The sequence below is a fragment of the Podarcis vaucheri genome, assembly GCF_965113315.1.
Source record: "Podarcis vaucheri genome assembly, chromosome: 6".
Classification (NCBI taxonomy): Eukaryota; Metazoa; Chordata; class Lepidosauria; order Squamata; family Lacertidae; genus Podarcis; species Podarcis vaucheri.
The window spans coordinates 90,362,235-90,423,182 of NC_138764.1; the positions used below are offsets into that span (position 1 = coordinate 90,362,235).

The 60,948-nt window shown below is 43.2% G+C and overlaps 1 long non-coding RNA gene across 2 annotated transcripts; it reads left to right on the plus strand.

Moving 5' to 3' along the window:
* Positions 1-11,628: 11,628 nt before the first annotated feature.
* Positions 11,629-60,510, plus strand: LOC309534456. 2 transcript variants are annotated; one of them, XR_014220743.1, is made up of 3 exons: positions 11,629-11,692; positions 13,405-13,462; positions 45,792-45,829. It is a non-coding gene; the product is annotated as an uncharacterized lncRNA (long non-coding RNA). The 2 variants fall into 2 exon arrangements; XR_014220744.1 differs by lacking the exons at positions 11,629-11,692; positions 45,792-45,829 and adding exons at positions 58,697-58,788; positions 60,473-60,510 and having other exon boundaries at positions 13,444-13,462.
* The last annotated feature ends 438 nt before the right edge of the window (positions 60,511-60,948 follow it).

Sequence of the window (60,948 nt, forward strand, 5' to 3'; positions counted from 1 at the left end):
AATCTGTCCTTGAGCTCCGATAACGTCTCTTGCTTCCCTGGATGGGAGAGTAAAGAAGGGTGTGTGTACAAGCAAGCCCAGTGTACAAAGGTGAAATTTACATTTGTTGCTCCACTCGCTTTTGCCTCTGACCTCACCCTTTTTCTCTGGTGGTGGTAATTCATTTAGAAAGTGGTACCATTTCAGGGAGCTTGAGTGAAGCACTGCTCAAAATAAAATAAAATAAAAACATTTTCACTGCATTTTTGTTTGTATTCCAGATTTGGTTGATTTACAGAGTTTTGGTTGCTCAATTTCTTCTGGGAGAAGAACAGATTCGCAGAAATTGGAAACATGCTGTCCCAATTTCTCATCACAGACATCCTTTTTGTGGTGCATTCATGACGATCGTGATGCTATCAGGGTGATCACATGCAATCCCACTTTCAATACTGCTTGTGCCAGCAAGGGTCACACTACTCAGGGGTGAAGGAAGGCTCTCTGCCACCCGGTGTGGGGTGTTGAGGGGCAGGGCAAACTGCCCACAGGGGCGGGGCAAGGCAAACCGCCCGGTGGCGCATGTGCAGCGCTGCTACGTATGGTGCACACATGGCACCAGTACCGACGGCGCCGCTTGAGCACTATATGGACAGCGGCAGGATCCTCTGCTCGTGGCCACAGCAACGATGGCGCAGTCCTCCACTTGTGGCTGCAGCGGTGGCGGAATCCTCCACTTGCAGCAGCAGCGGCACAGTCCTGGTGGTGGGGTACACCCCACGGGGTGCCTTCTTGTCCCCCCCCTCAGAGATGGCATATGGTACAGACCCCCCACCCCCTTCCTCCGCCACTGACACTATTTCATCTCCAATCAGTGTGTATCCTGTAACTTCCTACCCAAATCTTGTTTGTTTTTTATACTACAAATGTTCTGGTTTGGTTTTGTCCTGCTTTTGCTGTGCTAAGCTGGACAGCGATAATGTGGTACCATTGGGGAAGCAAGAGTCTGTGGCAGAAAACAGCTGCAATAAAACACCAGAAACAGAATGTTGTGCACTGACCTGTCTTTTTGCAGCAGAAGTGCAGAGGTGTGGAATGCAGCAGTGGGCACAGAATATAACTGCTGGAGCATTTGTATTTCAGAGAGGGGGAAATCCTTACGACTGAGCATTTGACTGAAAGCACATGGCAATAGCTCTGGAAATCTAGGTATGAGGAAAGGGTCAGTATAAGATTATCAGTGGCTGGGAGCAGATGGTTTAGCGTGCTCAGTCCTCACACCATCAGCAAATCCATAGGAAATTAAGCTTATTTGCGTGTAGAATTTGGATACCAAATTCTTTTAAAATTCTTTTAAAAGCACACAGTATGCATAGCTTTGGCTCTGGTGTTCTTCTGCGCATGCATAAAAAGGCAGGAAAGGGGTTAATAAGATATTGTTGTGTTCTGCCATTGGTGATTTACTGCTTTGCATCTCATTTCAGACTCTGAGGCTAACCCGACATAACAAGTTGTGGAGGAGCTGAGAAAGAGTGGAGCTGCTGTACATGATGTAGAAGAGCACAGCAATAGGATGTGACGAGGAAGAAAGCTCAGTTGTCCTTCAAATAGCTTCTTGCTTTGGAAACACATTGTTGAAATGCAGCCGGGGGACAGCCTATGCACATTCTTCAGTCATGCCCCATCACAGACGAATCTAGACATTCTTGGGGAGGGGCTATGGTGGGATACAGCAGGAGTGGGGCGAGTGAACATTGTCCCACTCCCCTCCCTTATTCTCATCATCCCTTGTTTTCTGAATTGGGCAACAGCATATAATGTGAACCATCTTATCATGATAGATACCATGGCCAATCCCAACTTCAAGTCAACATTGGATAATGCAGGCACTACATGGTTACAGTGGTACCTTTGGATGCGAATGGGATCCCTTCTGGAGCCCCGTTCACATCCTGAAGCAAACGTAACACACGACTGTGCGTCTGCACGTGCATGGGTCGTGTTTCGCTGCTTCCACGCATGCGCGTGATGTCATTTTGAGTGCCTGCACATGCACGAGCGGCAAAACCCGGAAGTAACGCACTCCGTTATTTGTGGGTCGTCGCAGAGCGCAATCCGAAAATATTCATCCCGAAGCTACTTCAACCCGAGGTATGACTGTATTATGTTTTTCTCCTACCTTTACTAAGGAGATCAAGGTAACAGTTCTCTGAGATAGGTTAGGCAGAGACAGAGAGAGAGATTAACTCAAAGTCACCCCATGGCCTCTCTCTCTATTTTTTTATATGCCGTGTGTGCCTTCTTGTGTGAGATGACCAGCTGTCATAAGCATTTGTTTTAGATGGTTAGATGCCACAGGAAATAACTAAGGTTTGATCCAGCCAAAATTAATTGCGCAGCATGCCAAAATCCTACTGTTTCCCATGTGTGAGAGGCAGAGCTATCCAGAAGCGGTGAGATTATTGTAGGTGGACAAACCACCAAATCCATAAGAAGAGCCCTGCTGGGTCAGACCAGTGACCCATCTAGTCCAGCATCCTGTTCTCACAATGCCTATGGGGAACGTGCCAGCAGGACCTGAGGTCAACAGCACTCTCCCCTCCTGTGGTTTCCAGCAAGTGGTTTCCAGAAGCACGCCACTACTATCCGTGGAGGTAGACCATAGCCATCAGTGGCCAAAGCCCTATTAGCCTCATGCCAGCATATAAGGTACATGGGAAGTGTTTTTGCTTTCTTGGTCCATCTCTTCCATTGGTTTTTATTATTTCCCCTTCTGTTGATCACAGTGGGAAGGAGAATATCTTTGGATCTAGTAGATCTTTGGATCCAGTAGACAGAGGTTTCCACAGCTGCAAACCTTCTTTTCCATCCGTCTTGTTTGCATCCATCTGTCTTGAGAGACAATGGAGTGTGCCTCCTGGGGTGAAGTCAAACTGCTGCATTATCAGCACCTAAGTGACCTCCATTGGGGGCAGGGCAAAGTATGGAGTGTTTATGGAGGTCCTGGGCTGCCCAGACAACATGACCGCACTCTCTGCCTCACTGATATGGTCCAAAGGAAAGCAGAGCAATACACTTGTCACCAGCTTGGCTGTAGGAGTTGCTGGAAGGAGGCATACAAGTAGTGTTAGAAACTGAGATATGAAAGCTAGGAGCTAAATGGCACCTTAAACCTAGGTTATGAAATGTCTTGACGTGCTTTTTTATAACAAGAATACAAAGCTGAAAATGAATGAACTGCAACTAAAATATTAAGTTCATTTTTCACATGATCTAGTCCTTCTCCTGCCAACCCCGCTAATATTCTTAAGAGGGCCTCTTTTCTAGTCTTCAGAGAGTAGCTGGAAGTGGGGAGGTAGAAAAAGGTCCTCCTTTCCTTCCACTCTGCACGCTGAAATCTTAGGTGCAGCACTGCTCTCAGAATTCAGAAACTGCTTGCACTAATGTTCCCCGTCGCAAAATGCGCCTAGAACAACGGAAGTTTCAAACACTGCATACAAGTCGCCATCCAACCATCTTGTGGACTCCACTCTGGATTTGTGTAGGCTTTACTCCTCAGCCTTTTCTTCTCCCAACGCAGTGGGGGTTGACGATCAGAGTTTCCTTTCTCCCAGATAGGCTACCTTTCCGGGTTGACAAGCCCCATCGCTCCCCCTTCCCTCCACAGCACATGCAGAAACTGCCTTGTTGACCATTGGACCCACTATTGGTCTCATCTACTCAATCTGCTGGATCTTGCCTTCACTGAGGGTTTGAGACCCATCCAGAGAGAAGGGAATTGGCTCTGTTCTATGGGCCTGGGATGCCCTCCCAAGGACCACCTTAAACATAGGGGAAAGGTCGTAGATCAATATTAGGGCATCTGCTTTGCATGCAAAAGATCCTGGGCTCGATCCCTGGAATCTCCAGGTAGGGCTGGGAGATACTCTGCCTGAGCCCCGGAGAGCAGCTGCCAAACAGTGTAGACCAGTGGTGGCCAAACATGTCCCTCCAGCTGTTTTGGGACTACAGTTCTCATCATCCCTGACCACTGGTCCTGTTAGCTAGGGATGATGGGAGTTGTAGTCCCAAAACAGCTGGAGGCCCAAGTTTGGCCATCACTGGTGTAGACAGTAGCGAGCCAGATTGACCAATGGTCTATGTTCATATTCTGAACTCTCCCCCTATTAATATCAACAAGAGTTAGATGTGTTTAAACTTTGGCTGGATTGTGTCCCTCCTGTTTTCTTGCCACAAGCTTTTCCTGTTACTGTTTAATAAGTGTGCATCCATTACTCCACCCTCCATAGTGCTGCTTTTAATTTACTTTTGCTAAAAGCTGAGACAGTGCATAATTGTAATAAAACTAAGCTGAACGGAAGGCCTTTTATTGTGACATTTCATGCCAAGAGGAACTGCTTTAGATTAAAATATTTATGGATCTGGGAAATTTGGGCTGCGTTTCACTTTGTATCACCACATTTGTATGAATTTATTGAGGATGTAACCCGGCTGCTACTGATGCAGGGAAGGGTAAATGGAGGTCTTGAGCTGAGTCAAAGCATTGTATGTTTGGGCTGCTGTCCTTCAGATTGTTTTTCACCTCTACGGTCTGCTAGAAGCAATGGAACTGCTGCATGAGTAACAGCATGTAGGATTGTTGCCTTTGTTTAGACTGGCAAAAAGGGTCTCCAGTGCAACAGAATGCCATGTGCAACTAATAAGGCTGATGAGTTTTGGGATAAGTAGATACATATCCACAAAGCAGCTGAGTTTTGGAATGAAGCTTTCAATTTTGAGTTTCATGTTTCAAATGTTGCATTTGATTAGTGAACCTGGAAAAGCTACCAAACCAGGCCTGTGGCCCAGTATCTTATTGCCAAGGTCCTAAGCCTATGGCCACGATCCAGCTGCAGTTAGATTACATTGTGTTTACTGCTGCATAGAGGGCTGGAAATTTAATTGGTCTGGTTTGTTTAATGGCATGATTGATTGACATATGATTGTTGGGAAGTGATTGTCTATCATGGAAAGTTGAATTTTCTTATTTTATTTTTATTTGTGATATTTCACTTGCTAACTATTCATTATGAATTTTCCTTTTATTTTTGTGGCTAGTTTTTATGTCTAGTGTTTATTTTGGCATCAAAGAGGATGCCCTATTTAGTGGTTAATTGTGTTGTAGAATGTAGAATTTTTCTGGTGTTTTTTGTTTTGTTTTGTTATTTGTTTAAGATGTATTAACCTATGTTGTAAGCTGCTTAAGAGTTTTGTTTAAATATGAGCAGCCTGTAAATTACCTAAGTAAATAATAAATCAATTGGAACTTTTTTTTGGAACGGAACTTTTTTTTAAAAGAAGTTGGTCCTAATTTCTACTGGTTGCAAGTGGTCATTTTGTTTATATTGCACACTGTGTGAAGTATTGCTTTGGAATTCCACAAAATTTGAATCTGACTTTGCTAGTTGGGATTCTTGAAACCATTTGCCTGCATTCTTGCAGTTCACAATGCAGAATGCTAAAAACCCATATATATGTTCAGGCATTTCATTTTGTAACTTTTTTTGAAAAAAGCAGGTTGATAAACTTCTGTAATCCCGTGTTAAGATTGCAAATTCAGCTTCAGACCTCCATAGGAAAGCTCTGGATCACCATTACGAGACATGCAGCAATTCCAAGAGTCCATCATTAACGCCACACATCTAACAGACCAAGTAATCCAGAGTCTAAAGGTCAGCACTGGTCATATTGGTATATAATGATTAGCCAATCACCATTTCATACAATTCTTGCCCCCATCACCCAGAAAAAAACCTAGTATTGTATAAGTGACATTGTCTTGGATCCTAACTTGCCTCTTGAAGTTTCATTTTATTTTTTAATACTTAAATCAGCAGCAGAAGCAATGTTATCAGATGATAGAGAGGAAGTGGTTATACTACACCCCACCCCCAAGACATCCCTTCAAGTGGCCAGTTTAGTATACTGCCTTGTTTGTCCATTATTTCTTTTCTGTGGGCTGGTTCAGATATTGTTGCATTTGTAGGCTGCCCTATGACAAGAAGTTTTCTGGGAAGTTTACAACATAAAAAAAAAAGAGTTTACTAATTTAGTGGCTCCGATGAAAGAATTAAAATATGGCCAGTTCCTGATTTGTTGGGACACGGGTCGTGCTGTGGGTTAAACCACTGAGCCTAGGACTTGCTGATCAGAAGGTTGGCAGTTCGAATCCCCGTCATGGGGTGAGCTCCCGTTGCTCGGTTCCAGCTCCTGCCAACCTAGCAGTTCGAAAGCATGTCAAAGTGCAAGTAGATAAATAGGTACTTCTCTGACGGGAAGGTAAACAGCGTTTCCGTGCGCTGCTCTGGTTTGCAAGAAGCGGCTTAGTCATGCTGGCCACACAACCCGGAAGCTGTACGCCGGCTCCCTCGGCCAATAAAGCGAGATGAGTGCCGCAACCCCAGAGTCGGTCACGACTGGACCTAATGGTCAGGGGTCCCTTTACCTTTACTTACTGTTACCCTACAAAGGAGGGTAGAATAAAAATGCTGAGGTCAAATGCAAGGTTTGGATATAAATCCCGTAACAGCCTGAGCCTGTTTACTTGAGGAATCTTTTTACCCCGTGTATGCCCACTTTGATCTGTGGAAGTCACACTTCGCAAGTGCCAAGCAATATCCTGTTGTGAACACACCAATGTTTGAGCAGTAAAACACTTCAGGTATGCCTGCGCCTATCCAGAGTTCAGTTTCCTTGGAATGAAAGCTAACGGAGACTGTGGTGTGTTTAGAATACAGTGGTACCTTGGTTCACAAACTTAATCCGTTCCAGAAGTCCGTTCCAAAACCAAAGCGTTCCAAAACCAAGGCACGCTTTCTAGAAAATGAAAGCAATAATCAATGCACTGTACTATAAAATAAATAAGACAGTATTGTAGATGATAAAAATTAAAATATTTTTTCCCGTTACCTACACCGATGATAGTCATTGTTTGGATGGGAGGCTTTTATCCATTTCCGCAGTCACAAAAACAAATTAACCGAAAAAGCCTCAAAAACAAAAACGCAAAATAAATAGCAAAAGCGGCAAACTTAATCTGTTCTGGAAGTCCGTTTTCAGCTGCTGATTGATTGATTGTGTGACTGCGGAAATGGATAAAAGCCTCCCATCCAGACAATGACTATCATCATGCAGGTAAGGAAAAAATATATATTATTTCAGCCACTGTATATGGCACCACACAGAGAACTGAGGGGGCACAAAACTGAGAAGATCCATTTGGGGGTGCCAAATTTTGGCCTTGCAGGTCACCATATTACAAAAGATTGCCACATTCCGCTGCTGGAGGCAGTATGCTTATGAATTCCAGTTGCCAGAAACAGCAGAAAGGGAGAATGCTGGGATCCTGCTTGTGGTTTTTCTAAAGGCATCTGGTTATCTACTATGGGAACAGGATGCTGGACCAGATAGGTCACTAGTCTGATCCAAAAGGGCTATTCTTCTGCTCACACCATGGCTTTTGATTTTCATACCTTGACTTTGGATTTTTATGCATTTGTGATTATTGCACTTGCCACATATATTCTTTCTTCAGTAACAGCAATCTGAATTATTTGCAGATTTGGTGATCTGGCATGGCACTGGCCTGTTCCCAGGCAATAAATTCCTAGCCATAAATTCCCGAACAAGTGGACTTTGAAATGCATTCTAATACTTAAAAAAAAAAATGCTTCATCATCTTCACCGGGAATTTAAATATTGAAACAAAAGTTCGGGTAAACAAAAGGGCTGACTACAAACACACACATGGATAAGCTTTGACCTTGGGAAAAGAACAGAAACACAATGCCTGGGTTTCATTTCTGACTCTAATTCCCCTGATTACTTACTTATTTATTTCTTACAGTTCTTGGTTACTTTTTTTAAAACCCCCCCCCCAAAAAAAGGCTAGAAGAGACTTTAAAAACAATTAAATCTGACTATTAAGTCTTACTATCAGCATACAAATTGATTCATGCAAATTGATTGACTTAGGCAAATTGAATTGACTCATGCAAAATTGTTGAGTGCAACATCTAGCCCAGGGATAACCAATGTTGCACCCTCCAGATGTTATGAACTACAATTTTCGTTCTTGCCTACTGACCATGCTGGCTAATGGAAGTGGTAATCCAAAATGTGGATGTCACCATACTGACTACCCCTGATATAACACTACTGATAGAACTCATGTTCTTGAGCTACAATGGGTTGTATTCAATTAAGTTTTACCCAGAGCAGACACACTGAAATTAATGGATCTACTCTGAGCACTACTACCATTGAATACCACCAGCTGAACCAGAGGTGGAGGGAGAGGGCATCATCAAAGAAATGCCACTGTCTGCACCAGTGCAAGCAGCCCACCCACAGGAGCAAACAGTTGCAAGCACCATCTTCTCAACTGGGACGAGATCTGTGTGAATGAAAGGTCCTGCCCCACGCTTCAAAAGTAGAGCAGGACGGGTGTGTCAAGGAACGAAATGTTAGATACCTGCTTATAGATTTATGAATCGTGTATCCTGTGCTTTGGGCTAATGCTGAGACCATGTAATGATTTCTTGTTTCCTCAAATGGAGAGTCCAAATACTGTGGGATCCTTTCATAGAAGCATAGTCAGACCACTGGTCCATTTAGTTAAGTATTGTCTACACTGGCAGCAGTGCTTTGGTATTATACACAGAGTTCTTGCTCAGCCCTACCCTGGGACCTTGTACATGAAATATGCAATACAGATGCTGTACCACTGAGCTATGGTTTTTCCCCTCAAAAGGGGAAAGAGCTGGTAATCTTCAGAAATACAAATTATGTCTCACTCCCTTAAAGAAAATTCAAGTATACACACATGCATAATTTCCCCATGTTCTTAACAATGCAATCTTGTACCTCTCTACTCAAAATAAATTTATTGAGTTCAAGGCGGTTTCTGGGTAAAGAATCCCACTTAACTGGGAGTAAGTCCCATTGAATTCAATGGGATTTCTGAGTAGGCATGGTTAGGACTGCACCCTCATCCAGACCATGTTCACCAGCACGTGTCAGAGAGAAATGAGTAGGTGCAGAAAATATGTCTTGCAAAACATGGGACTGATTACACATGGTGATGTATTTTCAGAGGGCTTAGGTAAGTGATCCAAACAACAAAACAAAAACCCACAATTGAGCAACCCATTTCCTCTTCACATTGGACAATCTTATTGCCAGTCACCAAAGTACCTTTTTATTGTCAAGTTAAAAAAGTGATACAGGCTATGTGACGAGAACATGCTTTTGCCATGTGAACACATGCCTAGAAAACCTACATTGGTGAATGTTTGCCCAAGTCATGGCAGAACAAACATAGTGCTAGTCTTGACTGTCATTGTTATAAAGCAATTGGGTAGTGTCAGGGCTGCCTCAGGTCTCAGCTCACAAAAGACCAACGCCAAGCTCTTCTTATATACAAGGATGTTTATTGCAGTTCATTATTGGTTCCACAACCGAGGCGTGCAGCCCCGCGTCTCTTAGCCTAGACGTTTGAAGTCCCCTCTGAATCGGTCCTGCCTCTACACCAGTTTAAGAGGCTTGTGCTAGACCACCTCTTCCTGTCCTTTCTTTTCCGCAGGGTCTTTCTGCCCCCCTGGGTTCCTTCCCTCCTGCTCTCTCCTGAAGCGGATCCCTCAGATGCCTGCTCCCCCCTCCTTCGTGCTTTGGGGCCAGGCTCCTCCTCCGGGCTCTCTCCATTTCCGCGCGCCTCCACATTTGAACTTGGCGCGCGTTCGCTACCCCTGACCTTCCTTTTGACAGATACACTACTCCCTGTACTACTCTCCGCCCCTTCCGGCAGGACGTCCTGCCCCGATCTCCTTCCCCTGTCTCCTTCCTGCTCTGCTCCGTGTGTCACACTGGGAACCCCACCCTTCTCACTCCGTTCCTCCTGGGAAGCCGACCCCGATCTCCCACTCCCACTCGGGGTTTCCCTGCTGCTTCCCTGCTCCTGGCAAGTCCCCCCTGTGACCCCCCTTGGCTTGACCAGGGGCGCCCCCTTCTGGGAATCCTCCGATTCACTTGAGAGACTCATGGAAGACCTCAAGTCATTGTCATCCTCTTCCTCACTGTCCTGGGTTTCTTCCCCATCGCTCTCCATCTCCCCCCTCACCTGTGCCTCTGTCCCTGAACCCCTGACAGGTAGCAAAAAGTCTTGCCTTATAGCCAGCAATCATAGCATCTGATCTACCTACTTCTACCCAACCCAGCATTAAAATATGCTTGGCTTCTGAGCAATTGTCTGTCCCTTGTTGCAGCCGTTCCAGATGCCTAGGAGAATGCAAGAGTATGTATTTGTTATAATTATAGCCCGCTCTTCTCCCAAGCAGTTCAGAGTGGTTTACAAATGATTGCATAAGAAGAGCACCGTTGGATCAGACTAAAGGTCAATATGAACTAATGATAAAAGCCTGTTTCCCACAGTGGCCTAGGAGATGCTTCTAGAAAAGGCCACAAGGAGAGCTTCACAGCAACTGCCTTCTCTTGCTGCAGCTTCCCAGAAACTCTTTTGAAGTACAGACCCTCCCTACTCAGCTTGAGCAGCTGAACAATGCATACTGGCTTTCCTTTTACAAAATAAATTCAAAGCATCTTACAATAAAAATAAACACATTGAATGCAATAAACTGCACAAGATTACTAAGATCAGTTTCATACATCTTTCAACCACTAACCTCTTGCTAAATTTTAGGTATGGCTGAGAGCAGGATCTCTAGTCCTTCATAAGCAAGACTGGGAGGGAAGAGGTGGAGAACATCGCTGCTGGCAGAAGATAAAGAAGATGTAAACCAAAGGGTGGCTTTGGTTAAGGTGGCAAAATTTATCGTGCTGCTCTGGGTGCCAGAATCATAGAGTTGGAAGGGACCCTGGGGGTCATCTAAGCCCACCCCCTGCAATGCAGGAATATGCAGTTGACCCATATGAGCATCGAACCTGCAACCTTGGTATTATCAGCACCATGCTCTAACCAACTGATTCATATATATATAGCTAGAAGATATTATTATTATTATTAACCTCACCCATCTGGCTGGGCTTCCCCAGCCACTCTGGGTGACTTAAAAGGTAAAGGTAAAGGTACCCCTGCCCGAACGGGCCAGTCTTGACAGACTCTGGGGTTTGTGCGCCCATCTCACATCTATTGGCCGGGGGCCAGCGCTGTCCGAAGACACTTCCGGGTCACGTGGCCAGCGTGACAACGCTGCATCTGGCGAGCCAGCGCAGCACACGGAACGCCGTTTACCTTCCCGCTGGTAAGCGGTACCTATTTATCTACTTGCACCCGGGGGTGCTTTCGAACTGCTAGGTTGGCAGGCGCTGGGACCGAGCAACGGGAGCGCACCCCGCCGCGGGGATTCGAACCGCTGACCTTTCGATCGGCAAGCCCTAGGTGCTGAGGCTTTTACCCACAGCGCCACCCGCGTCCCTGGGTGACTTACAGCATATCTAAAAACATAATAAAAGCATCAAGTCCTGATACAGGGCTGCCTTCAGCTGTCTTCTAAAAGTTGTGTAATTCTTTATCTCCTTGACATCTGAAGGCAGGGCTTTCCACAGGGAGGGCACTCTTCCTGGTTCCCTGTGACTTTGCTTCTTGCAGTGAGGAAACCAGCAGAAGACCCTCCGAGGAGACAGGCAGTCCCAAACACACCCAAAGCAGCACAGAAGAATGGTAAAACAGTAATTGTGTGTGTGTGTGTGTGTGTGTGTGTGTGTGTGTGGTGTGTGTGTGTGTGTGTGTGTGTGAGAGAGAGAGAGAGAGAGAGAAGCAGCAACAGCAACACACCCAGCAAAAGCATATCTATACATAAGAGTTTTAGCCAACTTTTGTAAAGCTGGTTAAAATCTAATCATCATGAATTGTCTGAGAGAGCCAAGGTGCTATCATCAAGAAGACCCTACCACCTACACTGTATACCGGGGGTGGGCAAACTACGGCCCGGGGGCCAGATGCAGCACACTGGGCTCATAAATCTGGCCTGTGGACCCTGCTGCCCGCTCGGTCAGTCCCCGTGCTAACCCGGTGCTGTGTCTGACTTCTGCGATGCTAGCACGGCTTCGAATTGGCTGCAGGATGCTCCCACAGCCAATCTGATGTTGTGGGCACCTCTGGGCAGGCGGCGACACTGGTGCAGCTTTGGATTGGCTGAAGGAAGCTCCTGCAGCCAATCTGAAGCCACAGACGCCTCTGGGCAACACCTCTTCCCGCTGAGGCAGCCGTGTATGGCCAAGAGCCGAGCGGGAGGAAGCGGTGGTGGTGGGGAGGCTGCCTCCGCTGCCCAGGCCAGTGGCATGGGCTCTGCGCCCTGTGGACCCCTGTGTGAATGGCGGCGGTGGGGGGATCATTTCAGGAGAGGGGGGGTCTGGCCCTCCACAAGGTCTGAGGGACAGTGGACTGGCCCCTTCCTGACCCCTTTCTGACCCCAGCTATATACTCACCAAGTAGGTGCAGGATTTGGAGCATCCAGAAGATTTCCTGTAAGCAAGTAAAAGGAAGAGGAGGGATGCAGAATGTCCCACCCCATCTCTCTTTGACATATTCCTTCACTCAACTGTCGGAGGTTGATGAATTTCTAGGAGGAAAAGGTTTGGAGATGAAAGAGTATAGGGAGGTGATTCGTGGAGTATAGGGAGGAGAGTTTCATTCCTTTTGCTATTACAACACACAGATCTGCAGCAAAAAAATCCTTCTAATTCTGAAACTCAGGGGTGTGTGTAGATGGTTAGGTATCCAGAAGCAGATAGCTCACAGACAAGGAATGGAATGAAGAAGAAGAAGAAGAGTTTGGATTTGATATCCCGCCTTTCACTCCCTTTCAAGGAGTCTCAAAGCGGCTAACATTCTCCTTTCCCTTCCTCCCCCACAACAAACACTCTGTGAGGTGAGTGGGGCTGAGAGACTTCAAAGAAGTGTGACTGGCCCAAGGTCACCCAGCAGCTGCATGTGGAGGAGTGGAGACGCGAACCCAGTTCCCCAGATTACGAGTCTACCGCTCTTAACCACTACACCACACTGAAGGTGGAATGGAATGAAGTGTCCTGGTGGAGGGCATGGCTGGCTGAATAAGACACCCAATTGCAGCAGTCCATTCTGCAACATTTTGTTGCAAGCCCCTCTTCTCAGGTCAAATTGTAATGCCTTCAGTTTTAGCCCTAAAAATACCATCCAACATGATTAAGGAGGAATAAGGTACACACCCTGTTTTGCACTCTTTGAAAGAAAAGGCATGCTCACACAAAGCTTCAAAAGAAAGTTCCAAAATTTTAGTATTTGCACATAACTTGCAAATAAAACTACATGGTAATGTTGCTGGGGATTTAGAGGGCCACCTCCAGCATGCAATCTTTTATTGATTTTCCTTTTCTGTATTTTTGGTATTCCAGGTCAGTTTGTTCTGTGCTACTGACTGACTGTCAGGCTGCCTAACACCCTCCCAAACAGGTCTGGCTACTTTTCCAGCTTTACTTCCGACCTTTGCTCTGCTTCCAGGGCTTGAGTTCTCTGAATCTGAACATTTCTTTCCTCTTCCAGTGTTGTAATGTCGCTATCTTTCCAAAAAGGCCAGAAGTTGAGTCATACATTGTACTGTACAAGAATAACTTCTTCTTTCCTTTGGAGGTGGGGGGAAATGAAGCCTTATCCAAGAAAGATAAAATAGCTCCTGTTGTTTTGCAAAATAAGCAGCATATTCCTCATTTGTCCTAAAGAGAGTTCAGCCAAATGCTTAGCCAACTGAGGTTAGCTCAGTGTTTTCTTGCAGCTTTGCTGAGAGTGGAGACAATTCTGTACGACTTAGTTTTAAGGGCCTTGGAGGGGCAGGGATAGATAGCCAGGATTGTTCTTCACACATATGTGAAGTTCATGTATGACACACCTGGGCATCTAAATTCTATATCCAAAGAAGTGAGAATCAGGAGATTGCTGGCACTGGGGTAGATTTCATGTTATTGTAACAAAATAAGAACAGGAATTTATATCTGCACATAATGCTTTCATAAGCTTTTGTAGGATATTTATAGATTTACAAATATTTTCTATTATTCGCATCCGTCTGTCTTGGAAGACAATGGAGGAGCGCACCTTTGGGGGATGAAATTGATTATTTATTGGTATTTATCATACAAATACTGTGTAGAAGTATTTATAGGGTCTTATATAGTGGAGAATATATAGGGTTCTATCTAATCCTAATCCTATACAGAGTAAACACATTGAAATTAATGAACCTTAGCCATGTCTACAGTTGGTCTGTTCTGTGGAAGACTAGCAGTGGGTCCCACATTATGCATTTACATGTTGTTGTTTTTAGAGAGTGTTTCCAGTACAGTGGTATCTCGGGTTAATTCGTTCCCGAGTTCTGTTCTTAACCTGAAACTGTTCTTAACCTGAAGCACCACTTTAGCTAATGGGGCCTCCCACTGCTGCCGCGCCGCCGGAGCACGATTTCTGTTCTCATCCTGAAGCAAAGTTATTAACCTGAGGTAATATTTCTGGGTTAGCGGAGTCTGTAACCTGAAGCGTATGTAACCTGAAGCGTATGTAACCCAAGGTACCACTGTATATATTTCAGGCATATCTAAAATCCAATTGAATACATCACTGTATATTTAAATAGCAGCTGGAGGAGAAGTGGGTAGAACAGCTGTGATTGGAGGGGAAGGGCCATAGCTCAGTGGTGGAGCATCTTCTTCGGATGCAGAAATTTCCAAGTTCAATCACTGGCACTTCCAGGAGGGACTGGAAGAATGTCCTGCCTACCCTGGAGACCTGCTGCCAATAAGTGTGCACAGTACTGAGCTAGATGAGTCCGTAGTCTGACTTGGTAGAAGGTCGCTTCTTATGCCCTATCTGCCATCCTTGGGACCCCCTGGGAAATTTACCAGACCTACTTGTAGCCTGGAGCTGGGTGTGTGCCGGGTGGAGGATTGAGGGAGAGGCTAAGGTGATGCCATCAGTTTCCAGGAACCCTCCTCTTTTTGGGATAGTCTGTAAGTTTGTAAGAACCAGGGTCAATGGGCAGAGTCTTGGGTGAGAGCCAGGAGGCGGAGAAGGGACAGTGAAAGAAAGAGAAGGAACCGATATTGGTTTATATTTATCAGTAATTGGTTTTCATTCAGCATTTGTGCATTTAACTGTATTTTTGTAACATTTGTTAAGCCATCTGTTGTTGCTTTAGTTTTCTGTACAATGCTTATATATTATGTGGTAAGAAAGGGTCTAAATAACTTAATAATATGAAAATTATAAAAATATAGCATGGGGAATTCATGGGTGATGACTACCATGGGTCGTCCACACCATCTTGTTTTGCTGAAAGACTTTCTGAATAAGATCAGAACAACTACATCCAAAACTAATACTTCTACCAGTAATTATCTGCTATTACTACCACCAATATTACTTCAACTACTGCGATCCAGCATCCTCTGAGTTCCAGGAAACGCCAGGCAAGATATTTTAACAAGTTGTGCTGAAATGCAAATCATGGCAGGTTTATGATTCAGGTTGTGTTTTCTTTAGTAGGGTGTTGCTGAGTTGAAATAGAGAAAAATAAGGGCAGACCAGCAGCTGTTAAATATCAAAACCTATACGTTTTAGAGGCCAAATAACCCACAAAGTTCAGCCTTAACAGCTTGTTATTATGTGACTGATTATTCATCGGCTCGACAAATCATTTATTGATCTCCCTCCCCCACCCTGTTCTTTTACTCCTCTGATGTTATCAAGTTCTAAAGAATAATTACTGGCATAATCGTTACCCAAGTTGTTATGAGGATTGTAAGGCCTTTGAGTTAATGCATGGCATATGTCCGCGGCATTCAGCTAATTCACATATCTGTCTGCACTATTAATAGAGAAGGTTACATGCCGATTATCTAGGGTTCAGTCGGCCTGCTTAGGGTACAATAGCTGCAGTGTTCACGTACTTGATGAGCAACATTCCACACCGACATTATAAGCAGCTGGTCTACATAAGATCCGAGTTTTAATACTTAGGCATTGATCTTCCCAACCTGGGCTGTGATCTTGATTGGATCACCTCCATCTCCTGCACCGCCCAAGTCTATAAATAATGACTCACAGGTAGCATTACCAAATTCAGTGGGATTTACCCTTTGGTAATCATGCATAGAATTGTAGCTAGAAATTGCATATATTTTAAAGTCTGGAACAATGGCATGATCTTCCCCACCCACCCTGTCCACCAAGGTCTTTAAATGATGCTTAATATCCCCCCACCCCACCCCTGAATGAATAAATAATAAAATGTTTGTTGCATCCTGGTTTTCCTCTGCTTTGTTGAAAGCACAAAGTATTAAGGTTTGTTTAAAATCCAGGAGATGATTATATACCAGGGAATAGGTATAGAAAGCTCTTGCTGTGTTCCTCCACCGCACTTCATGTTGTAAACAAATTATAGGCAGGACTGTGGATTCTGCCTGCTGAAAATGAGGCATGCATCTGTTCCCATGGAGATATTCCCTCTCTGAGTCAATCAGTGATCATCACACAATATAGGCTGTCACTGCATTTCTCGAGGCAAAGTGCACACACATTGTTCTGATTTGTATATTTTTTGTAACATTTGCAAAGTTCAGACAAATTCCAGAAATAAAGCAAAAAAATATAGAGAGGGGGTCAGCTCAGGTTTGCTACACCCCCATGAAACAGCTCGCAGATTTGCAAGTGTCCACTTTACCTATTCTCTGGAAAATAGAACCGCAGCTTTGCAGCTTTCTGTGCAACTGGTTTTGCTTGGCAGAACTGGTACAACTGTGGAAAAACAGCAAGTCTTGAGAAATATCTACCAAGAGTTTGGAGCATGAGGCATCAGTCATTATCTGTTTATTATGCCCTTCCTCAAAGGAAATCAGAGCAGTTTAGCCTCACAAGAACCCTTCAAGGTAGGTTAAGCTGAGAGAGACAGAGACAGAGAGAGATTTGCCCATGGCAAAGAGAGAGTGATTTAATTAATGAAGGTCCAAATATGTGCTAGGCCAGATAAAGGGATAGACATAATTTTGCATCATAAGAACCACATTTGCTTCTGGAAAATCTTTTGAGGGCCACATGTTGGGTAAGGGTAGGGGGATAGAGCCAAAATGTGGATGAAGCATCTAAGCTGACCGTTGATTTGATCATCCCCAAGGAGATCATTTGCTTCTTGCTTTTTGCATCTTGTCATTTAAGAACCTCTGTGAAGTAACAAACTATTCACCTTGACCTCTGGTATTAGGATAGTTTTATTATTTTCCCCTAAGTTGCTCAATGGTAGAGCATCTGTTTTGGAGTGGCTGGGGCAACCCAGTCAATGGGTTGCATATAAATTGTTGTTGTTGTTGTTGTTGTTGTTGTTGTTGTTGTTGTTGTTGTTATGGTCCTGCATTGAATGCCCAGCATTTCCAGGTAAGGTTGGGAATGTTCCCTTCCTGAAAGCCTGAAGAGTGGCTGCCAGTCAGTGTAGACAATATTGGCCAATACTGGATGTACCAGTGGTCTGTCTTGATACATGAAAGCTTCCTCCGTTCCTAGGTTCTCTTCCAATTCAGCCTCATTTCAGTCTGAAGCATAAACTCTGCTGGGGGATCAAAGAGGCATTTTATTCATTTAAAATGGCAGGCAGAGCAGTATCAGTGTTTGGGAGGGAACGGGCTCAGCACTCTGAATAAAAGATATGGCACAAAGCTGAAAAGGACACTGACAGTATGGGTTGCTTGATTAAGTAACTACCTTCACTTAATGAAGTCACTCTAGTATAACCAGCAGCAGAGGAAAGCTGTAAAGTAAATAAAGCTAAACTCTCCAGGCTTGAAGCTGAAACCCGCCTGGCCTGTTTTACAACTTCTCACTAAATTGCATTTACATCCCTACATGGGGGAGGCCGTTTCACTTCTCTGAACTGTTGGGCTAGAACAAAGAAATCTGATCTCTCCGAATCTTCCTGGAGCCAGCCCAGCAGAAGGAATAACCTTTGAAAGGACTGAGGAGCGAGAGAGAGAGAGACTACAGGGAAGAACAAGGCAGCGTATAAAACTGGGCAGATGAGATGGTTCAATAACTAGATCTCCGCCTAGGTACATTGTGTGTCATTTAAAAAGAGCAAACCAGAAGTATCCCCGTGTGACTTTTTAAAGAATGGATGGTGCCTGAGTTTGTTTCCTCTCCCCATTCATTTTCTACTTTTGTTTCATGTCTTTTAGATCAGGATCCACTGGTACGTTTTGAAATAAATAGGTAACGGCATCTGACTCCCAAATGTTGAATATAAACTACTCAGACATACACACATCCTGAAAATAATGGTGTGGGGGTGGATGGGAAGGATAAACCAGGAGGGGATGTTCATGTAGGGAGTTTTGTTTTGGTACTGATTGCAAATTCCTGGACTGGGCATGTGTACAAAGGTCCCCGGCCCCCTCATTCTTAGACACTGGACATGTGGGGGTTGTGTGCTTAGACTGCGTCATGTGCTTGATTGTGGTGATACTACATGTGAGGCCTTTTTGCCAGCTGATGTTTATTCTTTTTCAAGATTGCATTTTGATGCTGTTGTCTTGGTGTGTTTTGATGTTTCACCCATGATTTTCTTTAGTGGCATCAGTTATTTTACTGATATACCATTATTTAACTTTTGCACATTCTTTTGAGATACTATTGCTTAATTACTTGAACTGTGGAAATAATAATTAACCGTATTATTGACTGGAGATGTGAACCACTTTGAGATTTCTGTTGAAATATAAAGTGGAACAACAACAACAACATCCACCCAAAATAAAAAAAATTCCTTCCAGTAGCACCTTAGAGACTAACTAAGTTTGTTATTGGTATGAGCTTTGGTATGATAATATCTGAAGAAGTGTGCATGCACACGAAAGCTCATTCCAATAGAAAACTTAGTTGGTCTCTATGGTGCTACTGGAAGGATTTTATTTATTTATTTTTTACTACGGCAGACCAACACGGCTACCTACCTGTAACATCCACCCACCCGAGCCATTATTTGCACTTGGCACTGTCAGGACCCTAGTAGAATAAGGTTACCAGATTTTTTTCCAATGAATCCAGGGACACTTTTCAACTTCAATGGATTTTGTGAATCCAGGGACACTTTTCAACTTCAATGGATTTTGTATGGGGACTGATTTGTAAATCCGGGGGCTGTCCCCGGGAAACGGGGACGTCTGGTAACCTTATAGTAGAAGAAATAATGAAGTAGATCCCACAAGTGTGAAAGCCCCACCCCCCCTTTCAGACAGTAACCCTGAGGTGTAGGGACTGTTTTGTTTTTACTAATCACACGTCAGTCATTCTGTGAGCCTTTTGTGGTTAACCATCAGGGTCAAAAGGCTTTAAATAAAAGTGATAATAAATAGGACTTCTCAATTTGTCAATTTTGCTATGAAACTTTGCAGGGGAAAGCTTATCAGCTGGGTCTCTCTTCTCCGTTGGAGGAAAATGGATCTAATTAGCCCCCCCAAAAAACACACACACACACACACACACACACTTCAGTTTCCATATTCTAGAGGTGAACCTGAAAGGAGAAGCATATAATCTCATATCATTTCTATTGGCTTCCCTCACCCTTTCCCTGAGAGAAAGCGTTCTACAACAACAAAAAAAAGATATGGGAGAGAGATGAGAAAAAATGGCCTCCTCCAGTTCAAAAATGATCAGTCATGCTGATGCCAAGGCCTCTGTACAGCATCCCACACCAGCTTATTAAAAGGGAAGACTTCATGAGTAATTCTCTGTCAACCATGTCTTTCATTCCCAGCCTAAATGCTCATAATCGGATAGTGACTTCATCAGCTTGAGGTGTGGTATACAGCTTCCATATGTTTCTTGCTCAGAGGACAACCCTTTAGGGATGCATTTGAGGAAAGGGGAACATTTGAGGGAAAGCAAGAACTGATATTCTATCTTGTACAGTGGAAATATTGATTAAATTAGAATAGCAAAACACTGAATATCTGTAATTCAGGAGACTTGGGAAGAGAGAGGCGTTATACTGGTCTGAATCCAGAGTTCCCTGGGAAGAGGGATTGGCAGTTAAACCCCTCTGAGAATTGTGGCTTTGTGTAGGGGACTGGAGGTCTCCTAACGACTCTCAGTATCCTTAACCAACAGCAGCTCCCAGAATTATTTGGGGGAAGCCATGACTGTTTAAAATGGTATCAAAGTGCTTTAAATGTGTGCAGATTCTGAACTTCAGGTGCTCACCATGACAACTCCAATTGCCACGCCTGTTCTAAGACTATCCAAAATTAATTTTTGACCAGTGCTAACATAACAGTTTCAGCGCCCATACCAGGTTTTCTCCTCGCTTTGCTTAAGGGTGCTGGGAATTGTAGCTCTGTGAGGGGTAAGCTACAGTTCCCAGGGTTATTTAGGGAAGTTGTGTGCTTTATGTTATGTACTGAAGTTCTCACCCTGGGCCAGCAGGGGGATACTGTAGATAGTTATGTAAATGAAGGATCAAAAGTGACGTTCAGTGATTGGATAGTTTTAGAAAGTTGTTGCAGTAACAAGGTACTGGAGCTCTATATAAGCAGGCTGACTGAGGCCTTCAGTTCAGTTCTGTTCTGGCATCTGAATAAAGAAGAGCTGTTTGAAGAATCGCTGTGTCATCTGATATGTTCACCCACAACTTAACCCTTTACATGTATGATATGAATACAAAGTCCAAAACGTCCTAGCAGAGTGGGGATTTGAATTGGGGTTTTCACCAGATACTGACTTCTACACTTTGACTACTGCACCAGATACTGCCTCTGTTGTATCACACTGGCAATGTTTATTAGGTTGACCCTTTATATAAAACATTGTAAGTGCACAGGGTAAAAGAAGATGTGAAGAGGGGGGAGGTTGGCCCTTAAAAAAATATTTTTTAAGGTTGACGCTTTAAAAAATATCATTTAATTAGTCCTGCTCCTGTGTCTTTAGCAGCAGCCAGGCACAAATAAATAAGTGGGTGCAGGAAGCATTTTGTGGGTGCTTTTCTCCTGGAAGTAAGGAAATGCTACAGAAAATCAATTTCTGTGTGCTAGATTGCTGTTAACAGCACAGGAGCAGGGTCAGTAAAAAATGGTGGCAAATCTAGCTATTAATCAAAAGTTTAAAAGCAATAGCATGATTTATAGAACAAAGGAAGTGCAATGCAGCTTGAAAGTGAATTTGAAACTGGATCGCTTTTCACTGATTTAAAAAGTGAAACGGAATCAGGTATCATGCACATGATCACAAGTCAAACATTAACTAGAAGGGGTGAAGACATAGTGGGTGGGATAGGGTAACCCCCCCCCCATCTTAAAAAATAAAAATAAATAAAAGGGCCAATGCGTTGCCTTGTGGGCCATGTGCATTCAAGCTGAGAGATAAAATCTGTGAGCAAAACAGTTATTGAAGTAGCACACAGACACAGAAATACTTTAGTGGCTGAAGTTCCTTTAGCAATTCTATGACATCCGTGTGCCATCAAAGGAGGAAGTGGGAAACAGAAGAAAGACATTAGTCAACCTTAAGAAAGAAACTACACTAAAAATTGCACTGAACTTCAGTGCAGGAAAAGAACAGAACAGAACAAGCAAGTCAGGCATCTATTCCCTAGGGTGAATGTACTGATATCACAGTTGGAAATTTTCATAAAGGACAGCAAGTCTGGGTGGTATAGTGATTAAACTAGGCACAAGTAAACATGCTGAGGGATGCACTGTTAATCTTTTAAATACTTGTACTAGTCACTATTGGCAAGTTGGGTTAAAAGTAAAATAACACTAAGGCCCATGCAAAATGTTTTGGGTTATAGCCAATGCTATTCCTACTGTGAGTAGGAATTATTGAACCTAAGTTAGTAATGTCCATTATCTCTGAGTGGGACTAGTATTGGTGGCAACCTTTTCATTTCCAAACTAGCTATATTTGGTACAATACTTTCTTTTGCCTCTGCTAGGTTAAAAGGAAGCATGCAAATCAGTTTCATTGGAGAAGAAGGCACTAACACATATACAGTGGTGCCCCGCAAGACGAATGCCTCGCAAGACGGAAAACTCGCTAGACGAAAGGGTTTTCCATTTTTGAGCTGCTTCGCAAGACGAATTTCCCTATGGGCTTGCTTCGCAAGACGAAAACGTCTTGCAAGTTTGTTTCCTTTTTCTTAACACTGTTAATACAGTTGCGACTTGACTTCGAGGAGCAACTCATAGAACGCAGTGTACATAGTAGCCTTTTTGAGGTTTTTAAAGACTTTGGTGATTTTTGAAGCTTTTCCAAAACTTCTTTTGCAGCCATTTGGTAAGTTAAGCTTTTAAAACTTTTTTTTTTTTGGGGGGGTGGATTTTGGGTTGGGGTGTTTGGAATTCAAGGACTTGGTGTTGGGAAGGGGTTTGCAAGAATCTGGAAGCTTGTGGGTTTTTTTCTGCATTTTTATGATTTTCTGTGACCATTGGGCCACTCTGCTGTTTTGTTTTGTTTTTAAAAATCTGGGTTTGAATTTTGAAATGCTCTTTATAGTATGTGTGCCTTTAAAGAGCACTTAATAAACTCTTGTTGTACCAAATTTGGCTTTCTTTGGACTTTTTTTGACCATAGGAACGCATTAATTGATTTTCAATGCATTCCTATGGGAAACCATGCTTCGCAAGACGAAAAATTCGCTAGACGAAAAAATTCGCGGAACGAATTAATTTCGTCTTGCGAGGCACCACTGTACTGTACACAGAAATACATATACACAGAGGCCATAAGGTTCCTTGCTCCTGTAACCTGGTTAGATTACTGTAATGCACTGTGATGCAGCTGCCCTTGAAGACTATTCAGAAGTTACAGCTGGTGCAGAAAGGGGCTGCCAGACTCTTGACTGGCTTAGCCTACTACATAATAACTGTTTTTATAATAATAATATAATAATTTATTATTTGTACCCCGCCCATCTGGCTGGGCTTCCCCAGCCACTCTGGGCGGCTTCCAACAAAGATACTACATTAAAATACATTTTAAAGAGTGTTGAACTCAGGTTCTGCTTAAGTGAATTCCTTAAGTATCTGGTTGGCCACTGTGAGAACAGGAAGCTGGACTGGTGCTCCTTTGACCTGATCCAGCCAGATTCTTCTTACATTCTTAACTCAATGTTCTTTGGTGTGAGTAATATTATGTAAGTCCCTAAGTGGCTTAGGACCAAGGTATATGAAGAAATGCCTCTCCCTGTATTATTATAGAGAGCCAGTGTGGTGTAGTGGTTAAGAACGGTGGACTCGTAATCTGGGGAACCGGGTTCGCGTCTCCGCTCCTCCACATGCAGCTGCTGGGTGACCTTGGGCCAGTCACACTTCTCTGAAGTCTCTCAGCCTCACCCACCTCACAGAGTGTTTGTTGTGGGGGAGGAAGGGAAAGGAGAATGTTAGCCGCTTTGAGACTCCTTCGGGTAGTGATAAAGTGGGATATCAAATCCAAACTCTTCTTCTTCATCCTGCCTGGGCTTTAAGTTCTTCTGTGGTTCCATCCCTGGACAATGTACATTGTTCAGCTACACAGGCGAAGGCCTTTCCATGGTGGTAGCCTGGCTTTGGAGTGCTCTCCACCCACAATCAAAACTGGTGCTGACTCTGGTAAGTTTTAGGCACCTCCTACAAAACTTACCTCTTTGTCCAGGAGGTATTTTGTAGGGAGTACTCGTGAGGAGGTGAGATTAGGGTTGATTTATTATTGTGGGATGTAAAAGCTTTTTAAAGTTTTAACATTACTATTTAGCGGTTACTATTGTTTGCATCACTTTGTGATTGTTTGTGAGGAAGGGTGGGATATGAATTCAGCAAACAAATGCATACATGACTGGGATTAATGTGCAGGATCCTTCACACCCAGTGATTTTGACACATGGAACTGCAGTGACATTCGGTGGAACTGACAATTCTGTTCATCGTTCACTTTCAAGTCAGGTTGCTCTCCCTGTTTTAAATTGACAGATCCTTCTTGAACACCTAATGCTTTAAAACTTTTAATTGCTTCTAGGGCTAGCACGTGTTGTTGTTTTTAACTGTCTGTGCTCCTGTGCCATTAATCATAATGAATGCAGTAGATACTCCAGCTTCCTCTATTTGCCATGGACTCTCCTGATTTTATGTCATGAGACACTTTCCCTATCTTCCTGATATTATGTCGTGAGACACACTGTCCCTGCGTGTTGTTCAGACATGCTGAAGCCAAATATTGGGTTTCTGCACCCTCTCTTACTGTGGCAAGAGATTTAACTCTGAAATGTCAGTGCAGGGAGGGCAGGGCCATAGTCAATGCGATGAATGCTCAATAAAGAGATAATCTAGAAGTGATGAGTGAGGGCTTTTCCCCCTTTACCCCACCTTATAGTTTCACATCTTGACCCAGAAGTATAAGGGATTCTGCATGTTGGTCTCTGCAGATGTGCGAAAAGGCTAAACATGGGAGCTAGCAAGCGATACTGAAGAAGTAAGTCACTCCTATGTGGGATAGCTCAGTTGGTAGAATATGAGGCTCTTAATCTCAGGGTCATGGGTTCAAGCTCCACATCAAGCAAAAGATTTTTGCATTGCAGAGGGTTGGACTAGATGATCCTCGGGGTCTTTCCAACTCTAAAATGATGTGATTCTATGTGGCAGTGTAAGTGAGGTGATGTACAGGTTGGCTTTCAGGAACATACGGAACAATACCCGGAGGAGCTCAGATTTATAAACTATTTTTGGCAATGTGTTGTTGGAACAGAATTATTCTTGGGTATTTCAAGTCTTAAAAAGCAGAGACATCACCTTGCCAACAAAGGTCCGTATAGTTAAAGCTATGGTTTTCCCAGTAGTGATGTACGGAAGTGAAAGCTGGACCATAAAGAAGGCTGATCGGCGAAGAATTGATGCTTTTGAATTATGGTGCTGGAGGAGACTCTTGAGAGTCCCATGGACTGCAAGAAGATCAAACCTCTCCATTCTTAAGGAAATCACCCCTGAGTGCTCAATGGAAGGACAGATCGTGAAGCTGAGGCTCCAATACTTTGGCCACCTCATGAGAAGAGAAGACTCCCTGGAAAAGACCCTGATGTTGGGAAAGATGGAGGGCACACGGAGAAGGGGACGACAGAGGATGAGATGGTTGGATAGTGTTCTCGAAGCTACCAGCATGAGTTTGACTAAACTGCGGGAGGCAGTGGAAGACAGGAGTGCCTGGCATGCTCTGGTCCATGGGGTCACAAAGAGTCGGACACGACTAACCGACTAAACAACAACAATTTCAAGTCAGTGTGCCTTTCTCTCCCCACCCCTCATTGATATATAGGCATATGCAGGAGGACACACTTTTCTTCCTTTGCTCTTCCCATGTCTTTTTCACACATGCGCACTATCTTACTTGCTTTTTGAAATGTACATTTATAGTGAGATCTTCGACACTTACAGATGCCCAGTTTGTTGAGTGAACGCTCTGAACACTCAGAACGAACACTCCAATTTGTTTGCAGGAGGTGTTGCATCAAAGCAAGTGTTATCTTTCTAGAATCTAGTGTCTCTTCCCATCACTTTCCCTATCTCAAAAAGTCTGTGTCCTTTATTGGGCCAGCGGGCTTTTTGCACAAGACCTCCTGATCAACTACAGCTGGGATTTAATTGAATCCTACATGAAAAGTGTAGGAAATGGATAAATGGTGAATGCTTTTAAGCACCCCTAGTGCCTAATAAGACTGCCTTGTTTAAGGAGACCCAACAAAAAAGAAAGCCAAGGGAAGAAGGGTGGGATGCTTAATGTTCTTTAAGCTGGATTTCCTCTGCGTGATTCTCCCCAAAAGTGAAGCTGTGTTTTTTGGCATGTGCATTCCAGGATGTCACATTTCAAAAGGGCCCCTTGTGTGGCATCTGTGTGTGCATCACTCAAGTACGGCTTTTGTCACTGCCAAGCTTGGGCATTGTTGCACAGCAGTATGCAAATCCTGCTTAAAAATAGCTTTCAGGAAGAACCGATCAGTATTTCAGGCTTTGTCTAAGCTGCATTAAGATTTCCATATGATGAGGATTGCAGAAATAAATAATTACATACACACACACACACTTTAAAAATGCATCCCCTTTTCTCTTTTCATAGCAATCCCTGGAGAGTATTCCCTCTAGTGGGTTGTCAGGCTTATATAATGGCTGCATCCCATGTGTGTGTGGGGGGGCCCTCCTCCTCCCCAACCTCTCCTGCAATGGCAGTATATTGCTAAGGAAGTCCCTCATTAGCTCTTTGATCATATTTATAGAGAAACATGATATGAATGCCTTTTTCTTTTGGGTTGAGAGGTGATCTTTTTCTCCTACAATGCAAGAAGCTGATTTGCTGAGGAGCAAATACAAATATTTTCCCTCACTCAACTGCTGAAGTTTGCTCTAACTAACATATTAGATCAAAGAAAATACAGCTAGTAGAGATGTACGCAGAATCTCGTGTTTGTATTTTTAAATATAGCTTAGTGGGGTTATTGTTGTAAAATCATGAATTAGCAACAAAAAAGCAGGTTATAGATAATTACATTAAATCATCAAATGCTTATATAACAATTGCATGTTATTGTGTATACAGAAAGCATGGCCACCACTAGACTTGAACCTATGTGTTCATTGTAGCTATGATTTATCTGCTGTGGAAGTGGAGACAAAAGATAAACAAAGGTGAAAAGGGAGAGAAGGCAAAACCCCTTGTTTGAGATTTCTAGCAATTTGAATTGTAGTTGTGCTATTTTTGTTTTACACGCTTTTCAAAGGCAGTTGGGAAAACGATAAAGCAACAACAACACCGTTTTAGACGTTTATTCTTGCTGACATCCTTTGGAAGGAAAAGCAAAACCCAGATGTATGTGTTTCTTCTTCCGCATTTATTTCAAGATGTTGAAATATGTTTTTAAATTTAGATTTATTTATTCTTTTGTTTTATTTCGATAAAAAATCAATAAACATGCAAGTAATGCTCAGGCCGCTTCCATAAGAATAAGCATTGGATTTTGTGATACATTCCCTCCCTATATACGTAGCCAGCTCCCTGACATCCTCCTTCTAAAAAACAAAAGAAATAAGAAACCCAGCCATTTCCGCATGACATTCTGCTTATATATGTGTGTGTGTGTGTGTGTGTGTGTGTGTGTGTGTATACACCCACACCCACACACCCCACATATAAAACCTTTTAATAAAATTCTCAGAGCAGTTTACAATTGCTTGTTTGTGACATGAAACAGGGTGAGATCTGAAGTTAGTCATGCCCAGAGTTTGGCCCATGGAAATCAAAGGCCTTAAAATTACTTAAATCCATTTATTTCCATGGGTCTCCTCTTAGTATGATTAACCTTCAATCTCCTACAGTTTAGCTGCAAAATAATTATAATAAAGCACCCAATATTAAGGTGGAAAAACTAATGCAGGCTAAAAGATTAACAAAGACCATTATGGTAATACAAGAGACTGCCTACCTATCCAATTTCTTAAGGCTTTATCTGATAAATTGTTGTAATCTGTCATTAGTCTGTGTGGTTGAGTTGGTGTTTTTAAAGCTATCTAGCTTGGTTGCCTTAAAAGAGTTCTTGCACTCTTAAACCTATTAAATAAGATGAGGGGAAGAGTAAATAGAATAGAATGGAATTGTTTAGTATTGATTAGCAGTGACAACATGAAAATGTGCTTAAACGTGTAAACCAAAATTTAAAAAGGCACTTCTGTTTCACTTTTATTCTTCTTACATTTTGTTTTACTTTCTGCATCTCAGCTGCCAGGTTCTAAGATTGCAACAAGCTTTTCCAAGCTATTGATTCAATCAGAAATACTGACACAATCATGAAAAACATTCATTTTATTAGTGTCTCATGTGATAAAGTTTCACTGTACTTTTTATGGCTAGTTGCTCGGGGCGTTTTGGCCAAGGACTGAAAACTGAATAAATAAATATTTTTTATTACTTGACCTCAAAAGCATCTTTTGATCAATCCAGTGTTTTATAAAGGTTTGGCTCCCACCCGCCCGTTTCCTAATCCATAATCATGAAAAATATCTAATTTCCATATAGAAGTGATATCTTCCTTGGGTCATACTCAGTGCTGAAGCTTCTACAGTCTTGGGTCACAGGAATCTGAGAAAAGACTCTATTAGCATATCAATGGAACTGCCTCTCCAGGAGCCAAGATGGGAAGACAATATTTGCATCTCCATTTGTTAACAGTGCAAGCAAAGGCAGCTACTGCATCACCAAAATTTGTGCTTCATCTTATGACTGCTATTATTATTTTTTGAAAGAAAAACAAAACATCAAGCTTTACAGATTCTGAAAGCAAAAAAGAGTTATTCAGTAACTCTTAAATGGGTGAAGGAAACAAATTAACTGGTTCCTACAAGTTATGCTCCCTTAATAATGACCCCTGATTTGCTGTTGTTATTTAGATGACTATGGAGCTAAAAAGAAAAGAAAAATGGGTGGCATCTTATCATTACTAGAAATGTCAGTATTGATTTTGGGTAATCTTTGCTTCCAGTACTTTTTTAGACCAGCCTAATAATAAATAATAAATTTTTATTTATATCTATGTTTTTATTTTTATAAATTTTTATTTATATCTATTATTTTTATTTGGGCCTATAGCCCAAACTGTACATGCCTCAGAGTTAATTGATTTCACTGCATTTTCTTATGGTGCATAGTACAAATTTTAAGCGGAGGTGTTTACTGTATTTTGCCGGCTCTTAAGATTGTACAGTTCCAATCTTTGTACTGCTCCCAAGAGAGAATGTCTTTGATCATGTTTTTAGCCTGCCGTCGTGCAAGTGGACTTTAATGATCCTGAAATTTTTCTCCTCTCCTTTTCTATTAAATTTAAAATTAATGAATTAAATTCAAAAATTGAAAATATACACAAATTATATTGAGCATAAACAAATGCGTATCAGAAAAAAAATCTACAATACTAAAATAACACAATTTAACAGAAAGTCCTTTAACCTATGAATAGAAGATCTTAAATCACTATGAATTTTTGCTTGAAAAACCATATTGCATTCATCAGAGGCGTCGTACAGTAATTAATTAAAACAGACTGGTTTGTGATCAGTGTATCTTTTTGCTGCCTCTTTTCTTTTAATCTTGCAAAATGTGTGAGTTTAGCCATTAAGACAAATTCCCACATTTTTTTCTTACTACACTTTTATCAAAAAACAACAGCAGGGCTTGTGGCACCTTAGAGACAAACATCTCAATGGTGTCATAAAGTTGTGTGGAGTCCAGCCCAATTTGGATGCATGGAGGACTAAATTGTAAGCTTGTAGTAGGATGGCAAGAGATTCAAAAATTACAGCCAGTGAGAGTTTAAATGTATGTTAAATAGACACAGCTTTTGCAATAGCAGGTTAGTGATTAATTTGCTTAGCATTGCTGAAATGATTGCATTAACACCTGCAGTGGTGCTATTCACATAGATAGAACAGATCCTGGCAATGATAAGCTATTTAAGGCTGCTGCTGCTGCTTCCTTGGCGACTTAGCCAAGTACAGTAGTACCTTGGTTTAAGAACAGCTTAGTTTATGAACAGCTTGGATTAAGAACGCTGGAAACCTGGAAGTAGGCGTTTTGGTTTGTGAACTTTGTCTTGGAATAAGAACATGTTTCGCTTCCTGTTGAGCGTGTTCCATTTGTAAATCGAGTCCCCCGCTGCTATGGGAAAGCATGCCTTGGTTTAAGAATGCTTTGGTTTAAGAACGGACTTCCGGAACGGATTAAGTTCATAAACCAAGGTACCACTGTAATATTGTCTTCCATGAACACTGTCTTAACAGTGAGTCCTAATCCCATTTACCTAGGTACAAGCCCCACTAAACTGAATGGGATTTATTTCTGACTAGACATGGTAAGGATTGTGCTGCTAACACTTGTAGTGTGATAAGAATCTTTTATCTCAAATTAGCCCCTGGTATGGATCAGGCATAGGCAAATTCGGCCCTCCGGCTGTTTTGGGACTACAACCCCCATCATCCCTACCTAACAGGATCAGTGGTCAGGGATGATGGGAATTGTAGTCCCAAAACATCTGGAGGGCCAAGTTTGCCTAGGCCTGGCATGGATCATGATTAATTGCAATTGGGGTGTTTCACATCGTATTCTTGTTTTGAATAACCCTTGTATCGAGCGGGATCCACCTGAGGAGTCCTGTCAGTGGAAGAGGAAGATTTTCCTCTTGCACAAAAGGACTTTCTTCCCTCTTCTTCCACTGCAAGTCCCACCAAAGCCTACGGTGGAAGCAGAGAGGGTGTCATTCCATCTGGCAACCTGAAATCCTTGCAGATACAATATCCACACACATAGCCCCGATTTGACCGTATACAAGGCTTTTCTGTATTCCCAATTTTTATCAAGCAATTCATGTAACTGTAGCAAGGAATTGCATACCTTTCCCAGGAACTGACACTAAAATATTTTGCAGTTGACACTTGATTAAATTCCAGTTCTTTAATTTTTTTTGCTAGCTTATGCCCTCACCACATATGATAAGACAGCTCCTCTTCCCGGGTGTGTGTGTGTTTCAGGCTGGCCACTAGTTCTTCCCGTGTACAGCGGGGGGGGGGGCAAGGCGATGCCTCCTGTGACATTGGGAGTCCTGGCCGCGTCACACCCCACGGCCGACCAATCGCGTTGACTGGGGGTGTGTGGCTTACCTGATTTGAACCCCGCGCGGCCAGGGCGCTGTCTCCTTTCTCCTCCTGCGCCGGATCTCCTGCTCTCCCGCCCTATTTTCATGTGTTCTCCATCTTGGCCTTGTTATGGACTACGGTTGGTCGCCTGTTGAGGGGGCCAGGTAGGAATTTTCCCACTTGGCAAATTGGCACCAGCCATGTGGTTTTCGCCTGCCTTGTAGCAATCGTCGCATCTTTGTAGGGTTTGGTGGTTAGGCATTGGTAAACCTGGTTTATGGGAGGGGAGGTTGTGGGCTTCACCTGCCCCTTCTCTTTAAGGGTATTCTGTTAAAGCAGCCTTTCTCAACCTGTGGGTCCCCAGATGTTGTTAAACTACAACTCCCATCACCCTTAGCTAGCAAAGCCAGAGCTCAGGGATGATGGGAGTTGTAGTCCAACAACATCTGGGACCCACAGGCTGAGAACCACTGCATTAAAAGGAACTGGGGGGTGAAGCCCGGCTATGGGCTAAGGCCATGCCATGACCCCATCAGGGACCCTGGGGAAGCTCGCAGTGGGCTCTCCCTATTGGTGGTTGACCCTTATGAGACTACCTGCATGATGGGCAGGCATCAGATATAGTCGGTTCCCTTCCAATGCCTAAGCCAAGGTTAGGCAACCTAAGGCCCATGGGCCAGATGCGGCCCAACTGCCTTCTCAATCTGGCCCGCGGACGGTCCGGGAATCAGTGTGTTTTTACATGAATAGAATGTAATAGAATGTGTTCTTTTATTTAAAATGCATCTCTGGGTTATTTGTGGGGCCTGGCTGGTGTTTTTACATGAGAAGAAGAAGAAGAGGAGGAGGAGGAGGAGTTTGGATTTGATATCCCGCCTTTCACTCCCCTTAAGGAGTCTCAAAGCGGCTAACAATCTCCTTTTCCCTTCCTCCCCCATGACAAACACTATGTGAGGTGAGTGGGGCTGAGAGACTTCAGAGAAGTGTGACTAGCCCAGGGTCACCCAGCAGCTGCATGTGGAGGAGTGGGGAAGCAAACCCGGTTCACCAGATTACGAGTCCTGTGCTCTTAACCACTACACCACAGTAGAATGTGTGCTTTTATTTAAAATGCATCTCTGGGTTATTTGTGAAACATAGGAATTCATTCATCCCCCCCCCAAAAAAAATATATATATAGTCCGGCCCACCACATGGTCTGAGGGACGGTGGACCAGTCCACGGCTGGAAAAGGTTGCTGACCCCTGGCCTAAGCCAATATCTCTCACACCTGTAACCAATAAAGTTGTGGCGTTATTTATCCCATTAACCCAAAATATTGGTGTCCGTGTGTTACCTCATTATCTAAGAAAGGGGGTGGGGCGTGGGGCCTCGCCATGCAACAATCTCTTCCTGTTTGGGGCATTTCCAGCACATGGGTACTTAGCTTCCATTTGCCTTATTTAATAACACTGGTGAGATGTACCATTGTGCCATAACTTTATAGGTTTTTTTTTATGCTAACGTTTAGCAAAAACACACCCCCTTCATGATGCTTTTTTATGTTTACGTCTGCTTATTTTGTGATATTTTTATGGTTATTTTTAATTTTGTATTTTTATTTGTAAGCCCCATCTGATTATGATTTTAATTATATAAAGGTGTGGTGTAAATGTTGAAATGTGCACATATTTTACATTGCAAAAGCATTAGTGTATTTGGAGCATATTGCTGCCCAAGTATGCATCATATGGTTAATGTTTTGTCTAGATTCCCTTCTGTTAGGTGATAGAGTTGTGCAATTATTTTTGCCTGACCCTCTTTCTCTTAGAATTGCAATGACACTTACCTGAGAGGTGAGTTCCTCCTGACAAAAATCTCTGCGTGTACCTCATAGATGTGCATTTTTTGTTAGGGAAATAAACATTGTTAATATTTTTTTAATGTGGACAGTTTATATTTAAACATCATATTTAACAAAGGTCAAAACATCATAAATTTTAAAAAATACATGCACCCCTGAAAATTTTCATGTTCTATAAGACAATTAACAACCAAACAGACCATCATCTTTAGCTTCAATATAAAATACAAGAAAAATTCCATGTTGTAAAACATAGTAAACCACTAAACATAATTTCCTCTAAACCTCAAGAAATAAAATATTACAAATGAAAATTAACTACAAAGTATGCTAAAATATGTCACTATGTTTTAGAAGCTGTTAACCAAAGGATTTCAAAGAGTCAGTGCCAGTTAAGAATAGAAACCGCTTCTTTTCAGGACTCTCTGTTTTAGGCTTTGATATCAATTTCAACTGAGTTGAGATCTTATCCATTTTAACTTAGGCTGCCCCCAATTTTTAATGTGCCATCCTCTGATGGAAGCTGTTGCTGTTGTTGTTGTGCTTTTCCAGCATCAAGCTATTTGAAATTTGTCTGCTGTTGCAAGTAAAATAATTAAACCACTTCAGATTAATGTGTGCGGAGTTGAGGATATTGTTTTGATGGAGGTGGTTTGGCAATCCTGTTTAAGGTTGGAAAGGAAGATGTGCCTCTTTAACTTTTTCAGAAAGCTTTCAAACTCTAATTTTTGACCTACTAGTGTAAGGTTGCCTTAACTCCTGACAGCAGGGAATTATAAAATTATTCGAAGTGTACAGTGTACACAGCCAGTTGTTCTTTCCACAGTAAACAAATCTGAGGCTCAAAAGCTCGAAGGCAAGACTCAATTAGGTTAACCACATCTTGCTGTTAATTCCTGGCTGTGATTCAAAGAATGGCAAAGGCGGGAGAGGCCCCCAGTGAGTGCAACGTGTCCCGTAGCAAAGAGTGAGCAAAGGTGGTGCAAGTTCATTGGATGGGACGGTTCTTATTCTTATCCAGGAATGCAGAAGGCAGCACACAAATACTGTGTGCAATTTTTATAGCCTCTCATCATTTGTCTTCTTGCAACGATAGACTTTTTTAAACGGGCTAATGTCTTCATGGAAGGGAGGAACAGACCCACCCATTTCCAAATCCCCAGTAATACCAAGAAATACAAATGCTTTCCGGTTTGCTGAGGGTTTCTTTTTGTTAGCTATGAATCCCATAAGGGCAACCTTTATAAATCTAAATAGGTTACGAGAGTAGAGTGCCCAGAATCCTGGCAAGGTGCCATTTGGCTAAAATATACTACACATTGATTCAGCTGCATGTAAGATTGTGGGTTTTGTTTCAGCAAATCTTCGACAGAGCTGGTGTTTGTTTTTTTGAGGGGTAAGGGGGAGAGATTAGCTATTACAAACACAGGATAGTAAGCAACTAAGTCCTTCACAGGGTAAACCTATCGAAATTAATGGGCCTAACTTGTTATGTTCGTTAATTTCAACAAGTCTACTCTCAGTAAAACTTAGTTGAATACCCCCCCCCCTTTCACTGTATAATCCCTGGTTACAGCTACAGATGACTCAGCTTCAGTGTCAGAATAAAGTTGAAGGATGAAATATTTTGCATGAACTCCTTATCGTTTTAGGTAAAATTAAATTTCGCTATGTATTTGGGGGGGGGAGGGGTGCTTATTGCAAATATAAATTGCCAGACCTGATTTATCAGACAAATGAAAATGTAAATATGACCCATCTACTGCACATTGGACCCTAACACTATGACATAATCACTAGGTGGTAACTGAGGCTGTGTGCACATTACTGGCTTAAAATGCAACTAAGATGTCCTTTTTCTCTATTTGGATCAAAACACAGCATTTCATAAGGAAATGACAGGGTAGATATGGATTGTGGCTAGCATGTGTACACTACTTTCCCAAACCAGAAGTGGGGAAATCACTGAATACAAAGTAAACGGGAGTGTGTACACAGTCTAGATTGGGATTTTCTGTTTTCATATAAAATCTTGGTATTTAGTTTGAGGGATTTAGGTTTTCTTTGCTTAAAAAACACTTGCTTTTACAGCACCACCCTTTTAAAGCCACGGTTCTCTTTTTCATATAAGCACTGAATCAGTTCCTTACTTGCTTCCTCTCTAAAATGAGAGTGTAATCAGTTTGCTTTAGATAAGGAGCCAACTAGTGGGCAAAATCAAGACAGTAGCAAGTAGGACAGCAGATCAACCTACACAGTAAAAGAGGAGCCAAACCCCTGAGCTTATGGGTTTTTTTGACTACACTGTAGTGAGTAACAATTTGCTTTGAACTGTGGGCAGACATCCTTGCACACAGTAATTGCACGTCCTGAAAAGAAATCATTACAGATACAGCAAGTTTTGCCGCTAACAACAGGTATGGTTTAAAGAAATAAGGCAGAAGGTTTACAGACCACAGAGATCAAAGGTAAAGATCTGCCTTGTGAATATGCATATTTTGCATATTATTTAAGTCCATTAAAAGAAAAGTTTGTAGCAGGGTGTGGCTTCAGAGGAGAATAAAACAACCCAGATTAATCTTTAAGGTGAAACCAGGGCATTTTAGGCTATATTACTCACGCCTGCCAACATTTCAAAATCCTGTAATAGTAAATTTAAGCTGCTTCACTCTTCATAGTTTCCTGCCTACTGTCAGCACTCTGTAACCCAGCGGTCCACACCCTCATCCATGTGGAAAATTTAAGCCAAGAAATCTAGGTCAGGGATTTCAATACTTGCATTTGTTCAGATCCCACTCCTACAGGCATACGTCATAAAACTAAAACACACATAATACACACCCTAACTAATATTGTATGCTATTTCCTAGGGAGGGTGTGATATATTTTAGAATTTGTAAATCTTGATCCAGGCTAACTTTCAACTGGCCTCTTGCAAAGTTTATCTCACAGCAGGATAAGTTCTTGAGAAGTGGCCAGCCCTAAATGGTTGTGGTTCCTTTTGCTCTAGGTATGTGCACATTGGGACGCAGGTGGCGCTGTGGGTTAAACCACAAAGCCTTGGGCTTGCCGTTCAGAAGGTTGGCGGTTCGAATCTCCACTTGACAGGAGCTCCTGTTGTTAAGTCCGAGCTCCTGCCTACCTAGCAGTTCGAAAGCACATCAAAGTGCAAGTAGATAAATAGGTACCACTCCGGCAGGAAGGTAAACGGCATTTCTGTGTGCTGCTCTGGTTTTGCCAGAAGCAAAACCTGGATGACCCGGAAGCTGTATGCCGGCTCCCTTGGCCAATAAAGCGAGATGAGCACCCCAACCCCATAGTCGTCCGCGACTGGACCTAACGGTCAGGGGTCCCTTTACCTTTACCTTTATGTGCACATTACCATTTATTCCATATCCAGTGTGCTCCCATTTTTAGTTCTTGAAGTGCATACAGACGCCACAAAGTGAATCAAACTAATCCTTTCTTGAGAAATATTGCTGTTTGGTGCGTTTCCCCCAAAATCAACTTCAATCCAACTAGAAAACTTAAGCTAAATTCATTTTATACTTAAGCCAGGAGTCCACATTTGGGACAGCTACTGCACATGTGCAGATGAGCATGCAAGCGCAGATGACAGCTTCATGAATAGGAGCTGGGGGGGTCCATGGGGGGGGGGAAAACAAAACTGGCCATGTGTGTTGGATGAAAGACATCCCCACCCCCTCTCTGATGTATGCACATTGTGCAAATGCAACTCAAAAAGCAGCAGGGGGGAAATGACCTCGCTGCATTTTAAGTCTCTAACGCATACAAGTGTGCTTAACATTGCTTTATAAATTCTAGAGAAGAGCTAAATCTAAACTAAGCAAAACAAAATTCTGCAAAGTGACTAGAACAGAAACAAATGAATATGGTGGAGGGTGGAGCTGGCAGGGCCGCATTTTTCCACCTCATTTGTTGAGGCTGCAAATATAACACACTTACTAGTGGGGCTGCCAGCCGATCACAAATACAGAAACATTGGAACTGCCTGGCTTGCTTTTGTGACTTTTTGAACAGCTTGAGATCTTGAAAGCAGCTAATGAATCATTTCACAGCATGGAGGGGGGCATAATCACATGCTCCTGTTTTCATATCAAGCTGCACTTAAGGGCAAGGCGATCAAATGATTGGGCTTTTTGCAGTAAGGAAAGCGACCGAGAAATGCACCAAGAAGTGTGGGATAATGCTTGCATTGACAACGTCATCTAACCTCCCTGCAAATGGCTCAGAAGGAATGCTCATCAAATAGCCCACATCATTGAATCTCCCAGCTGACAAATCAGGACTAATGTTAAATAAACAGATCACCAGGAAGCACCCTTAGGGTGGAATCGTACACCTACCTGGAAATCAAATGAAAAGCCTAAGAGCACCCCCCAGACTGGCGGTATTTTGCAGAAGCAATTCAAGCGCACTCTAGGAAATTTAGGCTTCTGCTATAAAAGTGAATTAAAATGTCAACCTAGCACAACAAATCTACTTTTTAAAAAAGAAATGGACTTTTTTCGGTTATGAAAGTGTCGAAAAAATGAGGACGGTTTTGGGACAGGAGATGCAAGGGGGGAGGAGAAAGGTGCTGGTACTGTGTAGCGGTGTGTATTTGTCCACAGACAGCTTTCTGGGTCATGTGATCAGCGTGACTAAACCGTTTCTGGTGCAACGGAACACCGTGACAGAAGCCAGAGCACACGGAAACACCATTTCCATTCCCGCCGCAGCAGTGCCTATTTACCTACTTGCACTAGTGTGCTTTCAAACTGCTAGGTTGGCAGAAGCTGGGACAGAGCAATAGGAGCTCACCCCATTGCGCGGATTTGAACTGCCGACCTTCCAGTCGGCAAGCCCAAGAGGCTCAGTGGTTTTGACTACAGCACCACCCACCCTATAGCTGGACTTATGTAACTGTCCAGGAGGTCCTTTACCTTTTACCAGCACTGATTCTATGAAATATTTAGGTTGCAATTTTGTGCATGGATTAAACCCCACTGAACTCAATGGGACTTACCTCTGTGTAGAGTGGCACAAGCCGTGGCAGCATTGCTAGGAAATCACAAACGAAAATAGGGCATGCGTTAAACATCTCAGTTGTCATCTCGAGGTTCAGCGCTGAAGCTCCATCTATCCAAAGCATTACACATTACTAAAAGGTCTGCTGCAGTAGCTGTAATTGTTTACTCTGGAATGGCTTGCCTGCAGTGTTTTAAAATCCAATAATGTGTTACTTGAGTTCAAGATGGGCTAGGAAAAAAATAATGGGTGCAGTTCAGCTAAGGAGCCCCACCAGTGGAAGCCCAAGCAATGACTTCTGCTCCCTCAATAGATCTTTCCTTCCTCTCCCCACCCCCACCCCCCCAAATTGGCTGGGGTGGGATAGAAGACCCCCCCCCAATAGCATACAGTGGGAGGAGAGGGCAATCCATCAGTGCAGCAGAATTGTTTGTCTTGACGGCGCAACCTGCTTAGCGCTATGTTGATTTCCTCCTAATTGTTGTACAATCCCATTGATCAGAAGTTCAAAACGAGCCTCACCAGCGTGTGAAATGGGTGTGTTTTGCAGGGCTCTATCACGTTCGAGTGTCTGCCTTTACCTGCATGTGCCTTCCCCACCACCTTCACAGATTTAACAAAGCAAGCCAAACCCTCTTTGCTCTGCCCTGGGGGGCTTGAATTGGGCGGAGCTCAGTGGAGGCTGGGGCCAGCTAGGTCTGGAGGCATGGAAGGCACGGAGGTCAACTGTAGGTGGACTGGCTGTAAGAAGGCAGGCAGGTTGAGGGATAGCTGAGGACAGACTGGGGTTTGCCCTAATGGTCCAACCTCCACTGGTAGAAGTGTCCCTCCACCCAGCCCTGCTGGATCCATCGGTCACCTGTGGAGAAATCAGCATGAAAGAGTGATGCTGTTGCCCCTTCTGACTGCCAGACAGGTGGGTGGGTCCCCCAAAAGAGAACAGAACATCTGAGACTTGTGGGGAGAAGATAGATCGTCACAATGGAAGGCATGGATCAGGAAACCTGTCATGTTGTTTTCCTTAGCGGTACAGATTTTGAGGCGATAAATATCTTATTTGGCCTAATGGGATACTCAGTATATTTCTGGTAGGCTAGTGGCCATAAATGGGCAATTCAGCAAATGAGAAGGCATTCCTCACAAAACATCTAGTATACATGAATTATTTGAAGAAACTGGATGAACTGGATGCTTATGCTAACAGCTATCAAAATTGCTCATGTGTGTTTTGCAGAAACGCCCAAGAAAGATTGTTACCTCCGTTCATTAACTCACTCTCTTTCTCTCCACCCCCCTGCCAGTTATCCAATATCATGGTGAGTAATGAAAGGGCTCAGAGGATGTGGCACATATGGCATAATCCTGCATTCAAGGGGGGGGGGAAAGAAACCCACATTTTCATTCTCCTACCCGCTCACTTTCCCCCACCCCACCCGCAAAATGGATAGAATAAAATACTTTTTGCATTCTTCATGAAGCGTAAATGTCTCCAATATAGCTTGATAAACTGCGATTTAAAACCGGTATCTGTTGATCAAAGAGATAAGCTGTCTCCAGTCTGTCTGGTAAATTTCTTAAGTCCTATACTATACCTACAATTATTTCTTTCTCTCATTCTTTCCTAATGCATGCATATGAATTTATAGGAAAGTCAGGTTTTAGCATTTGTAGTACGATATGCATGTTTCATTTCGTTTTTTTCTTCTGCTTTTGTCCTGCTTTGGTCTACAGCCTTGCGAGAGATGGCTGTTCTTCCATTTGATTGGATTTTCTTTCTTTCTTTCTTTCTTTCTTTCTTTCTTTCTTTCTTTCTTTCTTTTGTTTGTTTTTTTATTGAAGATTAATGGGAGAAATGCATGGAGGGGAAATCCAGAACAGAAAACGCGATTGCTTTGACGTTCAGGCAGTGCCTTAAAAGCTGCAGCTTCATGCTTAAATGGAAGAAAGGAGTAGCTGGTAAACTAGGAAGGGACATCAGAAGCTTCCTCATCATACCTAACCTTCCCTTTTTTGAGGGAAATTCCCTTATTCCAGCGTCATTTCCCGCTGCTTCCCGCTGCTATCCTGGATTGTTAGATATCCCGTAGACTGTCCCTGGGACAGGTGAGGCTGCTGATCCCTTATTTTTGAGGCCGCTGATCCCTTATTTTCAATTCTGAAAGTTGACAGCTATGTGCCTCATACGGAATCAACCATTGGTCTACCTAGGGGACCACTAGACTGGTGGATTTTTTTACTTTTGTTCTGCAGATCTTTTCCCCAGCTGCAGCATGACTTTGATGCAATAATAGTGGATTTATACTGGGCCACCCACACAGCATTCCATTGTATTAATTGTTATGCAATTCTTCTACAACGTTACCACATTATTGCCATCTACAAGGCAATTATTGTGCTGTAGTATGACAAAAGTGGGATAAAAAAACCCAGCCCAACATTTATGATACGACACGGGATTTCAGCAGGAAGTTATGGGGCATGCAGTAACTGTAAATGAACTGGTGTACCTGCCCCAAACCTTTTGCAGGGGCAAATAGGAACGCATACGTATATGGCCACCTTGATACAATCATGTGCACAAATCATAATGAATTCACTATAAAAGGGGCCCTAGCTCCGTGCTTCCACATCATGAATGAGGAATCGCTTTTCAGCCTAAGAATCATATTCCCTTCTGGTCAACGTTCTAATGGCCACGTGTCAATGGTGGACAGGGTGTGGCCTGAGAAAAGGGGGTGTGGCCTAAGGAGGGTTCCGCAGGCCAGGCAGAGGGATGCATTTGGCCCTTGGACCTGATGTTCTCTACCCTTGGTCTGCACCAATAGGCAGTTGAGTCTCCAGGATTTTAGACATGGGATATTCCCAGCCAACCTGGACATGGCAGAGAATGAACCTGGAAGATGCTAGATATGGCCCTCACTTAAATTGGCTCATTTTAATGTAAATGGAATTGTTTGTTTTTAATGTTGGATATTGATAAAACTCTGGATTTGTTATTCATGCAAACTGTCTTAGGAAAGCTACGGTGCTGAACAGCGGCTTAGAAATAGTAGTAAATGGAAGGAATTAAAGCTTTGTTCTCAGCCCTGAAGTGTTGCAGTACAAGAAATACCTGTTGCATTTTCTTAACACTAGTTTGCAGAACTGGAGAAACCAAGAGGCATTTAACCTGACTTCCTTTTTGCATGTTTAGGGACACACACACAAATATACACACACCCCAAACCTGAAAGAGTCTCTCTAGACGACGGCCCACTTCCTGAATGAAGAAGCAGAAATCTGCACTGCTGCAAGCTGATCTGGGGTTACAAAGAGCTGATAATAACCTGAGTTTAGTGAAGAACATGCGGGATCTATAACACAGTGCTGCAGCCAGCCAGCCTGCTACGCCATCTGCCAAGATATACTATTCCATTATTCCCTTCCTGCCTTACTGCTCACAAGGATTTGCCAAGAATTATAATATTGGCTTGAAACAAGTCAATCATTCTGCAATCGCTTGCAAACTTTTGCATGAAAATAATTAAACTCAATGGCAGCTACTTCTTGCACAAACATGTATAGGATCAGGCTTAGCTGAAATGACCTAAGGGCTTGCTTCTTTCTCAGACCTGCAGAAATACAGTGGTACCTTGGGTTACATACGCTTCAGGCTACAGACGCTTCAGGTTACAGACTCCGCTAACCCAGAAATATTACCTCGGGTTAAGAATTTTGCTTCAGGATGAGAACAGAAATCGTGCAGCGGCGGTGCAGTGGCAGCGGGAGGCCCCATTAGCTAAAGTGGTGCTTCAGGTTAAGAACAGTTTCAGGTTAAGAACGGACCTCCGGAATGAATTAAGTTCTTAACCCGAGGTACCACTGTACCAAAACTAATTCAGTAAGATTCCTTACTTTCTTTTAGAGAGGAATAGGTAGCATGTGAATCTGAAAGCATTGTTCCCCGCTTACTACTTATAAATAAGCCCCACATCCACACACAGAATGATGTCATTTGTTTATCTCGATTTTCTTTTTTTATTATTATTTAAAAGATTAGGGTTGCCATCATTTTATTCAGTGCTGGACTGAGGCAGATTGGAACAACTACAATACTCCCCCTGCAGAAACTGCACAGAGATTATGAAGAGCTCAATGCTCATCTAAGCATCCGAAAGCTCTTGCACACAAGTGAGGTACATTTGAAAGCCTCTCAGCCAGCAGCAGGTGGCATTTCGTACGCAGCTTATTTTACCAAACGTTGCTAATGAAATTTGAAGCTCCAGTTCTAAGGGGCTCATCACACATAGTCTAAATAATCAGGTGGAAGCACAAACCATAGATTTTATCTAAGGAGAAAGATTATAATTGGATACTTCAGTTTTGCATTTGTCCTTACTCTCACTGCGTTGAGAAAGGTGGAGAGTTTATCCCTTTCCCTCTGGATACAGAAGGGGTAGTCAACCTTTTTATACCTAAAAGGTAAAGGTAAAGGACCCCTGAGCATTAAGCCCAGTCACAGACGACTCTGGGTTGCGGCGCTCATCTCGCTTTACAGGCCGAGGGAGCCGGCGTTTGTCCGCAGACAGTTTTTCCGGGTCAGGTGACCGGCATGACTAAGCTGCTTCTGGAACAACGGAACACCGAAACCAGAGCAGCACACGTTAACGCTGTTTACCTTCCCGCCGGAGTGGTACCTCTTTATCTACTTGAACTTTTTGGCGTGCTTTTGAACTGCTAGGTTGGCTGGAGCTGGGACCGAGCAATGGGAAGTCACCCAGGGATTCGAACCGCCAATCTTCTGATTGGCAAGCTCAAGAGGCTCAGTGGTTTAGACCACCGCGCCACCTGCGTCCCTCTAACCTACCACCCACTAGTACATCTTTCTTGATGGTAAAATTTCCTTACTGCACACCAGTGCTCGATGGAAGGAGGATTCAGCTTGTGCTGTAGAACCCCTTACCATCCACCTAGAATCCTGAAACCCTACCACTAGTGGGTGGTAGGGAACAGGTCAACAACCTCTGGGATACAGCATCAGTTGGGGCACAGAATCCTATGTTCCCCGCTAGCACAGCTACGTGATTATGTGTTCTGGTCTTAATGGTCTTCCATGTCTTGCTCTCTTTTGATGGTACTTATGCAACAAGTTTTATATTCCACTTGATTGCAATAAAACTTCAAAGCGCTTTACAAAAAACATTAAAATTATTAATAAGGTTTAAAACAGGTGTTTAAAAACAATCAAAGACAAATAAAATCAACCGTAAGTTAAAAATAGCTTAAAGCACATTCTGCACGTCCAGGCAGGCTTGCCTAAACAAACATGATTTACGCAGGCTCCAAAAGGAGTACAGCAATGGCGCCTCCCTGATGTTCCAAAGTGTAGGTGCTTCTGCGTTAAAATACTGATTTCTTAGACATACGGAACAAGTAGTATGTGGCCAGCTTTGCAGGTCAAAGCAGTCAAGTGGGGCTATATGGGGTAAGGTGATCTCATTGGTGAACTATAGACCTACCAAGTGTCTCTATTTTCCAGGGACAGTCCTGGATTTACAGTAACCATTAGAGAAATGTTGGAAGATAAGTGGTTACATGGCGCCTGAGCCAAAGAGATAAGTAACTACAGTGGTACCTCAGGTTAAGTACTTAATTTGTTCTGGAGGTCCGTGCTTAACCTGAAACTGTTCTTAACCTGAAGCACCACTTTAGCTAATGGGGCCTCCCACTGCTGCCGGAGCACGATTTCTATTCTTATCCTGAAGCAAAGTTCTTAACCTGAAGCACTATTTCTGGGTTAGCGTATGTAACCTGAAACATATGTAACCCGAGGTACCACTGTATACAGCTCTTAGAAGACATCTGAAGGCAGTCCTGTATAGGGAAGGGGTTTTTATGTTTAATGTTTTATTATGTTTTTTATATGCGTATGTTGGAAGGTGCTCAGAATGGCTGTCCCTATTTTATCAGAGAAATGTTGGAGGGTATGAAACTGGCCCCAAACTGTTAAGGGCCTATAGTGGTACCTCAGGTTACATACGCTTCAGGTTACAGACTCCGCTAACCCAGAAATAGTGCTTCAGGTTAAGAACTTTGCTTCAGGATGAGAACAGAAATCGTGCTCTGGCGGCGCGGCAGCAGCGGGAGGCCTCATTAGCTAAAGGGGTGCTTCAGGTTAAGAACAGTTTCAGGTTAAGTACGGACCTCTGGAACGAATTAAGTACTTAACCCGAGGAACCACTGTACTTGCAAATTAGCATCCAGTGTAGATCTCTGAGCACAGGCGTTCTGACATGGTCTTACTCAGTGACCAGCAATGCTTCAAAATGGGGCAAGCCAGCCCTCTTGCACTGAAGCCCCTCCTGCCCATTCTGCTGTGTGTTGCTCTGGACATCTGGCCTAATTGCCCTGATGAAACACCACTGTCTGCTGTAACAATATCCAGCAGACACCCCTGCAATCAGGACGCAGCTGCAAAGCACAAAGAGATATTTTGACGGGCTGGGGGTGAGAAAGCATCCATGTAATATTTCATCGCTCTGAAGTTTTTACAAATTGCTGCTGATCTTTAAGGTACCTTAGATGCAAATCAAAAGTATGTTTGTAGACTTCGAGCTTAGCTGTTACAGCAAGTGAACTCACTGGAATAATCCTCTTGAACACAACCACAGCTTCCTCCTTTGTATGAAGTTACTCAAGTGTAATTATCTGCAGCTTAAGAGCTTCTTTTCCCCTTAATTAGACTATGCATTCAATGGCTAATTACATTCATGGAAAAAACCCTCCTTATTTATTATTATTATTATTTTTAAAAAAACATTGGAACGCTCATATTTTAAAGGGCATCCAAATAAAAAAATGACACTACCTATTTTTCCAGTATTTACTAGATCAATAAAAAACCTTTATCTACTTCCATCTATTGTAAGTTGCTTTGAGACCTTTTAAAAAGCGAAAAAAATGAATAAGTAATAAATGTTTTAACTCTCTTGTAGTCTTTCCTGTTTTAGTCATATGCAGCACTATCCTAAGCTAGTTTACTCGTGAGTAAGTGCCGGTAAAGTAGGCGTATTTATCGCTGCAGTCTTTTAGAGCATGATGCAAATAAAGTTAAGCACTAAGTCTTGTTGATTTAAATGAGAGAGCGTGCTATGCATGGGTTTAATACAAACATTAGAATAGACAGCAATCAAAAGTAAATTCTGTGTTGGATCTAGATGTGGTTTCTGCCAGTGGGGAGCAGAGTTCTGTTCAGGGGATGTTTCTTCCCTGGAGAGGGGAATGTGACTGTTGCCACTTAAGGAATACTCCAGATCAGTGTGTGAGATGGTGTTGGGGTCTGCAGGGATTAGGGAAAAAATGGGAAATCCTCCTACTCTTCCAACAGGATTCTGTCTACGGCAAGTGAAATCTGGATCCAGCCCTTTGTCTTGGTCATGGCCTTAGCGGATAATATTATTATCATTTTTACACTTGTTTATTTCATTTATGTATTGCTTCCTATGATGCATCTCAAAGCGATCTCACCATTTAAGAACAACATATATAAAACAATTGCATGCATAAATTGCAGTTCGTAATTCAGACCAGGTTTTACAGTGTGAAGTTATTTTTACCGGCTGGTGTTCATTGATGCTTTACTGCCTCTTTATTGCTGTTACTGTAATATTATAGGATGTACTCTGCCTTGCTGCATTTTTTTAAAAAAATGAAAGTGTGGTTTATAAATATCTAAATAAATAAGAATCGTTAACACACTCACATATACATGTATTAGGAAGTCAGAATATATTATGCTGAAAGAAAATTACCTCTATTTTTTTTAAAAAAAGACAGAGAATAAAATGCCAGGCAGCCAGTGAGATGGTCTCCTGCCTTTTGTGTTTGTGTGTTTGATCTGCATATCAATTTGCACTGAAAATACCTAGCATGTACAGTCCAAAAATGATAAATTGTGCTTTTCATAGTTTCATTAATTTACAAATGTTTTGACCTTTCATTAAAATGTCAGTCTCGAGCTGTTGGTCGTAACATTGATTTACATTTGCAAAAATTGGCCTAATTATTAAGCATCCAACTACAGGTTGCATTGGCATCTATACTTTGCTGAAATACAGTCTGGAAAATATTGTACCATGCAATGCAACTCACAATATAAGGATTTTGGTATTATAATCATTTCAGTGTAGGCTGTTCCATAAAACTGGATTTAAGAGTACTTGTCTCTGGGCTTACCCGCTCTTACTTTTCTCTGCAGTAAAGTGAAAAACCCGCTCTTTTAAGCGGAATCAGAGCAAATGGAAATCCTTGGAAAAAAGGTAAGTGCAGATAAGCCCATACCATATTTGTAATTGTCACGCTGCTGCTGGAGAGGGTGCCGGCACACTCAAGTCAAAGTAGGGTGAGGGAAGCGAAAAAGGAGGGGAAATGGAGATGCAAGCAGGCAAGTGAGTGCCTCACCCTGGCAAATGAGTAAGTGGCTGGGCAAACCAGGCTTGTGGGCAGCTAAGGTCAGCTGCAGAGGTCAAGGACTAGGGGGAGGAGGTGCCTTTGGCGACGTATAAAGGAAAGGGATGCGGGTGGCACTGTGGGTTAAACCACAGAGCCTAGGACTTGCCAATCAGAAGGTCGGCGGTTCGAATCCCCGCGATGGGGTGAGCTCCCGCTGCTCGGTCCCTGCTCCTGCCAAGCTAGCAGTTTGAAAGCACATCAAAGTGCAAGTAGATAAATAGGTACTGCTCCGGCGGGAAGGTAAACGGCATTTCCATGTGCTGCTCTGCTTCGCCAGACGCGGCTTAGTCATGCTGGCCACATGACCCGGAAGCTGTACACCAACTCCCTCAGCCAATAAAGCGAGATGAGCGCCACAACCCCAGAGTCAGTCCTTTTAAAGGAAAGGGTTGGTGGCTTTGGCAAGAAAGATGGCTTTGGTGAGGAGTAAAAGAAGAGGGTTTCTTTGGTGAAGGGGGTTGTGGAAGGGAAGGCGGGGTTGGTGAGTAAAACTTAGTTGAATACTTCCCCATCTCTTTCCTGGTGCTGCCCACTCTGTCCTTCACACTCTGAGAAGCCCCACTCTGTGCCAACAGATGCCTATTCTGTGGCGTTTGAACAGCTTAATAGCTTTCATCCCCACTCTCCAACTCACCCAGGCTCTGCCCCTGAGAGGCAAGAATTGTTGCCCACAAACATCCACAGAAAGAGTTTCCCGCACCCTTTTCCACAACAGCAACAAAGTGCTTTGTTCCCTCACTTTTTATGGGGCATCCTGATAACACTGTCATCCAGTCATCAGCATTCAGAATTTTCCTTGTAGTTCTTCTGTTTCTCTTACACTGCAGAAAGTTCCTTCCCCCTGCCAAGAAAAATAGTAGTGAAACCACCACAGTTGTAAATGCTTTAGCGCTACACTTTCATCTTTTTAAAAGAGTGGGGTTTTGACATGGACAGTGACAAGTTCAAACTGTGAGCCTTAAAACAATGTCACCACAGTCTTATGATGCGCACTCTCTCTGTGTCTCTCTGCCATGTGTGTGTGTGTTGCATCACTGCTAATTAAAAGATTCGTTTTAAGAAATGGAGTCACAACATGGTACCCATCACAAGGATTATAACAAATGTGTTCTCAGCTTCAAATGGCTCCATCCACAGCAGCTACATCACACCCACTGGTGTGAATTGCACACAGTAGGATGTACACAAAGAAGTGTAAAAGCCTGTTAGAATGGAAAATCAGTTGCATTTCTCTTGTAACAACAATGCAAGAGTAACAACTGCATAGTACCATGGACCTGTTGAAAAGATGAACATTGATGGAAGATGCCTTGAGGCACATTGATGGGGCTGAAGATTAGCTGGGACAGGGGCCTGCAACCCGCGGCTCCGGAGCCACATGTGGCTCTTTTACATCTTTGCTGCGGCTCCGGGGTGGATACTAGCGAGGGGAGGAGGCGCATTGTGCGCCCCAACACTCCTCACTGTGGCAGGCGCTGTTCTGGCTGTGACGTCGCATGGGGGCGGTGCGTGCGTTAGTCACGCACCGTCCTGACGTCACCTTCCTGCCCGCTGTCAGATCGTGGCTCCGGAGATATATTTGTTTTAAATGTCGCAATGGTTTTGCGGCTCCCAGTTGTTGTTTTTTCTTCAGAAACGGGTCCAAGTGGCTCTTTTTGTCTTAAAGGTTGCAGACCCCTGGGGATCTTCTTAATTTCTTCCAGCCCCAGATGGGATGTATGCTCTGACATATCCTAAGAAAGAGATGACAGTCCTCCCCCCCCACGCACCTTTTCAAAGGGAGATGCAATCTACCACTTGGAGTGGAAATAAGTGTGTAATGTATTTGCATATAAACATTTCCCCTTGTATCAGGATGATTCAGTAGTAATGCAGAGTCTGGTTGACTCATTGTCAGTGATAGCATTATGTAACCACAGAAGCTTACAGAATTCAGACCCGGGTGGAATCCTCCATACCTCAGTCCAGACCACAGTCTGGACAGAACACAGCAGCATCATTCATTCATTCATTCATTCATTCATTCATTCCTTTCTTCCAAGGAGCTCAGGTCAGTGTGGGCAGATGGGAGTTGTAGTCCAAAACCTCTGGAGGAAACCAAGTTGGAGATGGCCTATAAATTGCTAAAAGATTCAAATGTTGCTTTTGTTGCAGAAACAGACTAACATAGCCAGTGCTTTTTTTCTGGGGGGACGCATACCCCTAAACATTTTATGAATCTAAGTTTGGCCCCATTGAGGGGCAGTATTTCAATATGAGTAGGAAAATGAGAGTACCACTAAACATTTTTTTTTTGTAGAAAAAAAGCACTAAACATAGCTATTCCTCTGAGAATAATGTGCATTTTTATAACTGGGAGGAGGAAGTGATCTGATTCCCATTTCCAAATCCTATCAGAGCCACAATGCACAACCTCATTACAAGGTTAATGTGTGCATTTTTGTCATGAGATGTAGGGGCTAGATATTTTAAAACATTAGTGTTAATTAGCAGTGCACTAATTTTTTTGCCGTTCCCAGAGATTGCAGAGAAGCTTCATTCATGCAGTAATTGCTGGCTACCATTTCTGATCTGATTTCGATCGAAGCACCACACCACCGCATTTCCAGAGGAACCCCTGCTGTACGTAAGAGATCTGCGTTCTCCTGGACATAAACATGCACACAGTCATCTGTTTAAACTGGAAACCTGTAGCCAAAATGTGGCTAGTAGTTGTTCAGATCTATGTGTGATATTTAAGCCGTTTGCTCTAAGCTCTAATGCAGTTGTTCCCAACCTCTATCAGTTCGTCATCTTTTGGAGTAGTGTACAGGGCCAACCTGAGACGTTTTGCTGCTTGAGGCAAATCTAAAAATGGTGCCGCCTGATTTCTTCTTTGCCGCTGCTGCCCCCTTGCCACTGGGGAAACCCTGGTGTGCTGAAGGTGGGAGAGAAAACATGACGCTGGAGAGGAGCAGGTGGGGGCAGCAGTGGTTGCTGGTGGCGGTGGACAACGAGCACAGGAAATGGCGAGTGGCACATTCCTTGGGCCCCAGATCTGCTGTCCCTCCCAGCCTGCCGCCTGAGGTGACTGCCTTACCAAAGCCTCATGGCCAGGCTGGCCCTGGCAGTGTATATTAATAGACAGTAAAGGTAAAGGGACCCCTGACCATTAGGTCCAGTCGTGGCCGACTCTGGGGTTGCGGTGCTCATCTCGCTTTATTGGCCCAGGGAACCGGTGTACAGCTTCCAGGTCATGTGGCCAGCATGACTAAGCCGCTTCTGGCAAACCAGAGCAATGCACGGAAACACCGTTTACCTTCCCGCCAGAGTGGTACCTATTTATCTACTTGCACTTTGACGTGCTTTTGAACTGCTAGGTTGGCAGGAGCAGGGACCAAATAACGGGAGCACACCCGGTCGCGGGGATTAAAACCGCCAACCTTCTGATCAGCAAGTCCTAGGCTCTGTGGTTTAACCCACAGCGCCACCCGCGTCCCTAATAGATGTTACCACTAGTAAATAAAGAATAAAAAGAGGATGCAGCATTCTGCTGCCCTGCAACATGACAAGTCACTAATAGGTGAAATATGAAAATCTTTGTATGGACGCTGAGGAATAAGCTTACCCTGTTGCCTGCTGTTGAATTTAACAAGATAGCATTTACCTTCCACCTTTTGAGCCTGAGGTAGAACAGATGTTCATGGAAAGCCTGTTAATTTCCTGCCATTTGGAAATCTATTAGAAACTCTCTAAAACTTCAGTGTGTTGGTTCTCCTTTGCATTTCCTCTTCTGTGCTGCACACTGCGGCCGACAATAGCTGTATTTTCGAGAGAGGGACCGCTATACATTTCTGTTCCTGTCTTCAGCCAAACTATTAGACTGGGGAAATCAGAAACAAAGCAACCAACTTGCCACAATCCTCTCATAATGTATTGCACTACAGAGACTCACACATGGGGGAACTGGAGCTAAACACAAGTAATTTAAATCTGTGGTGCTCTACTGAAGCCAACTGTTTAAGCATACAAGCCAGCCCTGCCTATGCCAACAAGTATAGAATTACCCCCCCCTCCATCTCCTGGGGGTGTGCATCTTTGGTATGGTCTGAACTTCCACCTGCTGCTGCAGGTAGTTTCATGTGTTAGAAGGAAGCAGTTGCTGAGGAAATGCATGTGCTTCTAGATGAGAGCTCAGTCTTGCAAATGGGTTCCTGGCAACAGATATTAAAAAACAAGAGCAACAACACCTTACCAGATTTGTCCCAGAAAGGGTAAATTCTGGTGACTCAAAACTAGATATTTTCTGCAAGTTCCCCTGTGTTCTCTGTTGCCCTTCTCTCTACTGTAAGTGAAGCACCAGCCATCTGTTACTTTGGGCATCTCTTTTTGTCCATGCTTTCCATGACCCATAAGACTAGACTAAAAGTAAAGGTAAAGGGACCCCTGACCATTAGGTCCAGTTGTGGCCGACTCTGGAGTTGCGGTGCTCATCTTGCTTTATTGGCCGAGGGAGCCAGCGTACAGCTTCCAGATCATGTGGCCAGCATGACTAAGCTGCTTCTGGCAAACCAGAGCAGCGCACGGAAACACCGTTTACCTTCCCGCCGGAGTGGTACCTATTTATCTACTTGCACTTTGACATGCTTTCGAACTGCTAGCTTGGCAGGAGCAGGGACTGAGCAGCAGGAGCTCACCCCATTACGGGGATTCAAACTGCCAAACTTCTGATCGGCAAGTCCTAGGCTCTGTGGTTTAACCCACAGCGCCACCCACATCCCTAAGACTAGACTACTATCCTTCAATTCATATTTTTATAATGCAAGTTTAACTGATGTTGTGTCTCTGGTTTTTTAAAACTGGTGCTTAGGACACTATTTTATTGTGTTTCTGTTGCATTTTTGTGTACCCATAAGAGTTTTGGTTTGTTTGTTTTTAAAAGCAGTTTACCAATGCTTTAAAATATTTAGATTAAATCAGAGTGGGGGGGGGATGCAGGCTGGCATTTTTATCCTGATACTATTTGCATGCATGAGCAGGCACCCATCAATAAACATGGTCTGGAAACATCCAATGAGTATGCTTAGAAGAGGCGAGATAGAGAGAGAAGCAGGGGGAGTTTCAGCTCTTGTGTATTGTTCAAAGGGCAGAATTGCAAATGGGGAGATGCACAGGATCTATACATTTAGACATATCCCTGGGGTGCGTGGGTGGGGTGTGCATCCCATCCTTTTGTGCATTGCACAGCTGATCCTGCTTTCTCCCTTCCCACTTTTTTGCTAATCCACCCAACATTCCTATTTAGCTAGCACAATATTTTGATCCTTGCAAACCATTAATCTCATTAACATTGATAGAGCTGTCCCTCTCCTGAAATATTATACATGGAGCAGATTGCAGTGCTGGCTGCACATCATGTATACAAGGAGAATATGGGAATGCACATAATCCATAAGAACGGACGGGAGCGTATGCAAGAAGGAAGGCTCTCTGTTTTATAACTTTTTTAACAAGTAGAACAGCGACTTGGGACGAAGCAAATTAGCTTCAAATCTTTCAAAGCAGAAGGTCAGACAGGCAGGGAACACCAATTATTAACTGAAAAGTAGTGAGCTGCAAGGAGAAAGAAGGGAACAGGAACTTTCCAATGATGGTTTTCAGAAGTGTAGGTTTGTGACTGATCCTCCCTCTCTCTCTCTCTCTCTCTCTCTCTCTCTCTCTCTCTCTGTGTGTGTGTGTGTGTGTGTTGTTTCAAATTCCTCTGTGCATGGCAGTTCCAACCCAAATCTAGACTTCCTGTAAACCAGCTTGGTAATATTCAAACCTCTTTTAAGGCCCTGGGCCCCTCCCCACAAAGCACTACTATTTCTGCTAAACCGTGAGAGAGTAATCAGTAATTTATAGACTCACAGTCTGGGAAAGATACCAGGCTTTCTTGTAACTGTGGTCGATAGTGGTGATGAAATATTTTTAAAAAGTAGACCAGTAATTAACAAGCAATTGCCCTGATCTAGGAGGGGTGATAATTACAGGGAAATAAGCTCCCCCTGATCCACTGGATCAGGTCTTGAATATACTACAGGGAAAAACAGCTGCATCCAGACTTTGGGTTTGTAATTTGTTTCTGTTGTTATTGATGCAACCCATCCCGCGACCTTAGGAAGAAGGCTGGTATATGCATTATAATATCAAATAAATAACTCAGAGACATGCACTTATCATTTCTGTACTACAGACAGTGTGGTGTACTGGTTAGAGCAGGGGGCTGAGCTGAGGAAATTCAAGTTCAAATCCCCCCCCCCTGTTGTGAACCTCACTGGGTGACCTTTCAGCCTATCCTTCATCACATAGATGTTCAGAGAATAAAATGGAGGCGTGGGAGACCTTTGTACCCTGCCTCACTGGAGAAAAAGATGGAATAGAAGTGTAACTAAATAGATGAATGTATTGTGAGAATGAGGACTTCTCTTTTCATGTTGTCGGTTGAGGTCAGCATTGAATCTTTACGCTCCATATTAGCACTGCCAAAGCTGATTCTCACATGCATCTAACCACTGGCCGTCAGCTGCGGTGAGATAAGTAAGCCACAATTCCATAGCTACAGAGAAGGTTGGTTCAGAGAGAGAGGAAGTATCATAAGAAAAGCAGCCATTTGAGGAACTCTCTCTTTTTAGGGGAATGGCCCTTCGAGACAGGGATTGATGGGGTGGCGAAGTTTCCTGCTTTACAGAGGGCAGCCCTCTGTTTGAAGGCTGCCTGGTCCAAGTCTTGTTGAAAGGTAGAGAATCCTAAGAAAGGGAAGTGAGGAGTTTGAGGCTGCACATCTTCCTCATTATTCATTAGTCACTTTACTCATAAAAAATGACTTACAGATACAATAGAAATACTTAATGCAATTACAATAAAATCTATCAAAAAACTGAAAACATACAGTAGTCAAAATATCAGTACAGCGGTGCCTCGCAAGACGAAAAGAATCCGTTCTGTGATTCTCTTTGTCTAGCGGTTTTTTCGTCTTGCGAAGCAAGCCCATTGACAGATTAGCGGATTAGCGCTATTAGCGACTTTTAGCGGCTTATCTGCTGATCGGATTAGCTGATAAGCGGCTTAGCGGCTTAGAAAAGGGGGGGGGAGGAAAAAAACCCAGCAGGAACTCGCAAGACATTGTCGTCTTGCGAAGCAAGCCCATAGGAAATTCGTTTTGCGAAGCACCTCCAAAATGGAAAACTCTTTTGTCTAGCGAGTTTTCCGTCTTGCGAGGCATTTGTCTTGCGGGGCACCACTGTAGTTGGAACCATGACAGCAGACTGAGCAGGCACACACAATATGTTCCCCACTGTGGCCACACTGCTAGGCCACAAACCCTGTCCTCGGGCCACACCCCTTACTGGTCCTGTGTTTGCCTGGCAGGAATGTGTCTTTAAACAGTAATACTACCTCTTGCTTTCCTGGAGACCTGTGTGGGTGTATAGAAACCTCTAACTTATGCATGGCTGGAATGTAGCAAGAGCCTTTGCTCCACCCTCTTTTGACTTTAACCCTGCCCACTTTTGCATTTGGCCCCACCCACCACTGGCATGCAGCTTGTGGACGGTTGCCCATGAGGGAATGTGGACTTGATGCTGCAAAAGGTTCCTCTCCATCTTTGCTCTGATCTTCCTGCCCACTCACCAAAATACATTTACCGTACTTGCCTTACAGGACCAGAAAACCAAATGCCTCTACAGTACTGGTAAACAGAGTGGTGGTGGATGATTTGGAAAGCAGAAGCAAATTTATACCTCTGGGATTTGATTTGCAAGCAAAGAGGCTGGAATTGGGGTCATATAAACTGATGACACAGTGACTAAGAGAGGATATGAGGACTATCCAGAAGTATTTAGGGTATAAGCTTCCAGGAGGGGGGATGAGTAATGCAAATGGAGAGGAAACGAACCAAAGTATAAAGTGGGTCGATCTTGTGCTGTGTAAGTGTTTGGTAACAGAAGTCGAAGAAATCTGAGTCATGTAAGACTTGTTTTGCTGCAGGAGTAGAGGCACGCCAGCTGACCACTTGCTAACACTGCTTGCATGCATGCACACACTTGGGAACCCTGTCTTTGAACTGTAGTTCACTGGTAGAGAATCTGCTTTGCTTGCAGAAGATTCAAGGCTCAATGGGCTGGAAGAGACCTCTGTCTGAAATCCTGGAAAGCCACTCTCAGTCGGTGGAGACGATGCTGAGCTGGATGAAGCAATGGTCCGATTCCTTATAAGGCAGCTTCCTTTTCGAGGAGGTGACCTTGGCTGCACCCTAACATATGTTATTGGAGGCAGGATAGTGGTAAAATTCTTCTCTTCCACGTAGGTGGGCAGACGATTAGCTCAGCACTTCTCCGTATGTTTGTCTACCAAGCTAAGTCACCAATGGATAACAGCCTGTATCCATCCTCATTGCATGAGGCAAGTACATTTGGATACACCATCCCAGCAGCCAAATTGGATCAACCACGCTCAAATGCCAGCTCACAAGTTCTACTTGCGTAACCTCTGCAAATGATGTAGCAAACCCTATAACAGCTTATCAGGTAGTGACAGCGATACTTGCCGCAAATTTAGCAATGGTAAATAAAAACCACAGGTGTGGTACAAACAGCTAAAACCGGTGAACTTACCCGGGGTGACTCATGGCAAGAAACAACCCATAAAATGTCATGTTGGAAGGATCGCCTGTGTCTGCCTCTATGCATTTAGGCGTGTGCTGGTAATGGAATGCTTTCAAGGTGATACTTCAACAATAGAGGAATACCTCCCGCGGCAGGGAGAAAGGCTCTGATTGTTCTTCTGGCTTTTGTTTCAAGACTCTTTTGATATCTATTGTCAACATTTCCACTCCTTTTCCTTTTCATCTTCTCCCATCTTTCATGACACAAAGCATGTTGCACACGTCCTCGGATCTATACACTAAACACACCGAGAAGGCTTCAGCCTGAAACAATGGCTGTAATTTTCTAGCATTATACAAGGCCTCAGCTGGCTGGCTTATTTCTTTATGGATACATTTCTGAGTCACCTTTCTACCAGGTCTTCAAAACGATGTGCCTGGAATCAAAGCTAATTCCAAAACATCAATGATACATACAAAGGTAAAAATCAATAAAACTCTCTCTCTCTCTGTGTGTGTACATAGCACTAGCACAGCCTGTGAGATCTTCCTCTGCAGAGGGCGTTCCAGAGCCTAGGTGCTGCCACAGAGTACGACTTCTTCTGAGTCACCACTCTGTGAACTTCCGAGGGTGGCAAGACCACCCAGAGAGCCCCCTCTGCTGATCTTAGTACTCAGGACGGTCTGTAGGAAAGGATGTGGTCTTTCAGGGGAGCTAAGCTGTTTAGGGTTTTAAACACTCGTGTGATTTCCTTGAATCTCTGGAAGCAAACTGGCAATACCTGTGTCCTAACACTTTTACAGGTGGTGAGAGACACAGTAGGGCCCAGTTCATGGACTGAATGGTGCAGGTAGAAAGCTTGGTCCATGTAAGGCTTTACAGTAGTACCTCGGGTTAAGAACTTAATTCGTTCTGGAGGTCCGTTCTTAACCTGAAGCACCACTTTAGCTAATGGGGCCTCCTGCTGCCGCTGCGCTGCCGGAACACGATTTCTGTTCTCATCCTGAAGCAAAGTTCTTAACCCGAGGTAATATTTCTGGGTTAGTGGAGCTTGTAACCTGAAGCGGATGTAACCTGAAGCGTATGTAACTCGAGGTACCACTGTACACGTATGAAACAGCACCTTGGCAAGGTCCCACAAGATTAAAAGAAAGAAAGCTGGAAGGGAATAGCTAGAATTGGCATTTTGCGCTCTCTGCAAGCACCTGACCGTGGGAATTCCACAACCAGAAACCCTATAGACTATTTTTAGCAAGAGAACTACACTATGTGAACATAACAGACACTGACCTTCATGTGCACATTTCCAAATATCTGTAAAAGTGTGTGGGTAGGGAGGTGCCGAGTTCTGCATGGGAAAATGGTGGGTGAAAGGAGGTGAGCTGAACCCTTCCTTCATCCTCCATTTCCTCTCTCTGACCATCAGGCCATCTCCATCCCCTCTCAACTAAGTCTCAGAGCCCAGGGTGAGAGAAAGGGGGTGTGGGAACAATAGGCAGAATAGAAAGTTTGTTTATTCTGTGGATACAAGGGGACCTGTATGAAAATGTAACAGTGCAGGATGCTTCCCTTCCAGCTTCCAGAGATGCCATCGTTGGGGATGCTCCATTCTCCCCTCCCTCTTCCCACAACATTCCATCTGCATTCCACAGTCACTATCATTCTCAGTCCTTACTGGGTTGGGTTTTTGGGTTGTTGTTTTTTGCTGCACTTACGGATTTTATGTCTAAAGCATTGTTTTACTGCATTTCAGGGGGTTGGGACCAGAAGACCCCCTGGGGCCCTTCAAACGCTACAGTTCTATGATTTTTTAAATCTTGGAATTCCATGCAGCTTGCTGACACCTCTCTCTTGCATGTCGGTAGAGTGTCTCCATCCCCATCGTTCAGCCCAGACACCGAGGTCCAGTTCTGAGGGCCTTCTGGCGGTTCCCTCACTGTGAGAAGTGAAGCTACAGGGAACCAGGCAGAGGGCCTTCTCGGTAGTGGCGCCTGCCCTGTGGAACACCCTCCCATCAGATCTCAAGGAAATAAATAACTATCTAACTTTTTGAAGACATCTGAAGGCAGCCCTGTTTAGGGAAGGGTTTTTTATGTTTTATCACATTATTATTATTATTATTATTATTATTATTATTACTACTACTACTACTACTACTACTACTACTACTACTACAAATAGATCAACACTTGAGGAATTTAAGTTTACATGTATATTTTAAGTTTAATGTACATAGGTTGCCTCCTTTCTTTTCCAAAACTGAATACAAGCAATGCAACTAAGTCAAAGCAGGCCAATGGAATGGTCTTCCATTATTCCTTCTTGTACAGCATGGCTGGCTGCTGCTTTGGAAGTAGCCCTGGAAAGGGCTGTGTTTGAAGAACTGCCAAGTCCAGGACCATACCCACTCCATATTTAAAGTGCCATTATGTCACTTTCACACTCATGGCTTCCCCCCACCCCTCAAAAAATCCTGGGAAGTGTGCTGAGAGTTGTTAGGAGACCCCCTTCACAGAGCTACAATTCCCAGCAACCTTAACAAAAATCCCAGGATTTTTGCAGGGGGAGCCATGAGTGTCAAAAGTGGTATAAGAGTTCTTCAAATGTGTTGTGTGGATGAGGCACGTGTCTATTTTTAAAGACAAATAACCCTGAAAAATAAGAACAGGAAGGGCTTTGGAGTTGGCCTTCAGCTGTTATCACCTGGGCAGCAGACTGAGCAGGCACACAGCACACCTGGCCACAGTCTTTCCCACTATTGTATTTCTGTTTGAATTTTAGTAATGGCTTCTAATTCTGCACCTGTACATTAGCAACTGCTAATTTTTTTTTAAATGATATTTATTAAAGTTTCAAAGAAAGGATTACATAAATAAAAAGGGGGGGGGAAGAAAAAGAAACAAAAAGGAAAAAAATACAAAAAAGATAAAAAACACTTAAAAAACACACCAGTCTTTCCATGCCTTACATTTCATTTCCTTTCTTCCCTGACCTCCTCACACCTTCCTTTTGTGTATTCCAGTTCTGTTAGTTAATTCAGCAATTCCTTTCCCTCTTTGTTTTTGTCTTAATCCTTTAACTTAATATATTATAACTTTGGATTTTCACCTGTTAACAATCCATTTTTACATACACCTTTATAACATTACTGCTAAAACCACTTAACTTCATTCTGACATCATTCTAACATTCATTAATTTTGCAGTATTTCTGTAAATAGTCTTTAAATTTCTTCCAATCTTCTTCCACCGACTCTTCTCCCTGGTCTCGGATTCTGCCAGAGCAACTGCTAATTTTAGGCAAGTCTGCTTTCTCTCTCTCTCTTTTTTTGGTGATGCATTTCCACATTTTTGTGTAACTTGCCACCCTACCAATGGGGGGAAAAAGAATTTATCAGCTGGAGGAAATTACCCAGAAGAATTTTTTTTTCCACTGGGCAACTTCCGTGAAAATAGTACATAGTCTTGTAACTACTTGCAACAAAACCTGAACTGATTTCCAGGAATGGCATCATAGTGAAAGTCTCTCTGTTGTAATTTTTCAAAAACGGTGTGACAAAACCCATAAACAAAGAAAGGCTGGTATTTCCTGCCTCCACAGATAGGACTTCCTTTCCCCACTCCCTCTCGTCTCTTCCCCCTTTACTTTTATCGGGATCAAAGGATTTGGCAACATTACATTGTAACCTAAATAGTCTTTCCAAGGCCTTAGCAGTAACATTGAAGCAGCTGGAGATTCCTATAGCTACAGAGGCTGCAGCTAATGTTTGTTCTTGGCTACAGTTCATGGTTAAGAAGGAAAGAGCTTAACCACGATCCCCGCTTTGGACGACACGCTAACCTTGGCTTAGCTAGTGAGCTAAAAGGACCAGGAAGGAGTAAAGTGGATGAGAGCACATTTGCGAAGTCCCACTAAGCCATAGTTTGGCCTACCATGAGGTGGAAACCACAGAGTGCTTTATTGCAGAGTGAGAAACTGACTGCTTTTCTTGTTAGAAAAACAAGGGACTATGTGTTTTTCATTTCAGAGAACAAGCCCAGCTGCCCCCAACTTTACTCTGAGAGACAGACGTAAATACCAACCAATGAGACTGCGATTTGGTCATCAACCATGTTTTAGGTTAGCCTCCCCTTTTCCCTTGCTTTTCAGTTTAAAGCACCTTATTCATGGCACTTAAAGCATTACGTAACCTGCCCATCTCTATATTTATTCCATTAAATGTACATTCATCCTGTGATTTTTGTAAGATAATAAAAAAGTTGCAAAGGCACTCTGGGGGTGGAGGTGGTAGGAGTGGTTCTAAAATGGGGGTGGGGGTTGGCATGGGCCACTCTAAGAAACTGCATCAGCCTGTTTCATCCAAGTCAGCTAGTAAACTCCATATATTGGATTCTTGCAATGGGGGCTGCTCAGCACTCCTTGGGATTACCAACAAAGGGGGTCCAAGCCAGTTGGTTCCACAGGGGTGGACTCACAGAAGCCAGCCAAGGATAGAGTGGCCACATGAAAGGTAAAGGTAAAGGGACCCCTGACCATTGGGTCCAGTTGTGACTGACTCTGGGGTTGCAGCACTCAGCTCGCTTTATTGGCTGAGGGAGCCGGCGTACAGCTTCCGGGTCATGTGGCCAGCATGACTAAGCCTCTTCTGGCGAACCAGAGTAGTGCATGGAAACGCCTTTAACCTTCCCGCCGGAGCAGTACCTATTTATCTACAGTGGTACCTTGGGTTACATACGCTTCAGGTTACAGACACCGCTAACCCAGAAATAGTACCTCGGGTTAAGAACTTTGCTTCAGGATGAGAACAGAAATTGTGCTCCGGCGGCACGGCGGCAGTGGGAGGCCCCATTAGCTAAAGTGGTGCTTCAGGTTAAGAACAGTTTCAGGTTAAGAACATACCTCCGGAACGAATTAAGTACTTAACCCGAGGTACCACTGTACTTGCACTTTGACGTGCTTTCGAACTGCTAGGTTGGCAGGAGCAGGGACTGAGCAACGAGAGCTCACGCCATCACGGGGATTCGAACCGCTGACCTTCTGATCGGCAAGTCCTAGGCTCTGTGGTTTAACCCACAGCGCCACCCGCGTCCACATAAGCATCACCAAAACAAGTAGGAAATGCATTCTCCAACAAAGAAAAGAAAAAGAAGATACTGGTTTGCATAAAATCTATGTGTGTTAATATGTTTGTCTAGATTATAACTAATTGCCATGATTTAAGCAGAAAACAGAGTACTTCGCAATATAGCACAGTGGTTCTCATAATGGCAGGAGAGAATGGCAAGTGTGGCAGGAAGATTCAAGGACAATCAGAGAAACATTTAAACGTTTCGGTATAGTATAGTATCGTATCAGTATATTTATTTGCAGGATATGGATAGATATTCAAGAGCACTGGCTATTGTTCTACAGTTTTCCACGACATTGTAGTGAATGGGGATTTTCTACTATGACAAATATGAAAGATCAGAAAAGAGAAAGGCTTCTTTGTGTTGGTGAGGAGATGCGAGTTTGTTCTCAAATTAAACCTAATATAAACGAGGCGACCCAACAAAAGCCAACTCACCTCTCTTTGAGTTTGTATACATATTTAAGGGAAATATGTAAGAGGCTCGTTTATAATTATATTTTGGAAATGATTCATGTTCTTATGTAGCTGCATTGTTATATACTTTCTGGATGTCTCATGATCATATTATAAAGTAGTTGTGTTCTATATTATAAATCAAACACTGGTGAGAAATGTTTCTTTTTGTTTTCTAATATATTTCCAATGTATTTCTTAGCAATAAAAAAATTTCAGTGTGACGCAAGCAAATTTTTATTCTGAAAGTATGGCCCAGAGAAAAAAGTTTGTTTTTGTTTTTTATAAATATTTATTAAGGTTTTTACAATGTTACAAAATGAAAAAGAGAAAAGAAAAAATACAAAATAAAAATAGTTAAAAACAATTCAATCTTTTCATCACTTATCTTTCATTTACTTGTTTCCCGAACCTCCTCATACCTCCCCTTTTTGTATTCCAGTTCAATTTATTAGTTCAGCAATTCCTTTCCCTCCTTATTTTATCCTGATCTTTAATCTTGATATATTGTAACCTAAATTTACCTGTTAAGAATCCAATTTTTTTCATATTCTTTTATACCATTACAGCTAGAAACCCCTTAACTTCAATCCAACATCATTCTAACATTCATTAACAGAGAAAAAAGTTTGAGAACCACTACTACAGCTGGTGAATCTAATCAGGTGACCTGTGTGCTGCTTATCTGCGGTCAG